The 60,606-nt window shown below is 42.2% G+C and overlaps 1 protein-coding gene across 3 annotated transcripts; it reads right to left on the bottom strand.

Annotated features, from left to right (window-relative positions):
- Positions 1-21,180: 21,180 nt before the first annotated feature.
- Positions 21,181-59,982, bottom strand: tpx2 (TPX2 microtubule nucleation factor). 3 transcript variants are annotated; one of them, XM_080205125.1, is made up of 16 exons: positions 59,329-59,982; positions 56,286-56,441; positions 50,846-50,948; positions 50,147-50,248; positions 49,413-49,505; positions 47,313-47,449; positions 46,125-46,282; positions 41,006-41,183; positions 35,723-35,858; positions 34,699-34,918; positions 34,255-34,350; positions 33,027-33,203; positions 32,304-32,450; positions 31,219-31,330; positions 29,900-30,066; positions 21,181-21,461 (listed from the first exon to the last, which is right to left on the bottom strand). In XM_080205125.1, exons 1-16 carry the CDS (start codon positions 59,426-59,428, stop codon positions 21,351-21,353), a joined length of 2,193 nt encoding a protein of 730 aa, XP_080061251.1. In that variant the 5' UTR covers positions 59,429-59,982; the 3' UTR covers positions 21,181-21,350. The 3 variants fall into 3 exon arrangements, with proteins under 3 accessions (XP_080061251.1, XP_080061249.1, XP_080061248.1); XM_080205123.1 differs by having other exon boundaries at positions 29,900-30,084; positions 50,846-50,945; positions 59,329-59,788; XM_080205122.1 differs by having other exon boundaries at positions 29,900-30,084; positions 59,329-59,787.
- Positions 59,983-60,606: the final 624 nt, after the last annotated feature.

Genomic DNA, 60,606 nt, shown 5'->3' with positions numbered 1-60,606 from the left:
GCAATTAAGCATAGCCAATCCATCTACCTCGCATATCTTTGGACTGTGGGAGCAAATCGGAGCACCCGGAAGAAACTCATGCAGACATGGGGAGAACAGGCAAACTTCACACAGGCAGTCACCCAAGGCCACAGTTGAACCCAGGTCCCTTGTGCTGTGAGGCAGCAATGCTAACCACTGTGTCACCATGCAGTATATCGAAGTGTCATTATGCTATAAAACAGCATTAATTCAGCAATAATCTGTACATTGATGCTCACTTTGGATTAGATGCTATTTTGCTCCTGAACTTATCACAGCTGAATTCAAGAGGTGAGGTAAGAGTGTTATAAAGACAAGATTTTACTGACTGTGACATCAAGAAGCTCTAGCAAAATGAGTGACAATGGCAATCAACAGGAGACTTCATAAAAAGGCACTCAAGATGGACAGAGGTGAATCTTCACAAAGAGTGCGAGAGGGCATTAAGAGACAGAGCCAGGGGTTACAAGAAACATCTAAAAGTGGCATCACGGGTCAGGCAAGTTGATTCATTGGCAAGTATAGGCCTTTCCATACTTGGTTCACAGCACATGATTAGTGAGTGCAAGATGAGTTATTACATTGCATCTCACTGCAGTAAATGCTAAAAACTTAATGTATATCAATGCAGTTCAGCCATATGCAATGTGCATCTTGTGGGATGTGGGAAGTGGAGCAGGCATAAAGTGCTATCAATGACGACATCTTATGATGATACTGCACCTTTAAGAATTTGTCATGCTCCTTGTGCATCATCTATTTAGAACAAAGAACAAAAACAGCCCGGGAAACAGGCCCTTTGGCCCAACAAGCCCGTGCCGCCATTTTGACATCACCAATTCCCCCTCCACCCATGATCCTTATCTATGCTTTGGCATTCCACATTGAGGGAAACTAATTTAGAGACAATTTATTACCTCCAGTCAGCCTAATAGCACATCTTTGGGGTGTGGGAGGAAACCGGAGTACCCGGAGAAAACCCACGCAAGCACGGGGAGAATGCGCAAACTCCCACAGACACTAGCCCAAATCCATGTGTCTGCACAGCAATCAGTGATAGCCACTGAGCTGTTGTGTTGCCCAGCATCTGGTCCAGTTTAAGCACACACTAACGACATGAAGTACTAGGCTACTCTTGAACATCCAAGAGCAGCCCTAGTACGACCCATCGCATGTATGCCCCTCGTTGGGCAACAAGGCGGACCGACTTAAAACCTGTGAATTAAAAGAGAAAAATATTTAGCTGTTCTTTTATTACCAATGACTCTATAACCAACATCCTGTATTGTTACTGCAGCAGCATAATCGCTAGAATGTTTGTTTTAACTAATATTGTTCTGCCGTCCTTAGTGTTCTTTTGGGGTTTGCAGAATATGATTGCATGGATGCAGCATAGGTTCATGAAGGGCAGGTCATGTTTGACTAATTTGGTGGAATTCCTTGAGAACATTGCATGCGCAATGGGCAATGGGGAACATGTGGATGTGGTGTATCTGGATTTCCAGAAGACATTTGACAAAGAACAAAGAACAACCCAGCACGGTAAACAGGCCCTTCGGCCCAACGAGCCCACACCGCCATCTTAACAAAACATTTTCCTACACCTACCTTGACCCGTGTGTATGCGTACGGTACCCCTATTGTAACCAGATTCAGGGGAAAATAGTTTAGGGACAATTTGTTATACCAATCAGCCTAAGAGCACATCTTTGGGGTGTGGGAGGAAACCGGAGCACCCGGAGGAAACCCACGCAACCACAGGGAGAATGCGCAAACTCCGCATTCTATTTGTGGACTCAGCCCCACTTACCTGCCCGCTCACCATAACCCTTAATTCCTTTACTGTTCAAAAATTTATCTATCCTTGCCTCAAAAACTTTCAATGAGGTAGCCTCAACTGCTTCACTGGGCAGGGAATTCCACAGATTCACAACACTTTGTGTGAAGAAGTTCCTCCTCGACTCAGTCCTAAATCTGGTCCCCCTTATTTTGAGGCCATGCCCCTAGTTCTAGTTTCACCCACCAGTGGAAACAATTTCATTGCATCTATCTTATCTGTTCCCTCCATAATCCTATATGTTCCTATAAGATCTCCCCTCATTTTTCTGAATTCCAATGAGTATAGTCTCAGTCTACTCAATCTCTCCTCATAAGCCAACCCTCTCAACCCTGGAATCAACCTAGCGAATCTTCTCTGCTCCCCCTCCAGTGCCAGTATATCTTTTCTCAAATAAGGAAATCACAACTGTACACAGTACTCCAGGTTTGGCCTCACCAGCACCTTATACAGCTGTAACGTAATCTCGCTGTTTTTAAACTCCATCTCTCTAGCAATGAAGGACAAAATTCCATTTGCCTTCTTAATTACCTGCTGCACCTGTAAACCAACTCCTTGAGATTCTGGCACAAGGACACCCAGGTCACCCACAGACACTGGCCCAAATCCATGTGCCTGCACAGCTAGTAGTGATAGTCACTGAGCTGTTGTGGTACCCATCTGCTGGTCCAGTTTTAAGCACACACATCAATGCGAAGTACCAGGCCACTCTCGAAACATCCAGAGCAGCCCACGCACAACCCCCGAGTGCATGCCCCTCGTTAGACAACAAGGCGTTACATCAAAGGCTACTGCATAAAATAAAGGTGTGCATGGTGTTACGGGCAATGTATTAGCATGGATAGAGGATTGGTTAACTAACAGAAAGCAAAGAGTGGGGGTAAATGGGTGCTTTTCTGGTTGGCGATCAGTAACTATTGGTGTGCCTCAGGGATCAGTGTTGGGACCGCAATTGTTTACAAATTACATAGATGATTTGGAGTTGGGAACCAAGTGTAGTATGTCAAAATTTGCAGATGACACTAAGATGAGTGGCAGAACAAGTCTGCAGAGGACACTGAAAGCCTGCAAAGGAATATGGATAGTTGAAGTGAGTGGCAAGGGTCTGGCAGATGTTGGTAAATGTGAGGTCATCCATTTTGGTAGGAGTAACAGCAAAATGGACAATTATTTAAATGGTAAAAAATTGCAGCATGTTGCTGTGCACAGGGACCTGGGTGTCCTTGTGCCAGAATCTCAAGGAGTTGGTTTACAGGTGCAGCAGGTAATTAAGAAGGCAAATGGAATTTTGTCCTTCATTGCTAGAGAGATGGAGTTTAAAAACAGCGAGATTACGTTACAGCTGTATAAGGTGCTGGTGAGGCCAAACCTGGAGTACTGTGTACAGTTGTGATTTCCTTATTTGAGAAAAGATATACTGGCACTGGAAGGGGAGCAGAGAAGATTCGCTAGGTTGATTCCAGGGTTGAGAGGGTTGGCTTATGAGGAGAGATTGAGTAGACTGAGACTATACTCATTGGAATTCAGAAAAATGAGGGGAGATCTTATAGGAACATATAGGATTATGGAGGGAACAGATAAGATAGATGCAATGAAATTGTTTCCACTGGTGGGTGAAACTAGAACTAGGGGCATGGCCTCAAAATAAGGGGGACCAGATTTAGGACTGAGTCGAGGAGGAACTTCTTCACACAAAGTGTTGTGAATCTGTGGAATTCCCTGCCCAGTGAAGCAGTTGAGGCTACCTCATTGAAAGTTTTTGAGGCAAGGATAGATAAATTTTTGAACAGTAAAGGAATTAAGGGTTATGATGAGCGGGCAGGTAAGTGGGGCTGAGTCCACAAATAGATCAGCCATGATCTTATTGAGTGGTGGAGCAGACTTAAGGGGTCAGATGGCCTACTCCTGCTCCTAATTCATATGTTCTTATGAGCTACGTTTACATAGAAGAATCAAATCAGATGCTCACAATGTGAGTGGAGAGAGTGTTATGTATTGTCTCCAGCCAGGACAGTTAGTGAGTAAATGCATCAAGACATCCCTGTTCACGTACTCGAATCCTCTCACTGAAGGATAACATACATCATATTTTACTGCCTGCTGTACTTGCGTACTTACTTTCAGTGACTGGTGCACAAGAATACCCAGGTCTCACTGCACATTCCCTTCTCCCACTTTATGGCCATTCAGATAGTAATCTGCATTCCTGTTTTTACTACCAAAGTGGATAACCTCATGTTTATCCACATTATATGTATCTGAGCAAAGAACAAAGAACAAAAAAAAGCCCGGGAAACAGGCCCTTTGGCCCAATGAGCCCGCGCTGCCATTTTAACATTACCAGTTCCCCCTCCACCCATGACCCTTATCTATGATTATGGCATTCCACATTGAGGGAAACAAATTTAGGGGCAATTTATTACCTCCAATCAGCCTAATAGCGCATCTGCCATTTGTTCATGCACTCACTCAACTTGTTCAAATCACACTGAAAGATCTCTGCATCCTCCTCACAGCTCACCCTTCTACCCAGCTTTGTGTCATCTGCAAAGTTGGAGATAATACATTTAGTTCCCTTATCTAAATCAACAATATATATAATGAATAGCATATTCCAGGATAAACAACTGTAGCTATGTGGATAGATTGGCGAGATTGGGACTGTTTTTCTTGGAGAAAAGAAAGCAGAGGAGACTTGATAGAAATAGTCAAGATATTGAGGGGTACACATAGGGTAAATGGAAAGAGCATGAAGACCTAGAAAGCACAGAATCAAACTAACTGGTAAAAAGAGTAAGAGTGATGAAAAGGAATTTCACTTGGCGAATGGTTGGAGTCTGGAATGAACTTGCTGAGAGGTTGGAGGAGGCAGGTTTGGTTGAGATTGTCAAAGGAGAATGGGATTGCTAACAGAAAAGAATGTGCAAGGTCACGGGGCTAATGTAAGGGATTGGGACTGGGCAAAATGTTCTTTCGGAGAGCAGTATAGAATTCATGGCTTCCTCCTGCACTGTAAAGATTCTGTGATCTGGAATGTGCCTTTAAGAAATATATTTTTAATCATGTTCTCTTCAGTTGTGAGCATGCTTTTTTTTGTTATTGGCATCATGAGGTCTGTAGTGGCAATTTTTTTATTGCCACTTAAAAGGTTTAAATAGGGGTTTGTTGATTTTTACTTTTGGCCTAATGCAGTCTCTGGGATTTTTATGACCCTGAATTGTTGGAGAAAGAATGATGACTAGGCAAGGTTCCTTTGGACAGTTTAGTTCAGTTTAGACAAAGCTGTTCTGGTTTTCAAGCTGCTATGATGTGGAGATGCCGGCGTTGGACTGGGGTAAGCACAGTAAGAAGTTTCACAACACCAGGTTATTTGGTAGCACAAGCCACAAGCTTTTGGAGCACTGCCCCTTCATCAGGTAAGTGGGAGTTCTGTTCACAAACAGGGCATATAAAGACACAAACTCAATTTACAAAATTGTGTGGTGTCGTGGTCACTGTACTCCCGGAGGCCTCTGAAAGAGCCATTGTTCCACATGAAATCCCCATTTAAACCTGAATACAACACCTGAAAAGAAAACACAAGTCTGCTCACCACTCACCATTTTTGAGTCCAATAATCCCAAAGCAATCAAAAATTTTAATCCCACAAATAACCCCCAATTCAAACCATTATTTTGTAAATTGAGTTAGTTTACCTGTGTGGGGATAATCATCAGGATTTAAGTTTCTCCTTGGGCACAAACTTTTGGCAAAGATATTTCTTCCTTGGTGTTTACAGTCTGCTTTCTCCTGTGACCTTCAGCCTTGTCAGCCAGTAGCTTCTTGCAAGCCTAGTTTGCCTTTAGTTTATGAATGTACTCCATCAAAATACACATATTCCTGAAGACATTATCCTTCATCTTCAGATACAGGCTGTGATACACTTGGTGATTGATTTTCTTGGGCTCCCTGTATCTGCGAAACGGACACTTCAGAATGCTCATTCTTCTCATCCAGGCCAGTTTCCCCTGCATGTGGGTATTAGCTTTACCTTTTCACTTATCAATGCTCACGTGCTGGCCCTTCCTGCGTGTAAGGGTGTTCTTCTTGCGTGAGTGTACAGTCACAGGCTTGCGGACAATTAGACTATTTTTAACCATTTCTTTGATCTACTAATGGGAATTAGCACGGGCAATCTCATGCGTTTTATTAGAACATAAGAAATAGGAGCAGTAGGCCATCTAGCCCTTCGAGCCTGCCCCGCCATTCAATAAGATTATGGCTGATCTGTCATGGCTCAGTTCCACTTTCCCGCCCTCTCCCCATAACCCTTAATCCCCTCTCTTATCAAAAACCCATCAACCCGCGTCTTAAAAATATTTAGCGAGGCAGCCTCCGCCACTTCAACGGGCAGAGAATTCCAGAGATTCACCACCCTTTGAGTGAAGAAGTTCCTCCTCAACTCCGTTCTAAACCGCCCCCCCCCTTTATCTTGAGGCTGTGCCCCCTAGTCCTACTGTCTTTTTTGAGCGGGAAGAGTCTCTCCACCTCTATCCTATCCATCCCATTCATCATCTTATACGTCTCAATGAGATCTCCCCTCATTCTTCTAAACTCTAACGAGTACAAGCCTAGTTTATTCAGCCTCTCCTCATAGCTCAACCCCCTCAACTCCGGTATCAGCCTAGTAAATCTCCTCTGCACTCCCTCCAAGGCCAAAATATCTTTGCGCAGGTGCGGCGCCCAAAACTGCACACAGTACTCCAGCTGCGGCCTCACCAATGCCCTATACAGCCGCAGCAAGACCTCCCTACTTTTATATTCAATCACCCTCGCTATGAAGGCCAGCATCCCATTAGCCTTCCTGACCACCTGCTGCACCTGCAAGCTGGGTTTTTGCGACTCATGCACAAGGACCCCGAGGTCCCTCTTAGGATCCAGTCATACCTTCCTGCCATGGTGCAAACCTCTGGAGGCCATCCTCTGCTAAAGCCTGAGCCCACTCGTAACCACTTTTCAATGGAAGGGTATTTGCCAATATCCACAAAGTAGGTCCAACTTTTTAATGTACATATCTTGTCCAACTTCTCCACACAATCCTCCAACCTAGTGAGTGGATAGGAATCCAATTTTGTCATTGCGTTGACCTTCCAATAATCCACGCAGAATAGTCGAATACCATTAGGTTTAGGGACCAATGCAACTGGGGAACTTCATTCACTGTCGCAAAAACCCAGTCTACAGGTGCAGCAGGTGGTCGAGAAGGCAAATGGGATGCTGGCCTTCATAGCGAGGGGGATTGAATATAAAAATAGGGAGGTCTTGCTGCAACTGTACAGGGCACTGGTGAGGCCGCAGCTGGAGTACTGTGTGCAGTTTTGGTCACCGTACTTACGCAAGGATATTTTGGCCTTGGAGGGAGTGCAGAGGAGGTTCACTAGGCTGATACCAGAGTTGAGGGGGTTGAGCTATGAGGAGAGGCTGAATAAACTAGGCTTGTACTCATTAGAGTTTAGAAGAATGAGGGGAGATCTCATTGAGACGTATAAGATGATGAATGGGATGGATAGGATAAAGGTGGAGAGGCTCTTCCCGCTCAAAAAAGACAGTAGGACTAGGGGGCACAGCCTCAAGATAAAGGGGGGGCGCAGTTTAGAACGGAGTTGAGGAGGAACTTCTTCACTCAAAGGGTGGTGAATCTCTGGAATTCTCTGCCCGTTGAAGTGGTGGAGGCTGCCTCGCTAGATATATTTAAGACGTGGGTAGATAGGTTTTTGATAGGCAAGGGGATTAAGGGTTATGGGGAGAAGGTGGGAAAGTGGAACTGAGCCACGTCAGATCAGCCATGATCTTATTGAATGGCGGGGCAGGCTCGAAGGGCTAGATGGCCTACTCCTGCTCCTATTTCTTATGTTCTTATTACGTACTTTGACTTAGCTCTATTAAGTCATTTTGCAGCATCACTTCTACTTCCTTTTGTACCTGCTCTGCTTTGAGAGGATTAAGCCATTAAGGGTTTTGCTTTATTAGAACAGCATTCCCTACATCAACCTCGTATACTCTGGCACCTGTCCTCCCCACTTTTTTTCTACATTGCTCCTGATATCTTTTTAACAAGTCTTTCAGTTCAGTTCTCTGTTTTTGGGACAGATAACTTACTACCTGATTCCAGTTTTCAAAAACTTCTGCATTGTTCCATTTATTTTGAGGCACATCAAAATCCACACCCTCAGCATTTTGATTCCTCACTCTGAGAGGCCATAACTAATACCAGATTCTCTGGTTCCTGCTTCCTGTCATAATATTGTTTGAGCTCGTTCACATCTCACACCCTAAAAATCTTTTTTCTATCCGGCATTTTCACTCAATAATTTACCTCATTGAATTTTGTTCTAATTTGATAAGGACCACTATATCTTGCTTTGAAAATAATCTCCTATAATTGGTAAGAGCACCAATACTTTACCCCAGGGGAAAATGTCCGAATTGTAGATTGATTATCAACTTCTTGCTTCATTAGGTGCTGTGACACCTTCAAATATGTTAAGCTAATTCACCTACACTATTTAATCTTTCAGAATTAAACATCATTGTCCGACCCTTTACCTGCTCAGGTTTTTCTTTTACCATTTCATCAGACATAGTGTCAGCTAACTGTATCTTACCTCCTTCATCTTTCCTTTGTACTGTCCTTCTTGCTTTAAGTCATGTCTATGGGATCTTGTCACCACACAGTCTGACACATTTCCGGTGTATTTTTCTTTTAGTTCCTCAGTTCCCTGGGTTCTTTTTGGCTTTTCTACTACCATGGGCATCACTTCCCACCTCTGATCCAGCTATGTTGTCTCCCAGAATAAATCGTATCCCTGAAACAGCCATGTTTTCTATCACTTCCACTATTACTTCCTCAGACTGGATTGGATTTTCAAGTCTTACTTTACACACAGGAACAATACTCATTTCTCTATTTAGTCCACAAATTACACTTCCCTTGGGCAGTATTTCAGAAGGAGTGCAAATATTTTCATCTCTTCCTATTAGAGATGGGGTGGCACGGTAGCACAGTGGTTAGCGCTGCTGCTTCACAGTTCCAAGGACCTGGGCTCAATTCCCAGGTTGGGTCAATGTCTGTGTGGTGTTTGCATATTTGCCTCATGTCTGCATGGGTTTCCTCCCACAGTCCAAAGATGCGTTGGTTAGGTTGATTGGCCATACTAAAATTGCCTCTTAGTGTCCTGAGATGCTTAGGTTAGAGGGATTAGCAGGTAAACATGTAGGGATATGGGAGTAAGGCCTGGGTGGGATTGTGATCAGTGCAGACTCGATGGGCAAATGGCCTCTTTCTGCACTGTACGGTTTCTATGACCTTTTATGACCAGCTCCAGTATCTCTTAATGTTTTAACTTCTTTACCTATTCCCCCATTCTACCTAAGTAAACCTTATAGGTGAAGTCTTTGTAAAGATCGGGTTCTGCTTTATCCTCCAGCCTGTGACTAGGCTGTGCAGTCCCCTTCAGCTCAACTTCTTTTGGGATTTATTTCACTACCCTTAACTAACCCCACTGGTTGAACCTTTTCTATCACTTCCTTTTTCTCAGGGCCTTTCTTAAGCCACTAGCACTGTGCTTTTGTATGTCCCAACTATTGGCAGCTAAAACACCTGAGGTCTTTTACCTCTTCCAATCCTCTGGATTGTCCTTTTTCACAGGTGGTAAATTAGTCCCAGTGTTATCTACTTTTGGTTTTTCATGGATCTCCCCTCCCTCAATCTTTATCCTTCATGGAATAAGATTGATATCAAAAGCCAATTTTTAATTTATGCACTAATGTGCATTCATCCACCATCCCTGCAGCTCTTCTCGTTAACTGAACCCTGTTCTGTCTGTTCCTCGACATGAGTTCTTATCATGTCTAGCAATGAGTTTTTGCACTCTTCCAGCAGAATTATATTTCGAAGGACCTCATAAGTCTTTTCCATCTTTGAAGGTTTCACCCATCTATTGAAATTGTTCTGTTTCACTCTTTCAGATTCGATATAGATCTGACCTGGTTCCTTTCATACGTTCCTGAATTGTTTCTGCTATCAACTCGTAAGCATTCAAAACAGCCTTCTTTACTTCTTCATAGTTTCCTGATGCTCCTCTGACAATGCTGCAAACACCTCAGTAGCCTTGCCCATCAACTTGGTCTGAATTAACCACACCTCCTCTGGCCATTTCATCTGTGTAGCCAATTTGTCAGCGTATGAAAATGGCTTCCGCATCCTTCTCCTCGAATTTTGGTACTGTTTGGACGTATTTGTATCTATCATTACCAGGTGGTTGGCTATGCTGAATCTACACATTATAACTTCTATCTGGTACTTTTCCTCCTGCCATTTGAAGTCTTTTTCTTTTCTAACTCAAACAACCTCTCTCTTTCCCTTTCTTCTGCCAGGGCATTCTCTTTTTCCCTTTCTATCTCTCTCTCTTCTTTCCCTTTCTTCTGCTAGGTCCTTTCTCTCTTTCATTATCTTCTCTCTCCTTTGCACTTTCTTCTCTCTGTTCTTTCTTCTGCCTCCAATCGCCTCATTTCCAATTTAATTTTTTCTAACTCTACTTTGTTTGACCGTTTCTCTGCTATTCCTAAATGCTTGACTAACTTCTTTACAAGTTCAGCTGTCTTACTATCCCTGGTTAAACCTAATTCCAGTCTGTCTGCCAATCCCACAAGTATCAACTTTCTCTGTATTTCTACAGTTTCTTGGTAAAATTGGAATGCATCTTCAACCCTCAGAACATTTTTAGCAATTTCCAGAGCCATTTCCTACTTTTTGCTTGAAACTAAACTAAATAGATTTTCCCACCTCTCACTGAAAATATGTTTAAATATCTGAGACTGTTCAGATTCTGGACAAGCCCCCAGTTTTGTTATGACATGGGGGTGATTTTTCCCTCAGCTCGATTTTGGAAACACCCTAAGGGATATACCTCTCCTCGTAATTTTGTATGTGTGTATGAGGTAGTAGGAAGTTATTGGTTTTGGTCAATTAAAGCAGGATCCGACGACACTCTCCATCATGAACAATTATCAGATCTTTATTTTTAAAACGGGTGACGACCTTATTAAAACAATTAACAAACTGAATAAAATTGCCAAGACAATTACATATTTCAAATATTACAAGATTCCTTCAGGAATAATGAAATAAATCATTACAGAATTCAGTCAACCTCAAATAATATACAAATAAGCAACTTTTGGAAGTATGAGCTTTCTCCATGTTTGGAGCACTTTCTGAGTTGACACCTTTATTTAAATGATGATTTTATGAAGACACACATGAAACTGTAGGATTTCCTCCGGGTGCTCCGGTTTCCTCCCACAGTCCAAAGATGTGCTGGTTAGGTTGATTGGTCATGCTAAAATTGCCCCTTAGTGTCCTAGGATGCTTAGGTTAGAGGGATTAGCATGTAAAATATGTAGGGATATGGGAGTAGGGTCTGGGTGGGATTGTGGTCGGTGCAGACTCGATGGACGAAGGGCCTCTTTCTGCACTGTACGGTAGGGTTCTATGAGTGGGAGTTCTGTTCACAAACAGGGCATTAAAGACACAAACTCAATTTACAAAATAATGGTTGGAATGCGAGTCTTTATAGGTAATCAAGTCTTAAAGGTACAGACAATGGGAGTGGAGGGCCAAGCACAGGTTAAAGAGATGTGTATTGTCTCCAGCCAAGACAGTTAGTGAGACTTTGCAGTTTGGGATTATCGGCAGAAGGACGAAGGCCAGGGATTGGGGCTGGCCATCGGGGGGGGGAGGGGGGGGTGTTCAGCAACGGGGGAGGGGGAGGTGGTGGTGTCGCTGTGCAGGCCAGCAATTGAGCTGGCCACAAATCGGGAGGCCAGCAGTGCACTGACAGATCGGTGCTTGGGCAGTGGCCCACTCAGTGCTGCAATGCTGGCCTCTCCAATGGGAATAAGTCGTGCCCACGGGCTTTTAATGGGATTCCCACCACAACACTTTGTGATGCACTGAGTGTGGGAGATTAGTTTTGAAAATTACATTGAAAAAAAACAGCAGGATTTACTTCATTTTACTCGGCACTTAGAATTTGTTCGGAGAATTCCACCCAAGAAAGTTGAAGTTCAATTAACAGGAAGTTTTTGATCAGGAATAGACGGAGCATGAAATGCCTGATTTTAGTTTGGGAAAGTTGGCAGTTATAGCAGAAGTATCTAGAAATAGAACAGTTGTATCAGAAAACATACCCAAAAAAGGAATGAGTATATGCCAGAATGTTATTACATCAAAAATAATGTCTTAATGAGAAAACATATTCAGGAGGATGTTTATCAAGTGGCATTGCCGGTAGGATATAGAAAAAAAGTGTAGCATTTGAGGTACCAGGCAGAGGTCAGTTGGGACTAAGGAAATCCCACGCTAGAATCCCCAAAAAATTATTGGCCTGGACTGCATAAGGTGTGGTTAAATTTTGCCGATCAGGTCACATGTCAAGTAATAGGGAAATCTCAGGTGGTGATAAAACCAGTCATCTTAATACCCATTTCAGTGTTGAGGAATCTTTAACAAGCATCTCAATTGTTTGTGTAGGACCCCTCCTTAAAACAAAAGTGGGGATCAATATCTATTGACTATAATGAATGTACCTACTAGGTTTCCTGAGGCCATTTATTATGCAATATTACAGCTAAAAACATTGTAGAGGTGTTACCTGATTTTTTATATTAGATATGAACTACCCACAGAAATACAGTCAGATCAAGGATCAAATTTTACATCAAAGTTATTAAAAGAAGTTATTGATAGCTTCGATATAAAACAACTTAAATCAACTGTGTGCCATCCAGAATGGCAGGGAGCATTAGAGCAATGGCATCAAACTTTAAAGACAATGTCAAGATTGAAGGATTGGGGTAAGGGAATTCTATTTTATACTTTGCAGTTAGGTATGCACCGAATGAATCAACAGAATTCAGTTTATTTGAATTGATTTTTGGTCACAAGGTAAGGGGACCATTTAAATTGATTAAAGAGAAGTTAGTGAGTCAGCATTCTGAGACAACATTATTGAACCATGCGTCAAATTTTAGAGGAAGATTGAATACAGTAGGTGAATTGGCCAGACATTTAAAAATGGCGCAGCATGCGCAATAAGAAATCAAAAATTCCTAGTTTTGCTAGTGGGGGTAAAGTCTTAGTATTGCTACCAGTGGTAGATGAACCTTTAAAAGCAAGGTTTAGTGGGCAAGGTTTGAAAGGAAATTGAGTGAGGTGAATTATTTGTTACATACACCAGATAGAAGGAAAACTCACCGAGTGTGTCACGTGGGTATGTTTAAAAGGAATTTAATAGGGAAGAAAAGCAGAAGGGGGAGATACAAAGAACAAAGAACAACCCAGCACGGGAAACAGGCCCTTTGGCCCAACGAGCCCGCGCCGCCATCTTAACAAAGCATTTTCGAAATGCTTTGGAGATGTTAGTGATTACAACTCAGTGAAGAACCAAATCCAGATTACTCTGGATTTGACATTCCTCAAACTAAATTAGATAATGAGGAAGTTGTTAGAAATTAGGATAAATTATTGAGTTGCCTTCCAGAGGAAAATCGAATGGATCTGAAAGAGCTATTAAAATCACATGGATAAGTATGTGGGAATAAGTTTGCAAGTACTATGATGGCTATATTTGATATAGTTGTGGAAAATGCTGTTCCAATTAAACAACATCCTCGCAGACATAACCTTCTCAAATTGGTGCAGGTTCAGGAGAAACTGATGTTTACTCAGTCTGAGATACAATAGCTGAAACTCTCGATTGATCACATAAAACTGGTGGAGGTGAAGAACAACGTGTTACTGAACAGTAATATGAACAAAAAGTGAGCAGGTGTGGAGGCAGATTCAAGACAAGTTGACTGTTTCAGAACCTGTTCCTGGGTTGTTCAAATAGCTTGAACATAAATTACAGGACTGTCAAATACAGCTCACCATCTATGTGAAAAGTGTAGATGAATCAACAGTCATACGTGAGCTCAACAAGGAGATTGAGGAGTGGAAGTATCCTATTACTGTGGACAAAAGGAAAGAACAACAATGTGAAATGAGACTGCTGAAATTGTGCCATAATTTAAAATGAACTGCTGGCACAGTGATTCTGTACAGTCTGCACTGACATGGATACCCAGTGAAACAGCACTCTACACAGCTGGCATTCAAATAACTTGTGATGGCTTTTGCATCAGCTTAACTGCCACAGAATGGGCTGAAATGGGTTCTGATGCCCAGGAAGGCAACCTGCTGTGTACCTTTGCCATAGAGTGTACTGAAATTGATGGTGCAGATCTAGAGTAAATAAAGAAGTTGAACTGCTTGGCAGAAAAACTAAGGCCAATTAACAAGGGGCAGAGATAACATGACCTTTCTAAATGGTCCTGACTACACACATGTAATGTGCATTCTGCCTAGTTCACTGAGGACATTACGATGGTAAATTAGCTCTGGTAATGACAGAAGATCAAACTTGGAATCAACATAGGATTAAGAACTACAGGAAAATCTGGGAGAAGCATCGTGTCAAGAAGTGTTTGATGGTGAAAAACAAGGATTATATTATTTGCACGTTTTGATTTTGTAAAATGTATATTTATTGTAGAGTACTAGTTGTGTGAAACTGAAAGGGATTGAAAAATGAATCCATTTTTGAATATTGAATATTCTTACATGGGGGTGGGGGGTGAAGGTGTGACATTATTGCGCCTTTAAGAAACGTATTTTTAATTTTGTCTGCAGTTTGTAAGCATGCCTGTTTTTGAGAGGTCTGTAATGGTTTTTTTTATTGCAACTTAAATGGTTTAAATGGGGGTTTATTTTTATTCTGGGCCTAATGCAGTGTCTGGGATTTTTATGACCCTGAATTGTTGGAGAAAAGATGGATAAGTCAGGTACCTTTGGACAGTTTTACTTTGTTTGGTTCAGTTAAACTAATTAGGGGGGGGGGAGGGTGTGAGGGTAGGTGACATTACGAGGCCTAAAGTTAAGGAGAGGGTACAGGTAAGGGTAGAGGCCGAGGATGTCCCAGTAATAAAGGGAGTGGGGGGGCGTGAGTATGGTTGGTGGCATTCCAGGAAATAGGGTCCAGGCGAAGGCTGGGATGAAGGCACTTTACCTGAATGCACGAAGCATTCGGAATAAAGTGGATGAGCTGGTGGCGCAGATCGGCACAAATGGATATGATCTGGTGGCCATTACAGAGACGTGGTTGCAAGGTGACAGGGACTGGGAGCTGAATGTCCAGGGGTATCAAGTGTTTAGGAAGGATAGGCGGGAGGAAAAAGGGGGGGGGGGCGTAGCTCTGCTGATTAAGGATAGCATCAGGGTGGTAGCAAGGGATGATATTGGAGCCAAGGAGCAGAAAGTGGAATCGTTGTGGGTGGAGATTAGGAACAACAAAGGGAGGAAGACGCTGGTGGGTGTCATCTATAGGCCCCCGAATAATGATCTGGAGGTGGGGCAGGCTGTTAACGCGCAAATAAGTGCGGCGTGCAGGAATGGGACAGCTGTAATTATGGGGGATTTCAATCTGCATATTGATTGGTCGACCCATGTCAGACGCGGTGGGCTCGAGGAGGAGTTCTTGGAATGCTGCCGGGATAGTTTCCTTGAACAGTGTGTGTTGGAGCCGACGAGGGAGCGAGCTATCTTGGATGTGGTGTTATGTAATAAGATGGGTAGAATTAGGGACCTTGCGGTGAAGGATCCTCTTGGGGAGAGTGATCATTGTATGGTGGAGTTTCTGCTGCAGATGGAGGAGGACAAAGTGGGTTCCCGGACACGCGTCCTTTGTTTGAACAGAGGGGAGTATGGTAGGATGAGAGAGGAATTGGCGAATGTGGACGGGGGGAGCGCGTTGGAAGCTAGGTCTGCTGAGGAGCAGTGGAGGATCTTTAAGGAGATCTTTCCTGGTGCTCAGCAGAAATTTATTCCGATGGTCAAAAAGGACCGTAGGAGGAGAGGTAATAAGCCGTGGATTACGAAGGAGGTGAAGGAAAGTGTTAAATTAAAAGCGGAGGCATTTAGAGTAGCTAAGAGTAGTGGGCGAGAAGAGGATTGGGAGAGGTTTAAATGTCAACAAAGATTGACAAAGAAATTGATAAAGAAGGGTAGGAGAAACTATGAAGCTGGGCTAGCGCTTAATATAAAAAAGGATAGCAAGAGTTTTTATAAGTATATAAAAAGGAAGAGGCTGGCTAGGGTGAACGTTGGACCCTTAGAGGATGAGAAGGGGGACTTAGTGGTAGGGGATGGGGAAATGGCTGAGGTCTTGAATGACTTTTTTGTTTTGGTCTTCACGGAGGAGGACGTGAATAATTTGCCGGGTGTTAGAGATGGAAAGGTGGTAGGACTGGAGGGTCTCAATGACATTACTGTTACTAGAGAGGCGGTGCTCGACAGACTGGAGGGGCTGATTGTGGACAAGTCCCCAGGACCGGATGGAATGCATCCAAGGGTTCTGAAAGAAATGGCGGAGGTGATAGTGGATGCCTTGGTGGTTATTTTCCAGACGTCGCTGGATTCCGGGGAAGTGCCGGAAGATTGCAAAGTGGCTAATGTTACGCCGTTGTTTAAGAAGGGTGGCAGGCAAAAGGCGGGGAATTATAGGCCGGTTAGTTTCATGTCTGTTGTAGGTAAAATGTTAGAATCCGTCATCAAGGAGGAAATAGTGAGGCATCTTGAGGGGAATTGCTTGATAGAGCAGAAGCAGCACGGTTTCGTTAAGGGGAAGTTGTGTCTGACAAATTTACTGGAGTTCTATGAGGATGTGTCTGGGGCGGTGGATAGAGGAGAGCCGGTGGATGTGGTCTTTCTTGATTTTCAGAAGGCGTTTGACAAGGTACCTCACAAGAGGTTATTGCAGAAGGTCAGGGGACAGGGAGTTGGGGGTAGGGTGTTAGCGTGGACTGGTTGTCAAATAGGAGGCAGAGAGTGGGGGTCAATGGGTGCTATTCGGATTGGCGGTTGGTGACTAGTGGAGTGCCCCAGGGGTTGGTGCTGGGGCCTCAGCTATTTACCATTTATATAGATGATCTGGAGGAGGGAACTGGGTGTATGGTGTCGAAATTTGCTGATGACACCAAGATTGGTGGAACGGCAAATTACGCGGAGGGTGTGGAGAGTCTACAGAAGGATCTAGATAGGCTGGGCGAATGGGCCAGGAACTGGCAAATGGAATTTAATGTTGGCAAGTGCGAGGTGGTCCACTTTGGTAGGAATAATGGTAGGAAGGATTATTACTTACATGGAGAAAAACTGCAGCAGGCGACAGTGCAGAGGGACCTCGGGGTCCTTGTGCATGAGTCGCAAAAACCCAGCAAGCAGGTGGTCAGGAAGGCGAATGGGATGCTGGCCTTCATAGCGAGGGGGATTGAATATAAAAGTAGGGAGGTCTTGCTGCAGCTATATAGGGCATTGGTGAGGCCGCAGCTGGAGTACTGTGTGCAGTTTTGGGCGCCGTACTTACGCAAGGATATTTTGGCCTTGGAGGCAGTGCAGAGGAGGTTTACTAGGCTGATGCCGGAGTTGAGCTGAGGGGAGGCTGAATAAACTAGGCTTGTACTCGTTAGAGTTTAGAAGAATGAGGGGAGATCTCATTGAGACGTATAAGATGTTCAGAAAGGACAGTAGGACTAGGGGGCACAGCCTCAAGATAAGGGGGGGCAGTTTAGAACGGAGTTGAGGAAGAATTTCTTCAAAGGGTGGTGAATCTCTGGAATTCTCTGCCTGTTGAAGTGGTGGAGGCTGCCTCGCTAAATATTTTTAAGACACGGGTTGATGGGTTTTTGATAAGAGAGGGGATTAAAGGTTATGGGGAGAGGGCGGGAATGTGGAACTGAGCCACGACAGATCAGCCATGATCTTAATGAATGGCGGGGCAGGCTCGAAGGGCTGGATGGCCTACCCCTGCTCCTATTTCTTATGTTCTTATGTTTAGAAGAGGCTGTCCTGGTTTTCAAGCTGCAATCAGGATTTGTCTCACTCTCTGTTGTTTTGGGAAGCTGTTCTGACTTTGAGCTTGTCTGTGTACATGTGTCAAGAAAGCTACAGAATCTAATAACACGCAAACATAAAGCTTCCTGTGCTAATCTCTAAAAGGATGTGTGTTTATAAAGTTTCATTGGTTGGAACAGTGCACTTTGCTTTTAAGGCTTACACAATATCATGGTTGTTTTTTTCTTGTTTGTGATTGGTAAAAGTTACTACTGATTTTCTACGTTAACTATATTAAATAAGCTTTGTTCGATAAAAGCTCCCTAGTTGGATGTTTGAATCATATCTGCTTACCCGCGCCAAATTCAAAGTGTAAAACTTTAGTCTAGGCTGACTTCAAAAAAATGCCTTGGAGTTCTGACTTGGATTATAACAGTGACAAAGTTGTCACTAGGTTGGAATCATACCTAGCAAAAAGGGAAAACGCTTGTTCATGTGGGCTCACCAACTGCCCCAATTTTTATTCATTCATGGGATGTGGATGTCACCAGCTGGGCAAGTATTCATTGCCCATTCCTGAGGGCAATTAAGAGTTGACTACATTGCAGAGGATCTGGAGTCACATGTAGGCCAGACCAGGTAAGGACAACTGATTTTCTTCCCTAAAGGACATTAGTGAACCAGATGAGATTTTACAATAGTTGTTTCATTGTCATCATTGGACTTTTAATTCCAGATTCTTATTCAACTCAAATTGCACCATCTGCCGGGGTGAGATTCAAACCTAGGTTCCCAGAGCATTAACATGGGTCTCTGAATTAGTAGTCCAGCAACAATAATACCTTGCCATCCATTCTCCAAGCATTGGAGAAGTTCCTCAGGGTAGGTTCAACCGTCTTCAGCTGCTTCATTGATGACCCTGCTTCCATTATCAGGTCAGAAGTGATGTTCGCTGATAACTGCAAATGCTTAATATCGTTCACAACTCTTCTGCTACTGAAGCAGTCCATGTTCGAATGCAACATGACCTGGACAACATCGGGTTTGGGCAAAGTGGCAAGTAATGCTGATATCACACAAGTGCCAGGCAAAGATCATCTCCAGCAAGAATTTAACCATAATTACTATTACTGAATCTCCCAAAATCAACATCAGGAGTTACCATTGACCAGAAAATGAATTGGCCTAGTCCTATAAATTCTATGGCTATAAGTGCAGGTCAGAGACTGGGAATGCTGTGATGAGTTATTCACTTCCTGAATCCCAAGGCTTGTAAACAGCGTCAACAAGGCACAAGTCAGGAGCGCAATGGAATACACACCACTTGCCTGGCTGAGGGCAGTTTTAACAACACTCAAGAAGCACGACACTATATAGGACAAAGCAACTCGCTGGATTGCCACCCCTTCCACAAACATTCAATCCCTCTACCACTGCTCTTCAGCCGCACCTAAACCCACGACAGTTATCATCTACAAAGGACAAGTACAGTAGATAATAGGAACACAACCAGATGGAAGTTCCCCTTCCAAGCCGCTCAGCCAACTTAGAAATATACCACTGTTTCTGGGTCTAAGTCTTGTAATTCCCTCCCTTACAGCACTGTGGGTGCATCTATACAGGCGACACGGTAGCACAATGGTTAGCACTGCTGCTTCACAGCTCCAGGGACCTGGGTTCAATTCCCGGCTTGGGTCACTGTGTGTGTGGAGTTTGCACATTCTCGTGTCTGCATGGGTTCCCTCCGGGTTCCTCCCACAGTCAAGATGTGCGGGTTAGGTTGATTGGCCATGCTAAAATTGCCCCTTAGTGTACTAGGATACTTGGGTTAGAGGGATTAGTGGATAAAATGTTTAGGGATAGGGGGGTAGGGCCTGGCTGGGATTGTGGTGAGTGCAGACTCGATGGGCTGTAGGGCCTCTTTCTGCACTGTAAGGTTCTATGATTCTACACCTTGGGATCCCTTCTGGAGCTTTGTAACCCTCAACATGAAGTACAGATTCATTAGCTGTAGAGGGGTGGTATGTGGTAATCAGTAGCATGGTGGCACAATGGTTACCATTGCTGCCTCTCAGCACCAGGGACCCAAGTTCCACTGTGGCCTTGGGTGACTGTGCAAAGTTTATACATCCTGTGTCTGCATGGGTTTCCTCCAGGTGTTCTGGTTTCTTCCCACACTTCAAAGATTTGCAGGTTAGGTGGATTTGGTAAATGCGTGGGTTAAGGGGATGGGCCTGGGCAAGGTGTTGAGAGCCAGTTCAGCCATCGAGGCTGCACAGCTTCCTTCTGCACTGCAGGGATTCTATGGTTCCTTGCCCATATTTGGCCTGATTGTAATGAAATTTCATCAGTTCTGGAATCAATGTTGAGGAATTTCCTTCCAATTTTATATCTCTAAAGTTGTTACCTCTGTTAGTATCTTGGATATTCTCTGTAATGTATGATTATGATTGTCAGATACTTGTCTGAGATAGCTCTGAGTTTTGGCACAAGCCCCGAGATGTTAGATGACTTTGCAAGGTGTACAGGGCTGGGTGGTCCATTCAGTTTAATTCATTATTGAGCTCTTTTTAGTGGTGAGTGGTTTGCTGGCCATTTCAGAGGGATTTAAGAGTCAATCACATTGCTATGGATATGGAGTCACATGTAGGTCACTGGATAAGGATGGCAGATTTCCTTCTCTAATAGACATTAGTGAACCAGATGTTTAATTAAAATTCCAGTACCTGTTGTGGTGGGACTCAAACTCAGGACCTCTGGATTACTAGTCCAGTAACAATCCCACCCCAAATATCAGGGCAACCACAATCCCATATACCCAGTAGGGATTTGTCATGACTTCATTTTGCTTCTTGCTGAGTGCATATCTTGCCGCATTATAAAAAGCATGTCTGCTTTGTGCAGTAGCAGGTTGTACTCACTGTCCATGAACAGAGTGCAGCATTGCAACAGGCTCCGCTTACAAATGTAACAAACAATGACATTGACCAGAAAACAGATTTATTCTATTAGTATAATTAGGATTGCACCAAACTAAATTGTTGCTCATTTTCTTGAAAAATCAAATAGGATTTGCTTTGCACACCTTCAATGAGAAAGCATTAAATGTTCAGAGCAGATCTTTCAGTCAATTAAAACACTTGCAGGTGAGACTTAGAGTCTAAATGTATCTCAGGCAACTATTAGCATATTAGAAGTGATTTCAAATCATTGGCCCTTGTCCAGGAACGGGGACAAAACAGCTCCAGAATGAAGGCCATTTTCGTCTTGTCTAACTAAATCCTGATTTTACATCTGAAAATGCAATAACCCGAGAAACAAAATGGCCTTGCGATATTTTATAGCCAAGATTGAGTATGATTAAAATGTCCACCTTTATTGAGTAACAAGTTACAAATAGTGATTATAAACTAAATACAACAGCTATAGCAATAACCCTGGAATCAAGTTACAAACATTATAGATAGCTACAAAACTCTGCAAAAAGGGATTTTGAAAATAATACTGAACTTAAAGTAGCATACATTACAACCTAAACCTATCTGAAAAATTGGGAGTGTGGGGAACTGTTAGTTGCTGCTCACTGGGTTTGATTTCCACTTTCCTGTAATGTCGAACAGGATTTGCTTTGTGCACCTGCAAAACAAAAAAGTTAAAAAAGTCAGAATTGGTTTTTTAGTTTTACAATCTCAGCAGAGGGCCCGAAAAGCTTTACTGATTGACATGAAGACACTAGATTCTGAGGTACGGAATGCGCTGCTGCAAATATCAAAAAGAATGGAGTATTACTAAAGAAATCCTTGGGCCAGGAGTACTTTGTCCCCTGTTGAAATCAAAACCCTGCATATATTGGACTCTTTCAATGAAACAGCTACATTACCAGGTAAAATTTTATTTGGAATAAGTATTAAGGTTTTAAATAACCAGGACGGAAGTTTACTAACATTGGCAAAGCAGAGAAAACCTTTCTGGTGCAACTGACCATTGAAGCTTTTAACTACTGTGGTTGATTATTAAGTTAAATAACGTAACTGATCAATGCTTGAACATTTTGCCCTGATCTTTAGTTTTTTAAAATACTTGGTGCATCCTATTAACCATCCCGTCCAGTGATAATGAAAAAAAGGCTCAAAAACAGCAAAAATGAAAATTAGATATAAATTTGTAAAGTACTATGTTTAATCATAATTGGATTTCCAGCAACATACTGATGTAAAGTCTAAACTTGTTTCTCACTCAAGAGACTGTCGAGCAAATCTGAAAATTTGGCATAATATTAAACACGAATTTCAAAATAAGAACTGAAGTTGAGCAAAATAGAACTGAAGTTGAGCAAAATAGAGTCATAAAAATGAATATTAAAGTATAATAAGCAAGTGTGTAGCACTTCCAGCTCCCTCCCAGACCTTTTGGGCAATGTACATAAAGTAACTGCCCCCAGTAGGGCAAATGGTTTGGAAATGACAGTTTTCAAACATCTGCCCTCAGGTGGGATGCTGTCCCCAGCTGCATTCCTAATGAAATTCCTTTGAAGCTGGGCCCTGGGGTACAAGGAGGAGCTTCTTCAGTCTTCAGGTGAGTCAATACATGGAATGTGAGCCAGACTTATGGACTCATTCTGCTCATTATTCTTGGCCCCGCTATTCCTGGGCACTAGCAGCAGCCCAGAGAATGCCACCCTGGAGGCCCTGCACTTCAGCCTGGCCCCCAACTCCCCGAACTGCCTACGTATACCCCAGCTGTTTTTGTTCTTTGCTGTTGCACTCCCTAGGTCATTCCTTGACTTTCCAGCCCTCCAGTTCCCAAACTCACTGCTGCTTGTGGGGCAAACAATCTGATTGGAAGACTAGTGAACACATTTGCTGCCAAGAGACTCCAACAAACATAGGGAAAGAAAACGGCCCGTGATTAGAGAAACAACTCAATGCAGATCCATTCATTCAAGCTTACCTATTTAATTGATATCTTCAACTGGCTCTGGAAGCAACATAGATGGGCTTCAAGGGTCACATTCAACCCTCAGGTCATTTAGAACATAGAACGTACAGTACAGTACAGGCCCTTCGGCCATCAATGTTGTGCTGAGCTATGTCCAAACCTAAGATCAAGCTATCCCATTCCCTATCATTCTGGTGTACTCCATGTACCTACCCAATGACTGCTTGAAAGTTCCTAAAGTGTCTGACTCCACTATCACAGTCCAGGCAGTCCATTCCACACCCCAACCACCCTGAGTGAAGAATCTACCTCGGACATCCCTCCTAGATCTTCCACATGATCCTTATAGTTATGCCCCCCTAGTAACAGCTACATCCACCCAAGGAAATAGTCTCTGCATGTCCACTTTAGCTATCCCCCTCATCATCTTACAAACCTATATTAAGTTGCCTCTCATCCTCCTCTGCTCTAAAGAGAGTGCCCCAGCTCCCTCAATCTTTCCTCATAAGGCCTACCCTCCAAACCAGGCAGCATCCTGGTAAATCTCCTCCAATGCTTCCACATCCTTCTTATAGTGATGTGACCAGAACTGAACACAATATTCCAAATGTGGTCTCACCAATGTCCAGTATTAGTTGCAGCATAACCCTGCAGCTCAAACTCAAACCCCCTGTTAATAAACACTAACATACTATGAGCCTTCTTCGTGGCTCTATCCACTTGAGTGGCAACCTTCATATATCTGTGGATATGAACTCCAAGGTCTCTGTTCCTCCACATTCCTCAGAGTCCTGACCCTGTAATCTGCATTCAAGTTTGTCCAACCAAATGAATCACCTCGCACTTAAACTCCATCTGCCACTTTTCAACCCAGCTCTGCATCCTATTAATGTCTCTTTGCAGCCTGCAAGAGCCCTCCACCTCATCCACTACTCCACCAATCTTGGTGTCATCAGCAAATTTACTAACCCACCCTTCAAACCCCTCTTCCAAGTCACTGATAAAAATCACAAATAGCAGAGGACCCAGCACTGACCCCTGTGGTACACCGCTGGTAACTGGCCTCCAGTCTGAAAATTTTCTCTCCACCACCACCCTCTATGAGACAACCAGTTACTTATCCAATCAGCCAAATTTCCCTCTATCCCTCACATCCTTACCTTCATGAGCCTACTATGGGGAACCTTATCAAATGCCTTACTAAAATCTATGTATACAAAATCAACTGCTCTACCTTCGTCTACACACTTAGTTACCTCCTCAAAGAATTCAATCAAATTTGAGAGGCAGGACTTACCCCTCTCAAAACTGTGCTGACTATCCTGGATTAAACTGCATCTTTCCAAATGGTCATAAATCCTATCTCTCGGGACTCTTTCATTAACTTACCAACTGAAGACTAACTGGCCTGTAATTACCAGGATCATTCCTATTTCCTTTCTTGAAGAGAGGAACAACATTTGCCACTCTCCAGTCCTCTGGCACAATCCCTGTTGACAGTGAGGACACGAAGATCAAAGCTAATGGCTCCGCAGTATCATCCCTTGCCTCCTAAAGTGTCTTAGGGTGTATCCCATCTGGCCCAGGGGACTTATCCACCCTGGGGTTTTTTTTAAATTGCTAATACCTCTTCCCTCAGAACATCTACCTCCTCCATCTTATCAGCCTGTATCACACATCCTCAAAAACATGGCCCCTCTCCTTAGTGAGCACTGAAGAAAAGTATTCATTCAATGCCTCATCTATCTCTTCTGACTCCATGCATAAGTTCCCACTATCACTGACTGGCCCTAACTTCACCCTGGTCATTCTAGCTAGCTAGATGGGCGGAGAACTGGCTTGGCCATAGAAGACAGAGGGTAGCGGTGGAAGGGTCTTTTTCTGGCTGGATGTCTGTGACTAGTGGTGTTCTGCAGGGCTCTGTACTGGGACCTCTGCTGTTTGGTGATATATATAAATGATTTGGAAGAAGGTGTAACTGGTGTGATCAGTAAGTTTGCGGACAATACAAAGAAGGCTGGACTTGTGGATAGTGATGAACATTGTCAGAGAATACAGCAGGATGTAGATAGGCTGGAAAGTTGGGCGGAGCAATGGCAGATGGAATTTAATCCAGATAAATGCGAAGTGATGCATTTTGGTAGAACTAATGTAGAGGGGAGCTATACAATAAATGGCAGAACCATCAGGAGTATAGGTGCACAGAGGGACCTGGGTGTTCAAGTCCATAGATCCTTGAAGGTGGCAATGCAGGTGGAGAAGGTGGTGAAGAAAGCATATGGCATGTTTGCCTTTATAGGACAGGGTATAGAGTACAAAAGTTGGCGTTTGATGTTGCAGCTATATAGAACGTTGGTTCGGCCACATTTGGAATACTGCATCCAGTTCTGGTCGCTACACTACCAGAAGGACATGGAGGCTTTGGAGAGAGTACAGAAAATATTTACCAGGATGTATAGGGGGTCTTAGCTATGAGGAGAGATTGGGTAAACTGGGGTTGTTCTCCCTGTAAAGACAGAGGATGAGGGACGACCTAAGAGAGGTGTATAAAATTATGAAGGGCATAGATAAGGAGAACAGTGGGAAACTTTTTCCCAGGTCGGAGGTGACGAACACAAGGGGTCACAGGTTCAAGGTGAGGGGGGCAAGGTTTAACACAGATGTCAGAGGGATGTATTTTAAACAGAGGGTGGTGGGGGCCTGGAATGCACTGCCAAGCAAGGTGGTAGAAGCAGACACGCTGGGATTGTTTAAGACTGATCTAGATAGCCACATGAACAGACTGGGAATGGAGGGATAGTTAGAACAGTCTAGTTGGAAGCATGAGCGGCGCAGGCTCAGGAGGGCCAAAGGGCCTGTTTCCTGTGCTGTATTGTTCTTTGTTATTTCTCACACAAGAGTAAAAAGCCTTGCGGTTTTCTTTCATCCGACCTGCCAATGACTTCTCATGCCCCCTCCTAGGTCTCCTAAGCCCTTTCTTTAACTCATTCCTGGCTACCTTGTAACCCTCAAGCGACTGACCTGAACATTTTCATCCTTACATACGCTTCCTTTTTCCTCTTGACAAGGCATTCAACCTCCTTTGTGAGCCTTGGTTCCCTCACTCAGCCATTTCCTCCCTGCCTGCCGGGGACATACCTATCAAGGACACGCAGTACTTCTTCCTTGAAAAAGCTCCACTTTTCATTTGTGCCCATACCTAACAGTTTCTGTTCCCATCTTATGCTCCCTAATTCTCGCCTAATCGCATCATAATTTCCCCTGCCCCAATTATAAACCTTGCCCTGCCATGTGACCCTACCCCTCTCCACTGTAACAACGAAAGACACCGAATTGTGGTCACTATCTCCAAAGTGCTCTCCCACTTGACCCAATTCATTACCCAGTATCAAGTCCAATGTGGCCCCACCTCTTGGCTTATCCATATATTGTGTCAGGAAACTCTCCTGCACACACTGTACAAAAAGTGTCCCATCCACACTATTCAACCTATAAAGATTCCAATCAATATTTGGAAAGTTAAAGTCACCTATGATAACTACCCTGTGACCTCCACATCTATCCATAATCTGCTTTGCCATTTCCTCCTCCACATCTCTATTACTATTTGGGGGCCTATAGAAAACTCCTAACAACATGGCAGATCCTTTCCTATTTCTAACTTCAGCTCATATTACCTCAGGAAGCAGATTGCCCTCAAAATGCCTTTCAGCAGCCATTAAATTATCCTTGATTAACAATGCTACTCCTCCACCTCTTTTACCGCCTTCTCTACTTTTACTGAAACATCTATACCCCAGAACTGCCAACAACCATTCCTGTCCCTGTTCTAACCATGTCTCCGTAACGGCCACAACATCATAATCCCAAGTACCAATCCACACTCCTAGTTCACCTAACTTATTCCTGATGCTCCTTGCATTGAAGTAGATGCGCTTCAACCCACCATCCTGTCTGCTTGTACACTTCTGTGACCTTGATACCTTCCCTCAATACCCCCTGACCCTCAACTCTGGCTTTTGGACTACATCTCATTTTCCCAACCCCCTGACAAATTGCACAAATGACAAATTGTCCAATGTGTTGGACAAGTCGGATGTAAACATTGTTGAGGCACACTTTGGAAGTGGTACAGCTCCTAAATTGCCTCATTGTTGCAAGAGCCATATATTCGAGTAGAAGTCCTAACCGACAGAGTGGGTAATGGCTAGAATGACTTTCTAATCCATCCTCCTCAAAGCCCAGGGCCAGCTTCAAAGGAACATCAGCAATGCAGCTGGTGACTGCACCCCACCCGAGGGCAGATGTTTCAAAACTCCCATCTCCAAACCAGTTGCCCTACCAGGCAGTTACTTTAAGTATATCTTCCAAAAAAAAATTTGCTTTCCACTAGAGGACAGGGCCATCTGAATGAAGAAACTGAGCAAGCCAGACAGGCTAGTGTATTACGTCTGAATTTTTGCACAATGCTTTCATAAGCACTAAATCATCCAAGACAAGGCAGTTTAAAAATTTGCTAAATTACCAACTTCATGTAAAAACAGTCTATTACCCAAAAGGTCAAGGTACATTCAAACAAATATGTTGTTTGCTTAGTTATTGAATGCTGGCTATTTTGTCAATGACAGGTTACAGAAATTCAAACAATGTGTCGCATTTAACAATCTCAGCTGAGTATAGTTGTTGAGCCCTTTTCACCTATAATGATGAGTTTGACTACCATGAAGTTAGCAATGATATTTAAAAATTAAATTACCTGCAGGATCTTTGGAAAGAGATTGTGACGTGTTTCCTTCATGTTAATAAAATAATTTATGCAGCAACTTGTGAATTATTGAGCAAATATATTGAATAGATTAAAATCTGAAACAGTCTGATGTAAACACTTTGCAAATTTTGAATAGGGTCACTATAGTTACTGAATCCATTCTGCTATTGGGAAAGGTTTACCATCTGTTGCCACATATCAAATAGAATAGTATGACGAGGGAGAAAGAAGAAAAAACTGGAAAGACTGGCAACATAAAACGCATCCTAAAAATATTTTACTAGCTTGTAAGTAGTTAACAGGTAATAAAAGGAGATTTTTTTTTAAATACAGGCACTGGACAAAGCTGGAATACTAACAAACTTGTATTGACAAGAGGATTGGTATGTGGCAAATGTTCACCCTTATTCAAGAAAGATGCCAGGCCAATCCCAGCAACTACAGGCCAGTTAGCTTACCATCAATGGATTGGGGGGGGGGGGGGGGGGGGCGGCTGTGGTGGCAGTGGAGAACAGGCATTTAATGGAGTTTTCAATTAACTGAACCAGTGTAGATTTGTAAAAGGCAGATCAGACTCAACTAATACTATTGGATTTTGATTAAATAACAATGGAGTTTAATGAAGGATGTTTTTCTGCATAGATTTTAACCACATGACAACTAGTTCATAAATTTGAGGTTGACAATTTGTTGTTTAGAACTTGAGTATTACTTTAAACAATACACTTATGTCAAAGCTTTTCATTTTGCACTCATTAAGACAATCACAAGAATATGAAATGTAAAGGGAACAACAACTTATCCTACAAGAGAAGTGCTAACTGATTAATAAGTTGACTCCATGGCAACACCTCTACCAACCAGGGTCCATTTCTCACTAAATATAAATTGTTGTTCCTTTTATGATTGGTGTTCTTGTGATTGTCCTGATGAGTGCAAGTTTTGACAAAATACCCTTTTCAATAACACCAAGGTTCATGCAGCAAGTAGGAAGGAGTGTGTCCCAAATGGATAAAAAAAAGTTCAAGACAAAGTTCATGGTAAATGGTTATTTTTCAAATTGGAGGATGGCAGGCAATGATATGCTCCAAGGGTCATTGTTAGAGCAATGCTTTTTTGCTCCTCTTAATGATGTGGATTTTGGAATAGAGCAAAATTTCAAAAAAGATGCCAACATTCAGGAGTGATTCAGCTGAAATGTGAAACATTATGACAGGTTTAGATATGATAGACAAGAAAACACTGTTCCTATTATCAGATAATCTAAGGACTAGGGAAACATAAATTTAAGATTTTAGGCAAGAGATGCAAGATGATGGGAGAGAGAGCTTTTTAAAAAGCAGCAGTTGGTAATGACCTGGAACACAAGGGTGGTGGAAGCTGTAACAAAGATTTCTGAAGCAAATTGTCTGGGCACGTGCAAGGAACAAAGCTGAAGAGCGATGGGAATTGAATGGGGAACCAGAACTGCTTCAGAGGGTTGGCACGGACTTGATGGGCGTAAGAGCTTCCTTCTGTCATGACCAGTGCACGTCCATAAGGAATTGCAATTCCTCTGGGCAGAGGCTAAAGTACAGTATCTAACACAAATATCATAAGAACTTCAATTTAATTTCATCTTTCCAAAACTCAAATGCTGTTTCCAAATCCAAGGAATCTCCAAAAAGACCCGTAAAGAGCTCATCTATCAACAGTGAACCTTTGTTCTAACCTCCAACCTCAATATCCAAAGCTTTTAAGAATTTGGCTCATGGTACCTCGATCAGTTTGCTTATTCTCTCGGTAGTCCTTTCTCATCCACACAAGAGCATTGAACCTGTTGGGGTATTGTGAGGGCTAAGGCTCCTCCATTGTTATGTTTTGGATCCTCCATACCTGCCACTCATAGCCCAACTTTCCTGACACTGACTATGAACTGACCCGGTGTCTAGGTAAGTTTCCCGCTCTCTCGTGCATTGCAATGTCCAAAGCCCAGGCTCTGAGTCGAAGTTTCTGAAGCTGCAGACACTTACGGCAAATGTGATTGATATTTGCATTTAACTAAAAATATTTCATAAGTTTATATTGTCATTCAATGATTGTTTGTTGTTATAGCTACTACCAGTTGAAACAAGGGCCCAGTTTATACAGGGAAAAGAATCTCAAACTCAATTATCTACTTGCGCACCTATCGAATGTCTCCAGCCAGCAGATCTCCAATTTCAACATTTCCACTTCCTTGTTGGACCACTTCCACCTTCACTTACCAATTGATCTCACTGCATTCAGTCTCCAGCTGTCAACTTTGATAGACTTATGCCAGAAGCTATTGGAAATTCTAATTGTTCAGAGCAATTGCGCTCAAGTTACCAGATAATCAGCTACTTACCAGCTCCTGTCGAAGTCGGGCTGTTTCTTCTCTTTCACGTTCTTCAATTTCTTTTTGTTTTTGGTTTTCTAACTTCTCCCGCATGGCTTCTTTCTCCGCTTTACGCATTTCAAATTCTGCACGCTCTTTCGCACGCTTCTCCGTTGCCAATTCAAACTTCTCCTGAACTGTGGAATCAAACTTTTCTAAGTTCGAAAAGCAAGGATTCAAATAAGATATTAACAACTTGTGACAATGAAAGAACAAAATTACATTAAGCGGAGTGATCCAAAGAAAAAGGAAACAACAAATGGACAAACATAAAAAGGAGCTTCCTTCTGCAGCAACTTATCCACCTCAAGCTAAAACTTTCTTTCTTAGTTGAGACCAGGCAAACAAATCCTCTGAATTCCAATTTGAGAAGACAAGAATCTTTCTCTACTTCCCCATCCCATCATTTGTATTTTGAGCAACAGGGGCAGAATTTCAGAATATTCTTTCTACTAACACTTCCAATCTCAAAAAGAAGCTTCCATGTGCCAATGCTAAAGCTGCTTTGAAGCTCAGTTTCTTTTTCATACCAAGTACTCGCTGTTCTTCAATCTATCCAAAACTTAAATGCTGTTTCAAATCTAGGGAATCTCCATTATCTTGGCCAAAAGGACCTATAAGAAAACTCACTTGTCAGTGAACCTAACCTCCAATCTCAATATCCAAAGCTTTTAAGAATTTGCCTCATTCACCTCTATTTTTCAAATATACTCACCAATATTTTCTGTTTCTCACAATAAAAGGTGAATACTCAGTATCTGCTTAATTCTATTTCCAGGGCCTCAACATGTGCATCAATCGTTCACTCCATTTAAAACACAGTCTTGGCACAAATTACCTTCTTTATTCGTCCTTTCTACTTCCGCATTCACGAACACCACTCCACTGAGATCAATTAAAAGTAGACAATCCTTCAGAAATACGTGATCGACAACAATAGCCACCTCCATAATGATAGCATTCAGCAACTGAAGATCTCAGACAGAAAACAACTTTGAGCTCAACCAAGAGAACGCTCCCATCCTCAACCTATGAGATGCCCAGGCTAGTAGTAACCATTAGTATTCTGTAATCTCAAATATGCTCTATGTTCCAACACCAAAATTGCACTTTTAAACCCCAGTTGAGATGCAAATTGTTCAAATATGAACACACACACACACCCAATTGTTCTTCACGATTCTCCCCCCATTCCTCACCACTTTCAGTCTTGACAACAAGCAGCACCCACCCACCCCCATTCCCCTCCAAAGCAAGATCTTCAAATGACTGAAAGATAACAAAATTACCTATCAATGATCGATCTGCCTTCCTTGGTTGAAATGGTTCACGGTAAATAACAGAATTTGGATTGGCTTTAAAACATGTTGCTTCCTTCTGTTGTCTCAATTCTTCTTTCATCTGTATGAATAAATCAAATCTTGTTCAGCATTCAAGTCTCCACAAGGGTGGTGAGGATGACAGTCTACAGAAGTACATAGACAGGTTATGTGCATGGGCAAAAACTTGGCGGATGGAAATTAATGTAGGAAAATATGAGGTTATGCTCTTTGGTAGGAAGAATACAGGGGTTGAATATGGTTTAAATGGAGAATGTGCTGCAGTTTCTACTCCGAGGGGATTTGGGCATCCTTGTGCAATCACAAAAAGCTAGCATGCAAATTCTGCAGGTAATTGGGAAGGTAAATGGAATGTTGGCCTTTATTTCAAAGGGAATGGAGTATAAAAACAGGAAAGTCTTGTTAAAGAAATACAAGACACTAGTTAGACCACACTTGGAATACTGTGAATAGTTTTGGCCCCTTATTTAAAGGAAAGAAACATGGGCATTGGAGACAGTGCAGTGAACAGTCACTGGATAATCCCAGTGTGGAGGGATTTTCTTACGAGGAGAGGTTAAGTAGGTTGTGCCTACACTCGGAGTTTTGTGCCTACACTCGGAGTTCAGAAGAATGAGAAGCAACCTTATTGAGGCATATCTCAGGAAGCTTGACGTGGTAGATGCTGAAAGGGTGTTTCCTCTTGTGGGAGAGTCTAGGACTAGAGGGCATAATCCCAGAATAAGGGGCACCCAGTTAAGGCAGAGATGAGGAAGAATTTCTTCTGTCAAAGAGTAATGAATCTGTGGAATTCTGTATGGTAGAGAGCTGATTTATAGTCTAGGTTGTCAAGTATGTTAAAAACCAAGATTGACAGATTTTTAATCAGTAAGAGAATTAAGGATTTTAGCGATACGGCAAAAGTAGGTGAAGATTACATCAGAGCAGTCATGGTCTCACTGAATGACATAACAGACCCAATGAGCTAAAAGTCCTACTTCTGCTCCTATGTTTGGAAAACAAAAAGTATAGCACATATGATCAGAGCAACTTGCCATCTGTGCCCAGCGCTGGTCTCGAATAGCACCACGTTCATCTAGACGTAAATGGAATGGTTGCACTTTAGTTGGAGACTTTACCACCTTCTCTGGTAACCGACTTGAGTCAAAGTCAGGAAGCAGCTGTGCTTTAAAGGTAGGGAACTGAACAAGACAGACAATGTAGACACTCCAATAAGCAACAATTTTTAAATACATTTAAATTGACAATCTGAATTGTATTTGTTCATAAATGTTGTAACTGAAAATTATACATTTAGCATTCAGTTAACTATGGTATAGAGTCTTAGAGCATAGGTCATCACATTTTGACAGCACTGTCCAAATTAGTCCCACAGACAAGCTACTCCTTCCAGATCTTAAACCTCTATGTGGTGAATTATTTTAAATTTATGATCTCTGGTTACTGACCTACTTGCACCATCAAGTTCTTTGAAGCTCTGTTATATGTAGCCTTGACCGTTTCTACTCTAAAAGGAATAGTCTCAGTTTCTCCACGTAATGAAGCTGCTTCGTTTCAGGTAAACTTCCTCTAATTTCTCTAGAGACTTGTGGTGCTTAAAATTGTACATAATAATGTAGCTGAGGCCTGATTAATGATTTGTAAAGTTCAATGTGCCCATTCACAAAACCTTATCAACTAACCTATCACCAAAGATTTATAATTATGCATACCTTGAACTGGATTCAGTTGAAGAGTTGACATTTTTAAATGATTACCTCAGTCAGTTCCTTGCGCAATTCTTGTATTTTCTTCTCTTTTAATGCTTCCCTCTGTTTGTCCCGGGCTTCAAATGAAAATGGCTGAATTTCTACAATCTTCTCTTCTGAGCATTTTGGCTTGAATGGAACAGCAGAGTGTGGCATGGGATTTGCTTTAATCACATGCTTTTCCTCCTGCAAGTTTCAACAGGCGAGAAAAAATTTGAGCTCTGCAGTCAAACTTGGACACAAAGCTGCATAATTCTAGCAACAGGTGTGCTATTTTAGAATCTGGACACAAGTACTCCAGGTCTCTGCAAAGAGACTCATGACTAAATTGCAGAGTTTTGAAACAAAGCACTTTAGTCAATATTGAATGACTAATGAAGCATTAAAGTTCATTAACTACTGCCTAAGACACTGGGTTTTTAAAATCCAGTAAGGGTCACTGATCTTTTTGGGAATCAGCCATGACATCACCATACATTCAGACTGAATTCAAAAATCAGACTGCCATTTTCTAGCACAAGTAAAGACTCACCCTATTTTTTTCTTCAACAATTTTATCATTTCCAGTTGCTGCTCCTGCAGTAGCGCTCTCAAGCATTGGTGGCCTTCAGTCAATACACTATCACATCCAAACAGCACTAACTTGCAGCAACTTTCTTTCCCTTGTTGCCCAAAGACCAACAATGGCTCCTGATCAAGCAATGTCTTTATCTCAAAATTCTTATCCTTGTTTTCAAACTACTCTCTGGCCTTGTCTCACCCCATTTCCACTCTCCTCCAACCCCACAAGAGATATTTGGCTTTGAATTTTGATTTCTTGTGCACCTCTTGATCCCAAACCTCAGAATTTGCTCACTACACTACTCTGCCTTTCTACCTTGCTTTCCTCCTTCAAGACATTCCTTACAACCTAGCTCTTTAATCAAGCTTTTAGTCATTTGGCCCAACATCTTATCACGTGGCTCAATGTCAGACTTCATTTTAGAATGACCCTGAGATACATCCATAAATGTTTTGTCAAAAGTGCTGTACAAGTTATTAATATTGGTTGGCATGGACACAATGGACCAATAGCTGCCTTCCAGGCTACGTAATTCTACAATTCTATGATTGTGCAGACTGCTTCCTGAACTGCAGTAGGAACGAATCATTTGGTTTGTATTCGCAATGGTCAGAGCATCAATTTTAATCAATTTGGTTATTGGTGGTAATCTGCAAGGGTAATCATTATTCTTACCTTCTCTTCCTTGTGCGGAATTCGCACACGATTCTTGATTGTGAAAGCTGGAGATTTAGGCATAGTTATGGGTAGCAGTCTTTTCTCTGGAACACCCTACAAGGAAGTATGGGAACATGTGAAACAGTCACAGATAAAAAAACTCACTTTGATACAAAAGGTCAATCTATCAGCAAATGAACTTGCTTCAGCTTGACAAAACAGCACATTAATCTCAAGAAAGTAAAATGTTCTTTAATCAAGTTTGATGGAAAATCTTAACAGGAACCTTGGGACCAATAATCAATTTTATTCAATGATAGTTACAAACTATCAAAGGCATCAACCATAAACAGCTGAAAAGTATAACCATAGGTATTACGATAGAATCAGACTTTTATGGCTGTACATAATCTCGAAATTCAATAAGATATTCACTTTCTCTTGTAGGGGAAAAATGCTTACCACAACATCTTCAAGTATCCTAGTGGGACAGGGCCGTGAGTGGAAACTGTGGTCCTCCGTTTCCTCTGGCTTTCTGTTTTCCTCTCGTTCACGGATGCGTTTTTCTATTTCCAAATCAAATCCAATAGGCTTTGTTGGTTCCTTAACAAGTGGCTTCTTTGGAAGAATGGGACCACCCTCCAGAAGTCTGGGATTTACTTCCTGGGCTTTGAATTTGTATCTGAAGAAGGAATCCAGTCTAAATGAATTTCCAGTCCAGTTTTTGTCACAAACCACTAAATTGGAGCTTCAAGATGAAATTGCAATTAGGTGACTTTACTTTCTTTTGACTACAGAAGGGGAAAGTCATACTGGAGCAGTGCTCCCCACAGCCCCTCTAACACTCTATTCAAAACCTCACCTATGGAAAAGAGAATTGTGGACATGCTTGAAACAGTCGGTGACAATCAGACCCAGAAGAGCACTTTAACATATCTCCAAGTTTAGTTTGATGTACATACACACCAAAACATAAAATAAACCAGAAACTACAATCCTGGACAGTATATAAAAACTTTAAAAATAGACCTAATTCCAAATCCATCTAGGGAAGGTACTAGGACTGAGGAAGTCCTGACTGCAGTGTTCTACAGGCTGAACAGACATTTGTAGCCCCAGTCAGAGAATCCCCGTATAAGTTTGGGCCGTAACTTCACTGCTCTTTCTTAGATCCGTGTTATAATGGTACAAAAGCCACAAGTGGCTGAAGGAACAATAACTCCCCCTTACATGCAAGCCTCTTCTCCAGATTTATAAAGGAGACGACAAGGGCTGTGTAAACTAATCGTAAATCCCAGGCCTTGACAATTTCATGATCTGCTCACTATTGTGGTCTGAAACTGAACGCTCACATCACATTTTAGATCACAGTCATGCAACTGGAAGAATCCTGGGACTGGATGTAAAACAAAGTACCGGCAGTGAAGAAACTTGGTGCATCAGCTCGCAGATAAAATACACCAGGCTTTTGAAACATTGCACTTACGACTGTATTTTCTCCAACTCTTCAGCTTCTATTTCAGCGGTACTCTTGCAGGTTGTTGGTCGAGCACGGGCCTTTGTCGCCAGCATTGGAGTATGAGGTCTTGTTAGCTTGATCTTTTCAGCCACCTTGCTAGGACCTAGGAAGAAGGGAGAGCAAGATTTCATCTTCCATTATATGTTTGCAACATCTTTGAACTTAGTCACAGGGAAGCTATTGTAAAAACAAAAAAGTTTCAAGGACCTTTGTGCAAGGTCTTGGTTAAGTCTCAACAATATTGTTCAAAATTCTAGTATTTATTGTGGGAAATAGAGGCCTTCAAAAAGATTCCAGGGGGAACCAACATCTGATGTAAAACACATCACAAAAAACTGTCACCCAGAAAGGCACCAACTCATCTGGGATAGTCAGCATGGTTTTGTTCAGGGAAGATCACGTGTTACTAATTTAATCAAATGTTCTGAGGAAGTAACAATGAGGGTTGATGAAAGTGGTACAGTGGGTGTTATTTGCATAGAATTTAGTACAGCATTATAAAGGTCCCACAAGGCAGACAGGTCAGAAAAAGGAGATCCCATGGGATACGTGGAAAGGTGGTGAGATGAATCCAAAATTAGTTCAGTGACAGGGAACATAATGATTAATGGGTGTTTTTTTTGTGAATAGAAAGTGGATTCCAGTGGCATTCTGCAAGCCTTAGTGTTGTTTATATTAATGCTTTAGGCTTAAATGTGGGATGTATGATTGGAACATTTGAAAAGGACAAAAATTGTCTGCATAGTTAACTGATGGGGTTAGCTGTTGTCTCCAGAATGATAGCAATGGCTTGACTGAGTAGACAGAAAAGTGGCAAATGGAAGTTAATCTAGAAAAGTGAGAGGCAATGCATTTTAGGAGGGCAAGCAAAGCAAAAATGTTGAGAGGTTGAGGAAGTGGGGGGGCCTTGAAGTGCATGTCCACAGGTTCTTGGAGGTGGCAGGTCAAGAAAGTGTATGGAATACCTTTTTTTATTGGGTGAGGTATTGAATCCAAAAGCAGGAATTTAATGATGGAACTATACAAAACACTGGTGAGGCCATAAGTGAAGTATTGTGTACAGTTCTGATTATCATATTACAGGAAGGGCATAATTGCTCTGGAGAGTGCAGAGGAGACTTACAAGAATATTGCTAGGGCTTGAGAGTTGCAGCTATAAGGAGAGATTGGATAAATTTAAAAATCGATTTTCTTAGAATAGAGGAGGCTAAGGGGTGACCTAATTGAGGTGTACAACAATTCTGAGGGACCTAGATAGGATAGACATGGAGGATCGATTGATTGTTTCCCTTGGCAAAGAGGTCAGTTACTGAGGGGTGTAGATTTAAGGTGATTAGTAGGATTAGAGGGGACATTTTTCACCAGAGGACAGTGGACATCTGCAATTCACATTGATGGCTGAGATTGAAAGGCTCAAGTCATTTAAAAAGGAACCTGGATCTGCACCTGAAATGCTGAAACGTGTAAGGCTACAAGTCAGATGCTGGAAAGTGGGATTAAAAGTAGTTTTTGGGCTGACGCCTCAATTTTCAAATGGATCTATTAGTCCAAGGCTGATACCCAAGTTAACAATGTGGACTTTAAGGCAATTTAATTGTTAAAATAATTGAATTGTGTGAATAATTGAATAGAATAATTGAATTAATTAAGCATCTTGTGGAGAATGAATAGACGTGCAGTTAAACAAACAGAACTAGATTAGACACTTGAAGGTCTTTACCCAAGTCTTTAGAATCATAGAATCCTTACAGTGCAGAAGAGGCTATTCAGCCCATCAAGTCTGCACTGACTGTCAGAGTACTGTACCCAGGCTCTCTACCCCACCCTAAAAGGAGGGACCAAGTTTTTGAGAATAAGAGTGTGATACAGGCTGATAGGATGGAAGAGGTAGATGTTCTGAAGGAAGATGTATTAGTAATTTTGAAAAACCTGAGCATCAATAAGTCCCTTGGCCCAGATGAGATACATCCTAGGATACTTTGGGAGGAAACGGATGAGACTGCGGAGGCTTTAGCTTCGAGTCTTTGCTGTCCACGGGGATTGCGCCAGAGGAGTGGAGAGTGGCGAATGTTGTTCCTCTCTTCAAGAAAGGAAGTAGGAATGACCCTGATTATTATAGGCCAGTTAGTCTTACTTCAGTGGTTGATAAGTTAATCGAAAAGGTCCCGAGGGATAGGATTTATGACCATTTCGAAAGATGCAGCTTAATCTGGGATAGTCAGCACGGATTCGTGAGGGGTAAGCCTTGCCTCACAAATCTGATTGACTTCTTTGAGGAGGGAACTAAGTGTGCAGACGAAGGTAGAGCAGTTGCTGTCGTATACATGGATTTCAGTAAGGCATTTGATAAGGTTCTCCAGGGTAGGCTCACGAAGAAAGTAAGGATGTGTGGGATAGAGGGAACTTTGGCTGATTGGATAAGTAACCGGCTGTCTCATAGAAGACAGAGGGTGGTGGCGGAGGGAAAATTTTCAGACTGGAGGCCAGTTACTAGTGGTTCACCATAGGGATTAGTACTGGGTCCTGTGCTATTTGTGATTTTTATCAATGGCTTGGAAGAGAGGGTTGAAGGGTGGGTTAGTAAATTTCCTGATGACACCAAGATTGGTGGTGTAGTGGATGAGGTGGAGGGCGCTTGTAGGCTGCAAAGAGACATTGATAGGATGCAGAGCAAGGCAGAAAAGTGGCAGATGGAGTTTAACCCTAATAAGTGCGAGGTGATTCATTTCGGTTGGACAAACTTGAATGTGGATTACTGGGTCAACGGCAGGGTTCTGAGGAACGTGGAGGAATAGAGCGATCTTGGGGTTCATATCCACAAATCTCTGAAGGTTGCCACTCAAGTAGACAGAACCGTGAAGAAGGCTTATAGTGTGTTAGCATTTATTAACTTGGGGTTTAAGTTTAAGAGCCGTGGGGTTATGCTGCAACTATACCGGACCTTGGTGAGACCACATTTGGAATATTGTGTGCAATTCTGGTCACCTCACTATAAGGAGGATGTGGAAGCATTGGAGAGTGTGCAGAGAAGATTTACCAGAATGCTGCCTGGTTTGGAGGGTAGGTCTTATGAAGAAAGGTTGAGGGAGCTGGAGCTTTTGTCTTTGGAGCGGAGGAAGATGAGAGGCGACTTAAAAGATGATGTGGGGGATAGAGTGGATATGCAGAGACTATTTCTTCAGGTGGGTGTAGCTGTTACTACAGGGCATAACTATAAGGTTCATGGTGGAAGATATAGGAGGGTTGTCTGAGGTAGATTCTTTACTCAGAGTGGTTGGGGTGTTGAATGCACTGACTGCTGTAACAGTGGAGTCGGGCACTTTAGGAACTTTCAAGCGGTTATTGGATAGGCACATGGAGCACACTAGTATGATAGGAAGTGAGATAGCTTGATCTTGGGTTCGGATGTAGCTCGGCACAACTCGAGGGCCAAAGGGTCTGTACTGTTCTATGTTCTATCCCCTTAACTCCACACATTTACCATGGCTACTCAATCTAACCTACAAATCTTAAGGGGCAATTTACTATAGCCAATCCACCTAACCTGCACATCTTTGGACTGTGGAAGGAAACTTGAGGACCTGTAGGAAACCCATACGGACAGAGAGAACTCCACAAATGGCTGGAATTAAACCCCAGTCCCTGCAGCTGTGCTCACCACTGTGGAATAATTTTCTAGCTTGTGCATTAAATCTGCATGTTCTGCAACATTCAGGAATAAAAGGACTTTTAAGGGGCGTCTTGACAAGTACATGAATAGGATGGGAATAGAGGGATATGCTCCCCAGAATGGTAGGGGGTTTTAGTTACGTTGGGCAGCAGAGTCAGTGCAGGCTTGGAGGGCCGAAGAGCCAAAGTTCCTGTCCTGTAATTTTCTTTGCTTTTTGACTTCAGAATCCTTGAAAGAGGAAGAATTGCTGCGTATGGAAAAGATTTGTAGGGATGTATCTTAGTTGCCCGTTGCCAGGAGCTTGATTTGAAAATACAAGGACTATGATGCTTATTTATGACATAACTAACTGGAACAAGAGCAATGGGCCAGCAGATCTTCATTTATGATGAAAAATCTGAGCTAACTCAAAATAACATTAAGTTATTTGAAAAGTAGTGCCTTGAAAGGCTGGAAACAGGTCAAAGGGGAATTTGATAAATATTTCAAAAGGAAACATATCATTAGAATCCCTACAGTGCAAATGGCCATTTAGCTGTCGAGTCTGCACCAACCACAATCCCACCCAGGCTCTATTCCCACAATCCCACATATCTCCCCTGCTAATTCCGACAACAGGGTCAATTTAGCATGACCAATTGACCTAATCCACACAACTTTAGACCTTGGGAGGAAATTCGCACAGAATCGGGGTGAACATGCCCGAAGCCAGAATTGAACCCGGCTTCTTGTGCTGTGAGGCAGCAGAGCAAACCACTGTGACACCATGCAAAACTATGGGGATTGGGCTTAATCAGATACATGGATACCTCTTTCAAAGTGAATTGTTGAATGACCTATTTCTGTCTTTAGTTTAAGCAGCACACCAGAGCAAGGCCAAAAACGTTTGAAAACTGGTTACTTTACATAGAATCTTGGAACAGAAAATAGTTTGTAGCAAGGCTATCCATTTTCTATTGTACTCAATATTGAACAAGTGTAAACTTTGTTATGCATTATGGACCAACTGCTCTTTCAAAGTCAGCATCACTGAGACTAATTGGCACAATTTGCAAATACACACTGCTCTAACTCAAGAGCTCAGTGTTTTTAAGAAATGGAAATAAAAGCACATGTAAACAGAAGCCAATTTGTCAGAATACAGCAAGGCCAATAAACAGTGCTTTAAAGGGCATCACCATCCTAGATGGATATGACACAGAAATAGGCCATTTGGTCCAATCATTTCATACCGGCACTTACACAGACTTTAGAGTAACATACACTGGAGTGCAGATCTGGAGCAGCTGCACTGAAAGGGAGGAGTATCAGCCTCAGGCTGTGAAAAAACTTTTGAGCAAGAAGAGGGAAAATTCGCCCTCAAAGCAATTTCAAGTGGAAGGAATGCAGTCAGTCCTTGGTCAGGGCCTTGATAGCCACCCATCACATGCTATAAGGGCTCTTCAAGAGCTGACAGAGGGGCACAGGCCAGGGATACACCATGGTGCTTCATCGAGTACCAGAGCACACACTGACTTTTTGTGGTAGGTACAAAATCAGATGTCTCATCTGTTTAAAAGTAGAGGGAAACACCAGATTACCTTCCTCCAACTGATAACTGCTCCTCAGTTGATATCGTGATGGTGTACGACATTGAAATGCCTCAACCTGTTCTGCTAGAGATACATATCCTTGGGAATCCATAGCTTCATACTTCCTTTTATTTCCACAAGAAAGATTGAAAGGTTTTGGTACTGTAGCTCCTTTGTGCCCACGTGTCTGTGTAGCAAGTAATCAGCATTATTGAAAGCAGATAAGTGATTATAAACACAGCAAATTAATGTACATTAAGATTTTGTTAGTTGCTGCTGTATCAAAGTGGTTTGATTATGGATCAAAAAATATGCTTGTATTTAAATAGCATCTTTCACAACCACTGGACATGTTAATGAGCTTGACAACCATTTTTGAAGTTTAGTCATTGCTATAAGGAATTAAAGCCAATTTGCACTCAGTGAAGTGATTATGAAAAAAAAATCTATTTTTGCAATGCTGATTGAGGGATAAATATTGGCCAGAACACTGGTGATAACTCACCTACTCAGCTTTTGAAATTGTACCAGGAGATCTTTACAGCTACCTGACCAGATGGATGGGGGCCTGGGTCAACATTTCACCTGAAAGATAGCACTTTGGACAGTGCAGTGCTCCCTTAATACTATCTTGGGAAATGTCAACCTTGACTTTTACATTGAAGTTCTGGAGTAGGACCCAACCGTTGACTCAAAAGCAGTACTATCAAGTGAGCCATAACACTGCGATGATCAGGCATACTAAAAGCAACCAGTTAGGAATACAGAATTGAGAACTGCTGGAAAAAAGGAGACGTCAAAGCTTTGCATCTGACACTTGGACAGTATAAACTGCTGTTTTCCCCTCATACAGGCATTCTTGCAAAGTGTCCTGATGAGTGCAAGATGAAGTGCTTCAACATGTCTCTTCTATCAATACACAAAGTAGGCCAAACATATTTAAAATCTAGCTTTTTCCTCAGACAGCATGAATACTACAAATTGCCTCTTTCCTTCCAGAAAAGGATATTTTAGCACTGCAAGTAAGCACCAACTTATTGCAGGACTATTAAACAAATGAATAATCATATGTCAAAGATTTAAATGTAATTTTTCCTGATATTTTCCTTGTCTAATCCCAGCATGGTTGTTATCTTTCAAAATTCTTTAGATTATGGAAAAGTTCCTGTGGACTGGGAAGTAGCAAAACTAACTCCACTAGTTATGGAGGAAAGGAAGAACTACAGTCAGTAGCAGGGAATATGTTAAAATCTATTATTAAGGATGTGACATTTAGAAGACTAAGTAAAATTAGACAGAGACAACTTGCATCCATGAAAGGGAAATAATGTTTGATAACTCCTGTTGGAAGTTTTTTTTGAGGATATTACTTGTATCGTAGATGAAGGAAAACTAGTGGACATGGTGTATTTGGATTTTCAGAAGATGTTTGATAAATTCCACTAGGTTAGTAAATAAAAATGAGACCATGTGTGATTGAGGAAAAGCATACTAGTATGGATTGAAAATTGGTTAACAGAAAGAAAGCAGAGAGTAAGAATAAATGGATCATTCTCAGGATGGCAGTCAGTTATTAGTGAGATACCATAAGGATCCATGATCTACATAAATGATTTGTATGTGAAGACCAAATGCAATATCTCCAAATTTTCCAATAACATCAAACTGGATGGAAATGCAAGTTGAGGAGGATGCAAACAGACTTCAAGAGGACTGGGACAGGCCAAGTGAATGGGGCTAAAGCATGACAGATGGAACGTAAATAAATGTGAAGACTGTCTGTATGGCAGTTGCATGTTCTCCCCATATCTGCATGGGTTTCCTCCATGTACTCTGGTTTCCAGCCCCCAGTCCAAAAATGTTTGGGTTAGGTTGATTGGCCATGTCCTTCAGTGTCGGGAAATTAGCAGGGTAAATACATGGGGCTACCAGGGTAGCGTCTGGGTCAGATTGTTGTCAGTGGGCCAAATCGCCTCCTTCTGCACTGTAGGGATTCTATGATGGAGACTTGGTCTGTATTCTGAGTTCAAAAAAATGAGGGGTGACCTCATTGAACTTACAAAATTCCTATATTGTAGATGGGATGATTCCCATTAAATTCAAATTGCAAAAAGCTTACGATCCAGGCGGACTTCATAAAATATTCTGGAGTCCAAAACCAGGAAACATCATTTCAGAATAAGGGATAGGCCATTTAAGACATAGTCAAAGGTATACAAAAGGTACTGAATCTTTGGAATTCTCTACCCAGAGGATTGGGCAAGTTCAATTATTGAGCACGTTCATGACAGAAATCAGTCGATTCCTGGATACTATTGATATCAAGGGATATGAAAGGGACATTGAGCTTGATGATTAGCCATGATCTAATTGAACCAGGCTCGACAGGCTGAAAGGACTACTTCTTAATGTTGTTTTAATTTCAGAACGATTTATATCCTTGAAAATTAAACGCATAGTCCTTAGTTTTTTAAAGCCACATTTTTGTTATGTCACCATGTCACGTTCCCACATAGTTGTGTGCATTTGTACCTCATAAATGTTATTCACCACTTTGCATTTACATGTGGATTGAAACAACTTTTGCCTTCATCATAGTCCACTTTTACCCAATATGGAGCTATTCCACATTGAGTAAAAGTGTTGTCTGTAGTATTGTCCAACATGGGTAGTTGTGAGACTCGGATGGGGACTTGCAGGAGGTGGTATTCCCATATATTTGCTGAGGATGTTTGCCCTCAGTGGAGTAAAGGATCAGAGGGCACAGTCTCAGAATATAGGGGCTGAGATAAGGAGAATATTTCTCTCTAAATGGCTGAGGGTCTTTGGAACTCTGTCATAGAGAACTTTGGGGGCAGAGTCCTTGTGTATATCTAAGGCTGAGGTAGATAGATTTTTGATCAGCTAGGAAATCAAGGATTATGGGAAAAGGGCAGAAAAGTGGATGTAATGTCAGATCAGCCATGATCCTTTGAATGGAAGAGCAGGCTGGAAGGGCCAAATGACCCACTCCTGCTCTTATTTCTTATGCACTCGTTTTAAGCACCTTATTCCTCTTTACCCCAAATGTTGATGCCCAACCCCTAGCCAAATTAGTTTAAACCATCCCCAACCACAACAATGAACCTCCACAGGACATTGGTCAGTGACTTGTTGAGGTGTAACCTGTCCCTTTTAAATAGGTGCACAGAACTGGTACCAATACCAAAATAATCTGAAGTCCTCACTCCTGCATCATAACACAACCCACATGTAGATCATCTCCTAGTATTTCGACTGCAACTACTGTGCAGCACTAGGAGTAATCCAGAGATTAAAACCTTCGACATCCTGCTTTTTAAACTTTCTCCTCAACTCAAAGTTTGTTTTGCAGGACCTTGATATGTATTGTGCCTTTAATTTTTTTTCCCCTTTAAAAAAATGTTGTCTGCAGTTAAGCTGCTTTGGGATTTTTAAAAAATTGTTGCCAAGATGTCTGCTAAAAATCCTTTCATTACTGCTTCAATGGTTTAAGTGTAGTTTTGTTTATTTTTAATCTGGGTGGCAGTTGTGTTTTTGACAGTATTTTTCTTGACAATGAATTCAAGATTTCACTTTCAGTTTGGCTGCTGTTTCAGTTTAAAATGCATTTGGACATCAGACTGAAAAGCAGCATTTCTTTCTCTCCCTACTTTTGGAAGTTCTGCTGACTGCTGGAAACAAGTCTCCTGGCCCTCCAAGAGTGAAAATTCTGCCACTGGCGGTTTGCTAGCTAGTAACTAAAATCTCTGAATTCAAGTTTGTTTGTGTATCAAGTGAACTGTAGCATCCAACCAAAAGGACTAAATTCCATCTTCACATAAGCATTTGTATTTTCTATGCTAAAACTGTGGCAAGGGTTTTGCTTATGGGATTTGTTTGAGTGGAACGGCAGTTAGCTGTTAAGGTTTATATATCATATTATATAAACATCATGGTTTCTTTTTTCTTGTTTGTAACTGGTAAAAGTTATTGCTAATTTTCTTTATATACATGTTAACTATATTCTTAAATAAACTTTCCTTGATAAAAGCTCCCTTGTGGGTCATTTGAATTGCACCTGAAGTGAAACTTCTCATGCTTACCATAGCCAAATTCAAATGACAAAACTTATGATCCAGGCAGATTTCATAAAACACCAAATTGACCCTACACTATTCTCCCCTGAATCTGGCTACAATAGGGGTACCATTCGCATACACACGGGGCAAGGTAGGTGTAGGAAAATGCTTTGTTAAGATGGCGGCGCGGGCTCGTTGGGCCGAAGGGCCTGTTTCCCGTGCTGGGTTGTTCTTTGTACTTGATTGAGTTTCTGACCTGTATTTAACATTACTCTCACTGTCAGTTTTTCCAACTCACTCTTTGCAGAATATTTTGGACCCTTTCAGTGCGCTCTTTTACCTCGGTATCAGCCAGCCAACATGCCATACAAGACTCACAATGACAGTTAAGGAAATGCCTGTCTTTGGCTCAGGGTATGAAATCTCCTTTAATGGCTGCATTTCTACATTGGCCTTCCCTTGTATAGCCCACAGAGATATTGTGACCATTTTTGAGAAGATGTTCAGTTAACCTGAACAGTCGAGCTGCACAGATTGCAGCTTTAACTCCTCAACAGAGGATAATTTAACTTAAGTTATTAACACTGACCAGATTTAAATATTTTCCAGCATAGTAATTTAAATCCAACAGGGTAAGCTGGGTTTGACAAGACAGAGAAGATGGTTCTACTTGTGGCAAGGTCCAAAGTTAGGGGTTATTAACACAAGTATATCACTAATAAATAAAGCCAGGCAACCAGTAAAGCTTCTTGAGGATGATCACCACCAGGAACCTTCCCAAACAGATTGTCCAAAACTTACAATAAGATAGCATTAGACATCCAAAGACAAAAAGGTTGAACGAGAGAGAAAAGCCACTAGTGGCTCATGGAAGAATCTATTTGTTCATTCTTTATTGCAATTTAAACTCAAGCGATTTTTAATATGGAAACATTAGTTATCAACAAATAGGGAAGGTGTTGAAAATAAATCAGTCTAATATTTCCCATCCCACGCATTCATTGCAGTACTGTCTCTAGCTGTGTAGAACAAGAGATCAAACTACTCACAGAAAACTGCTGATGTTTACGGAGTTCACTAGTGAAGTCTACTTCCTTGTACGCTTTGTCCACTTGACTTTCACCATGTGCTTTAATGCGCTCATCTGTGTGGAACTTGATATCCATTGGTTTTGTGGGTGGAATGTGTGTTCTTTTCTTGTTCTGACCTGAAATTTATAGGTCTAAACTAAAATATTGCATTTAACAGTAACCTCCTTGGTCATGTATAGGGAAACTGTTAAACAAAGATACAATTTGGGAATTTTTCACTTTTAAAAAAAATACAGTCCTGAAAAAATAAACACAATGCCAAAAGCAACTAACTAACTAAAGAAGCTGACATTTAGGCTCAAGGCTCTATTCATAGGGAAGAAAGCAAAAATAGTTAGTCCCTGAATGGTTCTCAGTTTTAGCAGATTGTTAATGTCCAGTCCCATCAAGAAATGGTTATTTTTTACTTCACCTCCAAACTGCAGCTACACAACAGCCCAAAAGTTCATGTGCAAGTTGGCCATGAATGTGTAACCACACAAAATAATTTAAAGGGCACAGGCACTTTGCTATGTACTGCAAAAAAAAGAGTTCAATTAATTGATCCCATAATATAACTGAAAAAGTCACTCCAACCACCCTACATTATTAAGGTGACAAAAAATGTTTTAAATGATTTGAATTAAGCTGCATTGAACCAACAGGTGTAAACTCAATAATGCTGAGGAAAGAGAGCACATGATTCATCAGATACTATGTTTGTTAATTCCAATAAACATCACTGCTTTCCTTCATGGAGTATAATTTCAACTTGCTCACGAAATTTTAAGATCTTCTGCACAGGTATAATACTTAAAACTTCCCCAGTAACTCAGTTGATAAAGCCAGTGTGCTATCACAGGCCAAGTCTCATGTTACATCCATAGTTTGTAACAAGTTACCTAATCTCAGCAGGACAGCTACAATTAACGACATCATTTTTCTGTTAGCAAGCGGTAAGAGGGAGGGAATTTTTTTTTCCAGATCACTGCTCCTTGACTGCTATAAACAACTGCACAAATGGAAGGGAGTGGACAACTATGCTGATTAAACTCAAGTTATAGCCTGCCAACTTGTTGCACCTAGGCTCAAATATATACAGGCTGACTTTAATGTGTGAGAATCTTTGCCCAACCTCTGGAAGAAACAATAAAACAATTCTGATACCTGCACCAGATATGGCCAACTTCAGTGTTTCCTCATTAATTCTCCTCTGCTCAGCCATTTCTTTCTGAAATTGAGCAATCTTTTCCATCTCCAACTCTTCCGTGCTTTTTCCCTTTGAACCCATATGTTGCTTCCTCCTATAGGGAATCAAAATAGATGAATCTGAATAAGTAATCTTTGGCAAATTCTCAGCTACCAATCAGGAAATTGTTTTAGAATCACGTTTTGTAAAAAAAAATCAAACCATGTATTCGTGATTTTTTTATGTCTTAATAGATCGTCCCATTTTACTACAATTTGACAGCCTTGTTGCTAACCTCAACCCAGAATTACTGACACCAGCCATTCCTCTTCTAAAAAGGAAAACCTTCATTTTTACAAAGTAAAGGCAGAAATGTTCTCATCCCAATATTCCAAGGAGACAGGTTCTTCATTAGATGAAGTTAAAATTCAAGTCTGACACAAAAGTGGAGTTATTTTTCAATTCAGCAGAAATAGACCCAAATGAACCTGGTTCAGCCCTGAATATGATTCACAGCAAAATGCAATCCCAATAGTTATTTGGGAATTTGCTGGTGTTTCAGAGTGGATGAATGAACAAATCCCTCCCCACACTTGGAGCAGGTGAACTGCCTCCCCAGTGCGAACTCACTGATATGCCTGCAGCTTGTATGACCAATTAAATCCCTTCCCACATACAGAGCAAGTGAATGGTCTCTTCAGTGTGAATTTTCAAATGGCCTCAGATGTACAGCATCTGGCGCTTTTCCCCTCCAAATACACCAGATACTGCCTGGAATGAATTCTCTGGCCGTTTACATCACTACTGCCAATGAGAACGGAGAGTTTGGCAATCAGTCTGATCGTCATTCACTGCAGCAAGACTGGAGAATTCCATGCTGCAGATGAAGTGAGAGAATGTGGCCCCTTGTTTTAAAACCACAGAAAACTTTTATCTTACTTGATCGTTCCACACTAGTACTTCAATCTTTCATCTTGTTGACTTTCCACAGCCTTCTAATACTCGAAGTATGAATGCCCACAATTTTTTGTTCCGTTCTCACAAAACAAAATCCCACGTCATTGCCAATTTTCTTTTTGTAATGTCCTAATTATGTGAGGGTTCGCGAGTACAGATGTTCTCTACAGACTAGAAACTGAAACTAAACAGCAGACTGTGGAACACCGTAACGACACCATCAGCTCTTAAAAGCAATCATGCAACCATGTTTAAAAATTTGTTCATGGGATGCTGCCGTCGCTGACTGGGCTAGCATCTATTGCACAACTGAGGGCATTTAGGAATTAACCATTTTGCAGTCGATCTGGAATCACACGTAGGCCAGACCAGGAAAGGGCAATAGATTTCCTCCCCTAAAGGACATTAGCAAACCAGATGAATTTGTACAACAATCAAAATGGTTTTATGGTCATTAGAATTTTAATTCCAGATGTTTATTGAATTCAAATTTCACCATCTGCCATAGTGGGATTTGAACTCAGGTCCCTAGAGGATTATCCTGGATTAGTAGTACAATGGCAATACCACTAACTACTGCCTCCCATAGAGATTTTTCAAGAAGTATAATGCGGTCTGCTTTGTTCAACGACCCCTTATTTGAAACTGTCCTACACAAACAGAAGAGGGGGTGGAATTAAATGACAGCTGAATCTCTGGCCAGGGGTTCAAACCCACAACCTTGGCATTATTAGCACCACGTTGCAACTATCTGGGCTAACTGATTTAAACATATAACAGTAGGTAAATTGAGAAATCTTCTGGAATCCATAGGAATATGATCTGAATATATCAATATAGAACAGCCAAGCACAATAATATAACAAAAACAGGGAACTAGTACATTGACAAGGAATCAAACTGGCATATTGTCATTTCATGCTGAGGATTTCAGGTTAGCAAAATACAAAATTGAGATAAATTGACGGATTCTATCAAGTTGACAATGAACATAAAACTGTCACTGTGAGCTAAACACAGTAAGACTGTCCACAACTTGTATTAACAACTGCATCACAAAATAAGTAGGAAGGCAACTTAAGATATGCATATCCTTTCTTAACTTCAGAAATAGCACTTACTTGAGAACAGTTGGTGTGCCAGGCAAGGTCAATTTGGTACGGTTGCGAGATACACTCCCTGCTCTACTCCCAGAGCATTTTCCAGACAGAGCTCTAATAATACAAGGAAGATTTTTTGTTTCAAGTTATCCCAACCCAGAAATGAAGCTCATACCAGATGATTGTTGTTTTAATACATCTGTTAGACCACACAAGAAGTTGAATTACCACGATGTAAAGTACAACTAGGTTAACTCGTCTACTTGACACAAAGTTTTAGAATCTGCGAAGCAGAACAATATTGATGGTGTGGGTTCAAATAAAGTCATCCATCTTACAATTGATGAACTTTGATTGCAAAAATGGCCAAGCAAGAACTACAGAAAGCAAACTATTCATTCCTCGTTTTAAAATTTGCCTGAAATCCAATTAAGCTCAACATCAAGGAATAAGGTAACTGTTAAAACAGGCAGTGCTTAAAGAGCCAGCAATAACTTTAAAGATCCAACTAAAAAAATGCAGCATTTTCCAAATACTGGTCAGAATGGAAGGATTCTGGCTTGGAAACTTGTTCTCCCATGAGAATTCCTAACATTTGGACCACTTTCCTTTCAGGCAAGAAGTAGAAAATCAGGGAAAGACAAGAATTATCTTGCTGGTTCAGAATGAGGCCACACTCCCACCTTCTTTTCCTCCAACCCCCAGTTAAACATGCAAAAATCTGTCAAAGAGGAAGTTTAAACAAAGGAGCTTACAGCCTAGCTTTTTTGTTAGTTGGAGGCTCTGAAGATTCTAGATCCTGAGCTCTTCTTGCAGCTCGCACCATGCCCAATTGTTTAGATGACTGCCTGGTCGATCTAGTGAAAATGAAAAATTTAGACAAGATTGAAGCTATTACCAGATACAATGCTAGTGAAATAAAACTTTGCCCTGACAACATTCACTTGTTTCAACACATTGCCCTGAATCCAATGAGTGCTATTCCTCCCAGATTTCCTTCCAAATCTATATCCATTCATTCCCATATCTTGCTAACTTACCAAAACAGAAAAACGATTAATGTAGAAATTTATTTCAGGTCACCCAATTTCATATTTGATCCTTTTAAATTTTTTTTGAGCATTGCTGGATATTTATTACCCACCATAATTGTCATCGAGAATTTGGTGGTAAACTAACTTCTTGAACCATTGCAATTTCATGTGGTATAGCTATACTCAAGTGTTAACCTTGCGTTGTCTGTCTACCATTCCACATTAGGATAAATTTAACAAGCTCATATTTGGCTCCCATATGCAAGTCATGTGCAGAACAGATAGAGGTGTAAAATATCACTGGCTTTTGTAGCAGTCTCACTTAATACCATTATCATCCTGGCTGAATGCAATCCAGACTGGTTCAGCAGCAACAATAATTGGTACAGTCATACACTTGATACCACATTTATTACTTGCCTTCTCAGTGGTATCGTTTTGCTAGAAGCAGTTTTGCTGGAGTTCTCTCTTGATGCTTCCACTGAGGTTGTCAAGTTGTGTGGTGGTCTATCAACAGTGTCTGCTGGAGAGAAAAAAAGTAAACAATACTAAATAGGACTAAGTATATAAAACTGAACAACCATATTTAAAAAAATAATTTCTCCACATTAACTGTCGTAAAAGTTTGAACTTATTCTACAATAATTAAAGAACACGCAACTGTTCAATTCTAACCATATGATACGGAATCTGTATAGTATACCACGCAATCTTCAGCTATGGTTCAGTGGTAGCACCCATCAGTATCAGAAAGTTGTGGATTCATGTATTAACTAAAATGCAGGCTTGGGCGCAGCATTGTTGGATCAGACATTAAACGAAGAGGCCACTTGTTCCTGTGAGCGGATGTAAAAGATCTCATGGCACTATTTCAAATAGCAAGTAACTCTTGAGTTGTGCACAATATTTATCCCTCAATCAACATTACAAAAGCATATAATCTGGACATCACGGTGAATTTGTGGAAACTTGCAGTACACAATTAGCTGCTGCATTTCTAACATTACAGCAAAGACACTAGTTTTTGAAAAAGTACAGTATGCAGGGCTTTATTTATATTGAGGCATTCCTTACACTTCCCCACCACTAGTTCATAAGGTTCATATTTTGCAAACTTGAAAATATGCTACAAAAAGACTGCTATACAAAACCTCAAAGCTCTGGGCATTCAAGACAAGATCTGGAATTACACAAGAAAAAGGAAGTAGTTTTTACTTCAAGAGTAAGATGTGTGCGCAAGTAATGGAAGGGAGTGAAATGCCGGTTGAAATGCTGAACTGCACAGTTCCCAAATAGGGATGGCCAGATTTCAGATTGCCAAAATAGTAACAAACTTCAGGTGAATAAACCAATGAAATGGACTTTTCACCTGACAATATGGAACCTGTCATTATCTTCAGATAATTACCCAATTCCTTTTTGAAATCCATGATTGATTCTTCTTCCAGATCATTCCAAATCAATCATACATTGCATAAGGATTTTTCTTGTGTCATTGTTGGTTTTAATCAACCAAATTAAAATACACATCCTCTACTTCGCAACCCTTCCACCAACATAACAATTTTCCCCATACAGATTCTCAATCTTGAGTATGCTAATCAAGTCTCCCAATCTTCTCAGAGGAGAGCAGCTGCAGCCTCTCCAATTGATCCTGTGACTCAAGCTCCTCATCCCCAAAACTTTTCAGATCTGTCCTGCACCCTCTACAAATGCCTTTAAATCCTTCCAAAGTGCCCAGAACTGGACACAAAACTCCAGTTGAGGCTGAACAGGTACCTCAGAGATTCATGAAAACATTCCTGCTTTTGTACTCTATACCCCCATTCAGAAATCCCACGTGTTTTATCAACCTTGTCTGCCAACTTCAATGATTTGTGCACATATACACCAGTTCCAGCATCACCTTTAGAAATGTCCCCCCCACCCCACCCCACCCCACACCGAATCTTGCTTCTCCTCAGTAGTCTGCCAAAATGCAGCACACACTAAATTGAATCATTTCACCAGCCTACGGCCTCAGGAAATCTACTACACTCCTCATGAGATTTCCATGGTTTGTGCGATCTACAAATTTTGAAATTATTCCCAGCATGACCAAACCTAGGTCATTAACATTAGAATTGCGAATATAATTTCAACCTCAACTCTAGCACCCACTTACCCCCAATAACCTATCTGCCTCTTAATACTCAATTCTGCTTCCACTGCCTTTTGAGGGAGTTCCAAATACTCACAATGCTCAACAAGTTTCTACTCATCTCTACTCTAAATGAGGGTGACACCTTATTTTAAGCAGTGCTTCCCCCTACCCCCCCCCTCCAACCAATTTCAGGATCTCACAGGATGAACAATTTCCCACATTATACTCCAGTTGTCAGGTCTTCACCGACTCGCTCAATCTATTTATATTCCTTTATTTATACAAATTACAATAAGTTGAGGCCCCAGCATCCCATGGCACTCCATTTGTTAAAGGGACAACAACTGACTTCTTGCCTTTATCATTTTTCATCACTACCCAAACTGCTTCTACATCCTGAATTTAGGCCAACACTCTCTGTTGTGTTAATATCCTCATTAATTAACTGACCCATTTCCTGACCTTCCTAAATGTCACTATGTCTCTATAATGGCTATCAGATCATATTTATTTTGATTTGAGCTATCAGTTCAACTGTTTTATTTTAAATTCTATGTACATACAGATATAGCATTTATTTTTACCCTTGTTTTTGTAATCTCAAGCCTCACTTGCTGATTTACTCTTAAATTTATGCTTTCTGTTCCTTCCCGTCAGTCCGTTTATCAATTCTCACATTAATACCTTTCTCGCTTGTCCTGCCTTTACTCTTCGATTTACCACTTAAACCTAACAGTGAGGGGAACGGTTAAAACCCTCTCTACTTCCCTAGTTATGCCACTCAATAGGACATAGTTGAAAGAACCATTCAGTGCTGCACTTATCTTACCATCTTCATCCAGGTTCTTCTACTCTTGAACACTTTGTTTTATGTAGCCTGTCTAAAATGAATCACTTCCCACTTCTCTGCATAAAATTCTATCTGCACCTGCCTACCAATTCCAGCAGCACACCTCATGTTCTTCTGAAGTTCTACTTTATCTTCCTTACACTTCATAATGCCCCCAGTTTTGCATCACCTGCACATTGTGCCCTGTATGCCAAGATCTAGCCATGATATGGCTACATGCTGTGCTATTCAGTTACAGCGGCATTGAACCATTAACCCTTTCATTGACACTGCTAAGTCACAGGTGAAGTAGCAATTTGCCAAATAGGTGCCTTTAAGAATGACGGACAGTTTTGTTAAACTGTCAAATTGGAGATATGAGACACTTCATTGAGTGTTTAAAGTATTGGTCAGTATCAGACCTTATTAGAATTTGGATATAATAATCCACCTCTGTTTAACTCATTCACAGATGAACCAAAGCAAGAGAGTTCTGTGTTGTATTTATATCTGGGAGGGAAGAGGAGGGAGAGAGAGGCTGTGCTCAGCACAGTGAAATTTATATAGCATGTCTAAAACACAGCAAGTGTCGGATGCTAGACTCCAGATTGTTAAGGTGCTGAAGGTTATTTGAGTGACCCACAAGCCAATTGTGGACATTGGCTGATCCGTTAGATTGAGGTGGGTGGGACAGTGGTTAGCACTGCTGCCTCAGTGCCAGGGACCCAGGTTCTATTCTGGCCTCAGGTCACTGTCTGAGTAGAGTTTGTATGTTCTCTCCATGTTTGCATGGGTTTCCTCCAGGTGCTCCAGTTTTCAGTCCAAAGACATGCAGGTTAGGTGGATTGGCTATGTTAAATTGCCCCTTTGTGTCAGGGGGACTAGCTCGGATAAATGCATGAGATCATGGGGATAGGGTCTGGGAGGGATTGGGGTCGGTGTAGACTCGATGGGCTGAATGGCCTCCTTCTGCACTGTATGATTATTATTTCAATGCCAGTGATGGACTGAGGTAAACACAGTAAAAAGTCTCACAACACCAAGTTAAAACCTGGTGTTTTAACCTGGTTTCACGAGATTTACTGTGCCAAGATCTAAGCCATTAACACATACAAGAAAAAGATACTCAACAATGACCCCTCGGGAAGTTTTCCCCCGGACCAAAAAATATCCATCCCCCACTGCTTTAGATTCCTGTCACTCAAGTCAATTCCACATAGAATCCTACAGTGCAGAAGGATGTCATTTGGCCCATCGAGTCTGCACCCACCACAATCCCACCCTATCCCTATAACCCCACACATTTACCCAGCTATCCTGCCCCCCGACACTAAAGGGCAATTTAGCATGGTCCATCTACCTTATCTGCACATCTTTGTACTGTGGGAGGAAACTGGAGTACCCAGAGGAATCCCATGCAAACACTGGGGGAATGCGCAAACTCCTCACACACAGTGACCCAAGCTGGGATTCGAACCAGGACCCGGGTGCTGTAAGTCAGCAGTGCTAACCACGCCGCCCATGTTGTTACTGCCTCTTATTCCCACACCTTTTTCGGGTCAAACAAGTAAACAAACTTAAATTACGTTCGGACAAAGAAAAAGGGGGCAGCTCCCCAAAAGGAGGGGGAACGGCCCGAACAGAAACAAAAGGTACAAAGGAAACTTAAAACACGTCAAATCAAAATGTGATTATCGGGGTCTATAAGGCACCTCAGCCCCTGCGGTGCCCAACGGGCACGGAAGGCCTCGACAGTGCCCGCGGACACCGCGTGCTCCCTCTCCAGGGACACCCGGCCGCGAACGTAGCCGCGGTAGAGGGGCAGGCAGTCGGGACGGACGGCCCCGTCGATCGCCCGCTGCCTGGACCTGCCGATGGCGCGTTTCGCCAGGCCCAGGTTCACGAGGAGGTCGGCGTCCCGACCCTCCCCTCTCCGCACCGGGTGTCCGTAGATCAGGAGCGTGGGACTGAAATGCAAACAGAACATCAATAAAAGGTTCTTCAGAAAATCAAAAAGGGAGTGCAATCTATAACACAAAACGTAGACGTGGTCCACGGACTCCACAAGGCCACAGAAAGAGCAGTCTCGGGAGCCCGTGAGCCAGTGAATCCTACTGTTGCACGGCACCGCCGCGTGCAGCACCCTCCACCCCAGGTCCCCGAGGTAATTGGGGGAGATCCCTCCGTAGAGGGACCTCCGCCGCCCGGCGGCAACAAGGCCTGCCAAGGTGTGTCCGGGCGACGGGCGAGGGAGTGGTAGCGGAAGGTGTGCAGCAGCAGCCCGTACAGGAAACGCCTCCGCGCGCTGGAAAAGGGCACGGAGGACATTCCCGCGAGGCGGCTCGCGCTGTGGGGCACCTGACCCGGGGAGGGGGCCTCTTATTCCCACAAGCTGCAGCATGGTGCACAGTCTGTTGTGCAGAATTCCAAGTGCCTTTTGATTAACAGATATCCTTAATTTACCCACATTTACACAGTTGACTGTTCATTTTGTCCCAGATTATTGTTTTTGGAAGCTTCCCCACTAACAAAGGTTAAACTGATTTTCCTGTAGCTACTGAACTTATTTTACACTCTTTTTGAACAATTTGCAATTCTCCAGTAATCTGACACCATCTCGAGTCCAAGGAAAACCCGAACATTACAGCCAATGCCTCTGAAATTTCCACACACATTTCCTTCAGTATCCTTGGATGCATCACATCCAGTGTCTTGAGAACTTGAAGTATAGATGGCCTATCCAATAGCTTCTCTATCATTTCAAAAGCATTCTACAATGAATGATCTCTCCTCATATTTAGAAAAGTCAACAATGATTTCACACAATATTGATAAGCTGATTTAGTACTAGTCAATGTTGTAATACAGAAGGAAAGTCAAATTCTTACTTGTAGGTGCAATATCTTCATTCAGCTGGCTTGATACTGCGTTTAGTCCTTCTTCTTCACAAAGTTCATGTGATTGTTTTTTCAAAGCCTGAGTTTGGGTAGCAGGTGCTTCCACAGGGACAGGACTATTTGTTGTTCCTTGCTCAATTTGATGATCTAGCATAAAGCAGACAATATATTCAAGATGCAACAATAGGTTTGCAGGATTCCATTGCAGGAGCACATCATTTTGTACATTACCTACATTGCACCAGGGTCTTCAATCTAAGGTCTGCAGGATCAGTGGATTTCAGTCTGGCTGGAGTCAACCAAATCACACGCAAATACTTTCCAAATCAAGATTTGCATATTACCACCTCATTAAAAATCAGGCAAAACAATCTGAAGATTGATGCTCTTACTTCAATTTTTTAAAAACAACCCTCAAATTAAAAATAATACTTGAGAAACTCTCAGCAGGTCGGATGAAGGGTAGTTGCTATTCTGGTCATTTCAGACAATGAGATAGAGAATCTGGTAAGCTCATACGGCAACAATAATCTCTCCCTCAAAACAGAACAAAGGAGACTGTCAACAATTTCAGGAAGTGGATGGAGAACATGACCCTGTCTACATCAATAGGGACAAAGTAGAAATGGTCGAAAGCTTCAAGTTTTTAAGGTGCCCAGATCATTAAAACCTGTTGTCGCTCCCCCCATGCCCACACTATAGTTAAGAAAGCTCAACACACCCCTACCTTCTCAGAAGACTAAGGAAATTTGGCATGTCAGCTACAACTCTCACCAACTTATACAGATGCACCATAGAAAGCATTCTTTCTGGTTGTATCACAGCTTGGTATGGCTCCTGCTCTGCCCAAGACAGCAAGGAACTACAAAAGGTTGTGAACGTAGCCCAATCCATCATGCAAACATTCTTCCATCCAATGACTATGTCTACACTTCCCACTGCCTCAGCAAGGCAACCAGCATAATTAATGTCAGTGCTGGGTCCTCTGCTATGTGATTTTTATCACTGATTTGAAAGGTGGGTTAGTAAATTTGCTGATGACACCGAGATTGGTGGAGTAGTGATGAGATGGAGGGCTCTTGTAGGCCACAAAGAGATGTTGATAGGATGCAGAGCTAGGCAGAAAAGTGGCAGATGGAATTTAACCCTAATAAGTGCGAGGTGATTCATTTCGGTTGGACAAACTTGAATGCTGATTAGAGTCAATGGCAGGATTCTGAAGAATGTGGAGGAACAGAGAGATCTTGGGGTTCATATCCACAGATCGCTGAAGGTTGCCACTCAAGTGGATACAGCCATGAAGAAGGCTTTAGTGTGTTAGCGTTTATTAACAGGGGGTTTGAGTTTAAAAGCCGTGGGGTTATGCTGCAACTATACCGGACCTTGGTGAGACCACATTTGGAATAGTGTGTGCAATTCTGGTCACCTCACTATAAGAAGGATGTGGAAGCAATGGAGAGTGTGCAGAGATTTACCAGGATGCTGCCTGGTTTGGAGGGTAGATCTTATGAGGAAAGTTGAGGTTTATAAGATGATGAGGATAGATAGACTGATGTGCAGAGACTACTTCCTCGGGTGAATGTAGCTGTTACCAAGTGGCATAACTATATGGTTCATGTGGAAGATATAGGAGGGATGTCCGAGGTAGATTCTTTACTCAGTGGTTGGGGTGTGGAATGCACTGCCTGTGATAGTGGAGTCGGACACTTTAGGAACTTTCAAGCAGTTATTGGATAGGCACATGGGGCCCACCAGAATGATAGGAGTGGGATAGCTTGATCTTGGGTTCGGACATGGCTCGGCACAACATCAAGGGCCAAAGAGCCTGTACTGTTTTATGTCTTAAGGACCCCGTGCACCCCGGACATACTTTCTTTCACCTTCTTCCGTTGGGAAAAAAATACAAAAGTTTGAGTTTACATACCAACCGACTCAGGAACAGCTTCATCCCTACTGCCAGACTTTTGAATGGACCCACCTTGCATTAAGTTGGTCTTTCTCTACACCCTAGCTATGACTATAACACTACATTCTGCACTCTCTCCTTTCCTTCATTATGAACGGTATATTTTGTCTGTATGATATGCATGAAACAATACTTTTCACTGTATGTTAATACATGTGACAATAATAAATCAAAAAGTAACTGTTTCAATCTCAGATTTCCTGGATATTAATAATGAAGTTTGACAAGGTTCCATCAGAAGTACTGCACTCAGTCCCACAATATTAAGTGGCTATTGATCAGTTCATATGGTAATATTGAGAATATGGTAGCATTCCCAGAGAGCTAAGCTGCTTAGAGTGCATAACTGATAACCTTAAAATTAGGGGCAAAAACGAGGAAACACTTCACAAAGAGTAGCGAATTCCAGCACTTTCAAGAGACAATAGATATTAAACTATGGGAAATTTTCAACGCAGAGGAAGAGGCTGGTGTTTGGCAGACAACATCCTTGATTGAAAATATGCTGCCATGCCTTTGTGGTTATTGGATCAATACGCCAGAACTTCCTTCCTAACAGAATTGAGAGTGTATCTATACCAAATGGACAGCTCTGCATCAAGAACGCAGCTCACCACCATCTTCAAAAATCTGCTGGCCTTACCACATGAATTAATAAAAATGTACCCCTTGAGGAGCCTCCAAGCCTAATTTCTCATGAGGCCTCTAATACTCTTAAACACTTTGGAACGGAGTGTCTTGCTACTTTGAAAAGGACGTTTAATAAACACTGGAAACTTTATCCAGTTGAACAAAGGGATTGGAAGGTGGAGTGGGGTGATAAATACGATTGAACTGTTTGCTGCAGTGAAGTGTGAGTATTGCCCGGGACCTCAATCTAACACCCGTTGCCCACAAATAACCCGGGGAACTGGCCGACTACCTGGCGGGGGTGGGGGGGGGAGTGGATCCTTGGCCCTGGGTGGGCGAGGACACCCCCGCCCGCCTAGAGATGTTGACCTAGCCAGGGAACGGTGGGGAAGTCCTCGCCACCCCCGTTCCCAGTGAAATCGGCCCGCCGCCACTCACCGAACCAGCAGTCGGCCCTGGGGTCGTCCTGTTCCTGCAGGTTGCTGAAGTCGATGTGAGTCGGAGCATCGTAACTCCAGGTGAAGTGCGAGTCTGCCATAGCTCCGGGCTCTGTCTCTACTGATCTCTCTACTTCTGTTTCTCACTCTGTGTTATACAACCCTCTGCTATTCTCTAGGATAATTCCTCTCGCTTCGCTCTTGGTATATTTTCTCTCTATTATCTGTCACTCCTCTATTTCTCTATCCTATATTTATCCCCTCTCTCTCTCTGCGTCTCTCTCTCTCGCGCTCTCTCCAGTTTGAATCCAGCCGTTGAACCGTTAAAGGTTTGAATTGCCCGTTGACCAATCACCTCCCACTTCTCAGAGCCGCCGCAGTTGATTGGTCGGATGACGTCACAGCGGGGCGGTTACCCAAGGGACGGTCCCAGAATTCCCCGGGCGCTCATAGACAGAGATCTCACACACCCCCTCTATCTCAGAGGGGGTGTGTGAGAGATTCTCCTGTCTCCAACCCGGGCATTCAGAGAATCAGCGATTATCTGTGCCCCTTCTCTTTCCGGGGCGGTTAGTGTATGTACGAGAGAGAACTCCTCCTGTTGCCTTCTCTGGGCGGTTACAGTGTGTGTGAGAGAGCGAGAGCTCCTCCCCGCGTCTTTTCCGTGCGGTTTCAGTGTCAGAGAATGGGTGCCCATCCATTCTCTCCTCGTCCGTAAGATCAAACTGGAACCTCCCACTTCAAACGCAGCCAATGGCGTTTCGCTTGATCACGGCTCAGTCACGTTGACCAATCCACAATCTCAGCCACCCTTCGGAATCAGCGAGCAGGCGCACTGATTGACCAATCAGCATCAGGTAGAGGCCGGTTGAGGTTTTAATTCTACCAATCGGCAGTGAGAAGGCGGGGCTGGTTGGGGGAGAATGGAGTCAGGTGACCCGGGGGGGGAGGGGTACCTTTTTGTATCACCAGCAGGTGTGATGGAATACTCTCCAGTTGTTTCGGTGAGTGTGGCTCTAACAAGTCAGTAAGCTCATCCAGGGCTCACTTCATTAATACACAGTGGTAGCCATTTGTACCATTTAAAATGTGTTGCAGCAACTCACTTAAGGCTCCTATTTCAACACCTTCCAAACCCATGACCTCTACAAGGCCATGGGCAGCAGATACTTTGGGGGACCACCACTTGCAAATTCACCTAAGTCAATTACCATCCTGACTTGGAAATATATCACTGTTCCTTCAGTATTACTGGGGTGGCATAGTGGTTAGAACTGCT

The sequence above is a fragment of the Carcharhinus amblyrhynchos genome, chromosome 16, assembly GCF_965287045.1.
Source record: "Carcharhinus amblyrhynchos chromosome 16, sCarAmb.v2.hapA, whole genome shotgun sequence".
Lineage (NCBI taxonomy): Eukaryota > Metazoa > Chordata > Chondrichthyes > Carcharhiniformes > Carcharhinidae > Carcharhinus > Carcharhinus amblyrhynchos.
Note: the sequence above shows the minus strand (reverse complement) of the source record. Positions and strands in the feature narration are given on the sequence as shown.

Excerpts from the sequence above, each read along its gene's own strand:
- tpx2 (XM_080205122.1), bottom strand. The coding sequence starts at position 59,428 with ATGGCAGACTCGCACTTCACCTGGAGTTACGATGCTCCGACTCACATC. Across the intron at positions 50,249-50,845 it reads AAAACGATACCACTGAGAAG|ATCGACCAGGCAGTCATCTA; the intron begins GCAAGTAATAAA and ends CATTTTCACTAG. Across the intron at positions 32,451-33,026 it reads TGCGCAAGGAACTGACTGAG|TTCCCTACCTTTAAAGCACA; the intron begins GTAATCATTTAA and ends TGTCTTGTTCAG.